Raw genomic sequence first — 71,764 nt, forward strand, 5'->3', positions numbered from 1 at the left:
TAATTCTTCTATTATTCCTATGTTTAGTTTACTCACTAAGTAAATTAACTAAAGTTATTTTTAAATTTAAATTTAATTTAATCTTAAGATAATGTTTCACTTATTTATATATTGGATTTTAAATATATTTTTAATAGATATTAACTATTCAATATATTTTTCCACATTAAAAATTGAATATCACGAGTATAAATAAAATACTAAAAGGTAAATAAAAAATTCAACTCAAATTTTTAAAGTTTTATCAGATGAGATTTACGTTATTTTAATATAAATTCTTTGACGGTACGTAACTTAGACGCGTTGAAGGCACTAAGATAAACACGACCAACGTTGAAATCTGATGCTTTTTCCTGCACTCTTGCCACCTTTTTTTTGCACTATTAAGCTTCGCCCCACTTCACATAAAGAGATAACAACACTTTCATTTTTGAAATATTTTCCTTTCTCTGAACATAAATGGCAGCCAGCTAGTAGCACCACACAACCATGAACAAACCCACTTTGCTTCGTTTTCAGCTTATTTGACTCAAATCCAGCAAAGTGTCATGGAGTAATGATGAGTTGACAATGCATGGAATGGAACCTTTACTTATAAGCATCATTAACATTATTGTTCCATGTTAGAGACCCACTAAATTATGTCATATAAATAATTGATTATAATGTTCACTAATTGTAAATATTTATTTCATAAAATAAATGTATTGTGCTTTTTATGTGTTCTTGTAAATATTTATTTTCAAAAAATATGTTTTCTTTATTTTGATAAGAAAAAATATTTCTAACTTTTTAAACAAGTAATTGTTTTTTTTTCTCATTCCAAGCTTGTCGAATCACGTCTCGTTAAAATATCATCATAAGTATTATCTCTTTTGAGATTTGGTTGGTCATGATTTTATTCTTAAAAACCATCTCGAAAAATATAAAGAGTAATGAGTTTTTAAGTTTACTTATGTACTTTTATTTTATATGAACATAATTAAATTTTTTAATTATTGGTAATCATATTTGTTAAAATGATGCTTATATATCTATACATAAACAATGAAGTTAAGTAAAATTAATTAAAATATGTGTTTACACTTAAATATAATATTTTTTTATCTATAAACTTAGTTTAGAAATAATATTTAACAAACAAAATTGTTGACAATTGCTATAAAATAACAAAAATGGCAAATTAAAATAGAATAAGAGATAAAGTCCAAAATAAAATACGAAAAAATTGAAAAAAAAAAGTCAACTAGACAAATTAAATCACATGTACTCATTTTGTATCTCCTTCTCAATTTTTCTAATAATTTTTTTCCGGTCACTTATTATAATATATAAATATTAAATAGAATCAACAATATTAATTCACGTGACAAAATATTGTTAAAGAAAAAAAAGATAACCTTACTTTTAAGCGCTAGATAACTTATATAAGTATTGATCTCAAATATATCTTTATAGTTGCTGTGAGTTTCAAAAGGTTTCAAAGATATTTTTTGTTGTGTCCCAGAGTTCTAGGTTATAGACTTATAAGATTTCAATTACCAAAGTTGAAATTTCTTAAACTTACATAGGATCAAAATGTATCAAAGATAATTTTTTCTGTACTATTTTATACCTCTCTAAATATTATCGAATATTTTGTTTCCTTTTTTCCTTCTAATTGTCGTTTTTGTTTTGCAAATTGTGATAAAAAAAAACTATATAAATGTAATTTCTCACTTTAGAAAACATAGCTCAAAAGTAAAAGATGAAACACTACATATCTACACTTTCCCCTTTTCAGTTGCTATTACTCATTTTCCATCATTATGTCTAATGTAATAATATAACACACCTCCTTCGTATAATTACATTAATCACGTTGAATATGTGTGTGCGAGCATTTGAGTATTTTAAGAATATAAATAATTACATTATTCTTAGAAACACATTAAAAATATCCTTAAAGAATTACCTCTTTCTACTATTTTTCCATAATTTAAAGCTTAATAAAATCAAATAATTTAATAAATACTTCACATAAATGATATGGTAAAAAAATAAAAAATAAAAATACCCTTCAATAGTTTCACTCCTAGACAGCCTTGGGTGTTTTATGCCCTTCCAAAATTTTGAATCCTAATTTACCTAACCCTATAGTTTTATTTGTGAACACTAATTACCTCAAGATTAAACCCAACACATATTAATCTATAATGTATGTATATTAGCAACTTAGTGAACTTCAAAAACGCATAGACTTCAATAAAGAAAAAAAAGTGTTATAATTTTTAGTGTTATATATCAACTTAACACTACTTTTTTAGACTTTAACCTACAATTATACTAATTTAATAAAAAAAATTCCCTGATTTAACTGAGGTGTCGTGGTCTTCAAAAGAAATTTAGGGTATTATGTTTCTCCATTATGAATAAGTGATCATTGATTTTTCATGTTATCACAATATTAATGATAATTATGAAGTTTGAGAAGACCTTTTAATGATCGTGTAATGTTTGTATGTGTTATAATTGACATATTAGTTTAAATATGAGATTAACCAACAATTATACTAATTAAATCAAAATATTGTACTAATTTAACCCACATGTGAAAAGTCTATAGACCTATACTTCTTAAGGTGTTTATAATTTTTCATAACTTTTTTCATAGAATCTTCAGAAAAGTAATAAAAATTAGTGCAAGAGAAGTGATTAGGCCATGAACAGGAGCTTAAATATGTGGAACTGTAACAAGGGTGCCAGCTTTTCCCAACTATAGAAAGCTTCTCTTGCTGGGCCACATTACAAACTAAGTTCAACTCACACCAAGTATTGTGTGTGTATCTATCTATATATATACCTTGTTGTTTCATCAAGATGCTGTACAAAACCCTTTTTGAAGTCTTTGAAGACTGTGATCATGGCTAATTTGCTGACACTGCTTTTTTATGTGGAGATGATAGTGGCGAGTGGTTTCAGTTTGGGAGCAAGTGGCTTGAACATGAACTACTACTTGTTGAGTTGCCCTTTGGCTGACCTTATTGTTAAGAACACAGTCAACAGAGCTCTGCAGAATGATCCCACTCTAGCAGCAGGGCTTGTTAGAATGCACTTCCATGACTGTTTCATAGAGGTTCATTTTCTCTCTTTTCTCTTGTATACAAAAACCACTCCTTCATCTATCAGAAATTTTAATGTAGTCTCAAACTATATATATATATAGTGAATAATTTCTCCATATTGACATCTATATATTGATGCAACAAAGTGGTAAAAGAAATTGTCAGAGATCAAATACAAGAATTAGCATTTGTTTCTTCACTTGCAGTTCAAACTTTTGAAATGTTGATCCATGACAGAATATTAGAGTCTGTGAGATGCTGATGTCTAAGTTGGTACTTATCTACCACTGTTCTAATGAAAGAAAGATGTTATTCTTCATAGCATACAGCAGTTGATGGGTTAGTTCAAGTCCAAGGCTCTTCTGTGAGAGCTTATGCTGACTAAAGATGCAATTTTTAAAAACATTTGTGTTTTTTATACAAGTTTTTAAATGTTAATATGCTGTTGCTTCATGCCAAAGAAGGAACAGAGGAGATAGATATGATTAAAGTAGTAATACAAAAAGCTAAGATACTTATGAAAACAGATGTACGTTAAAATTAAAAACTATACATTAGCTTAGCTTTTAACTATTATTCATGAATATGAGTTATACTTCAAAAGGGTTTATTTTTGTCTACTAGGGATGTGATGGTTCAGTTCTGATCGACTCCACTAAGGACAACACAGCAGAAAAAGATTCACCAGCAAATTTGAGCTTGAGGGGCTATGAAGTAATAGACGATATCAAGGAAGCGCTAGAAAATCAATGCCCAGGAGTCGTTTCATGTGCTGACATTCTTGCTATGGCTGCTAGAGATGCAGTTTTCTTTGTGAGATCAAACTACCACATTTTTCATTTTGTGTTCGTGATTTTCCATTTCCTTTCTGGGTCTAACAGTAATGAATTTGAAAATTTCATATGACATAAGTCTTAAAAAATGAAGTTAGACTTAAGTTTATCTTTTAAGATGATATCAGAGTAATCAGAAACCTATTTTTCATAGATTTATTGCTTGTTGATTCTACCGTGCCACAGTTGAAGCATCATTAATATGTGAAGTAAGATAAATTTTAGAGCATATATTCTGATTAAATTCTTAATTGTGTAGGCAGGGGGTCCTGTGTATGACATACCAAAAGGTAGGAAGGATGGAACAAGGTCCAAAATTGAGGATACCATCAATCTTCCTGCACCCATTTTCAATGCTTCTCAGCTCATCAAGGTGTTTGGGCAACGCGGGTTTTCAGCAAAAGACATGGTGGCTCTCTCAGGTAAAATATGATACGCCTGTGTTTTAGCTACTTTACTGTGTGTTGAATAATTTCAAGAGAATATAGACTTAACCGTGCACGCCATGTGTTTGAACAATAGATTCTGACTCATTTCCAAATCAGTAAGCACTAATTAAAGTTTGAGAACGTGGTTAATGGTTCATGATTTGTGCAGGAGCTCACACATTAGGAGTGGCAAGGTGTTCTTCGTTTAAGCAGAGACTTACCCCACTGGATCCATCTTTGGACTCACAATTTGCGAAGACGCTCTCCAAGACATGCAGTGCTGGTGACAGTGCAGAGCAACCCTTTGACTCCACCAGGAACGATTTCGACAACCTATACTTCAACGCTCTGGTCTCAAACAACGGTGTTCTCACATCAGACCAAACGTTGTACACTACCCCACAAACCAGGAACATTGTGAACTCTTATGCAATGAACCAAGCCTTGTTCTTCTTGGATTTTCAACAGGCGATGGTGAAGATGAGCAAGCTCGATGTCAAAGAAGGGTCCAAAGCGGAAGTTCGAAAAAATTGCCATAAAATAAACTGAACTTTTGTTGTGGGGGCTTTGGTTGCATGTGTTTTGAAGTTCCATGTCGCTAAAAATAAGGTCACCTTATAAGCTGGTTATAAATGGGTTGAATTAGACTTAAATCCACTTCTTACCGATAACATAGAATGGGAAATGTGTCATGTTCAGTTGATTTGAGAAACTAAGAGAATTTGTCATTCATTGGTGAAACATGAAGTTGATGGTTCTTTAATCACGAAGTCATGGAGAATATGACACTATCGTTATTCAACATAGTTCTAATTAAAATATAAAAGTCACTTGTCATTGTATTATCATTATATATTAATAAAAAGGTTCACAAAATTTTACATTGTTTAAAGACATAAGCAAAATAAAACAACAGGTTATGAGTCATGTCGCTAAGATAATAACAATATAACAATAATGTCACCTACTTAATGAAAAAAAAAATTACTGAATAAAAAAAGTATAAAATTTCAGAACTTAATAGATTAAAAAATTAATATACACAACATTACTATAGACTTAAAATTTAATTAAATTTTGTTTTTAATATTGAGTTCTTTAGAAGAGTGTCTTTCTTTGAATGTGTTTTTATTGGATTTTATTGAGATGGTTTTGAGGTGGATACGAGATTCTCGTAGTTAAGTATCAATTAAATATTGAGTTAATAACTTTTTTTTTATGGAGTGTTGTATTTATAAGTTTTTTAGTCTATAAATTAATTTTATTATATGTTTGAGATATTATAATCAATTATTATGTCATAATAATACCTTAAAAATATCAGATAATAAATTATTATATAATAATATATTGAATATATAATAAAATAACGATATTAAAAATAAATATATTAGAGATATTTCATAATATTTTGAAAATATATGATAAGTTATTATATCATGACATATTGTTTATAAATATCTTTAAGATATTTTATAATACATTAGATATATAATATAATAAAGATAACAAATTATTACATAATAAGATATTATTTGTGAATATACTAGAAATATTTCATATGTATTATATTGGGGGTATGCAAATAAAGTAATTTTGATTCCTATATTTTATATTTGTTTTTAATTTTTTTAATAAAAGAAAAGCTAAAACATCATTATACATTTTTTTAAGATTATATTAAATAACTATTAATTTTTTTTTTGGTAACTATTGTTTACTATTACCCTTTTCAATCTCATAAAACCACTACTTGTCATCCTTATTTTCTCCCAATATCATTGAGTAATATTCAAGGGAAAAATAAATGATAAATAATTGAAGTGAAAACTAACGAAAATTAATTAGTATTTTATCGCAATGAAAAATAATAAGAAATAACTCAATTTAAATATCTAAAAATAGTGAGACCAAAATTCTGAATTTATAAGATATAAACAATCAAAACTATAATTATTTTTGAAGTAATTATTTATTTCTTCAACAATCCACTTACTTCGGATATTTGAAATTGTATCGTACCTAGTGGAGACCGAACGGTTAACATTAAGCATCGTTCGGTCCATCCAATCAGGACCGTTCGATTCATCCGCTACAGTCAACAAAGTCAAAGATTGGGTCGTAATTGGACCAGCGTATAAGTTATTGGGCAAATAGTCGAGCAGATGATAAAATAATCAAAGGAGAATAAAATAATGAAGAATATCTCATTGAAGATCTGATTAAAGATATTGATAAGCGGTTCTGTTTATATTTTATTAGGCTTGTGATAACTTATAAATACAAGGCCAAGACTAAAAGTAAGGTACGTTCCACTTACGTTCAACTCACACTTCATAACACCCAAACATTCAATAGTGATAATCCTTCACTAAATACTCAACTAAGGATCAAGGTTTTTCAAATTCACGCCTAACTTGAGTGTCGGAGTATCTTTTGCAGGTACCTCCGCCCCTCTGTCAAGAAGGCAACCGTATGGCTCCCACTGAAGACCGAGCAGTCGTAGAAGAGCGAGCAGTTAAGACTGAAGAAAGGCAAGCTGCTCAGGCGATCCCAACTTTCGGAAGGAAGGAAGACATGTCAGAAGGTACGTCTCTCGGTCCCACAAAATCCCTACCGAAACATTTTGATTGGGCCCATAGCGCTAATCAGCTGCTTCAAATGGTATATGGACCAACACTTTAGTTGTTATTGGACCAAAGGTCCAACATAAATTAAAATAATCAGAGATATCTGATTAAAGATATTCATAAAGTTGTTTATGAGCAACCGCCCGAATTTTAAGGTACCTCTCTCACTGAAGACCGAGCAATTGTAAAAGAGCGAGCGACTAAAACTAAAGAAAGGCAAGCAACTCAGGCAATCCTAGTTTTCGGATGGAAAATACGTCAGAAAGGTAAGTCTCTCGATCCTACAAAATCCCTACCGAAACAGAAACGTAAAATAAGATTACATATAAATGAAGTTTAATATAAATCGCATAAAATTATACAGTTGTTTGAAATTATAAGCAATATATTTTTAGTTTTGAAATAAAGTAGTAACAAAAAAATGTTCAAAAGTGGAGATGTATATTTGACATATGAGTGTTCCAAAAATATATTTGTAAATTTAATTTATTTGGAAAACTAAACACAAATTCACATATAATTTTAGAAACTAAAAATATAAATAAAAATATTATTTGATTTAAACTATAAGTTATTTTTCTATTACAGTTACAATATGTGTTTTTTCAATATTTTTTGATTGTATTCAAAATAGTTTTTAAATGATTTTGTAAATGTATTTATTTTTTCTAAAATGAAAATACATGTGATGAAAGAAAAACATAAACAGATAGAAAAATAGGGCCCAATTTTTGGCCCAAGTCCTAAGGTATCTTCATAATCACATAGAAAACAGAACAGAGAGAAAGCTGCTACATGAGCTTGGTTTCAGTGAAGTGGAGTCGTTGTTGTGATATCTCCATCGAAATTCCACACAATTTCTGAAAATCTAAGCAACTTCACCACTTAGTTACCGTTTGTTCCCATAACCACAGATCCACCGTTTTGTTTTTTCATTCTATTTTTCCGTTTTCCCGAAAAAGTGTGGGAAAACAATGGAAACGATGAACAAAGCCTTCGAGAAAGTGAAGATAATGGTGGGAATGGACGTCGAAGACGAAGAGCAGCAAGCTGCAGCATTGGAAAACAGCAGCTCATTCGCCTTTGTGGACGATTTCAACCGCAACTGCACCTTGTCCACCACACAGGTTTCTACTTCGCTCCATTTCTGTTCCAATTGGCAAATTGAATGTGGTAATCGTTTCGTTTCTGAGAAAATAGAATAATACGCAGTGATGAGATAGAAAGGAAGAGAAAATTTGAGTGTGTGGTTGATTCGGTAGGCGAAACGGAGGTGCTAGGTTTTGAACGTGGATCTGATCCTTAATTGTGGTTTTTACATTGCTATATTTTATAATTTGATTTTCCTTTATTATAATTTTCCAAGTTCTGGTGTTTTAATCTGATTAACTGTTGACAGATCAGAAACTTGTGTAGTTGGTGTGTTAGACTGGATGATAGGTTGGTAAAATGTTTTTTTATCTCAGTGTTAGATGAGGAAAGCTACTCCATATTAACATAATTCTGACAATAGCTATGCCTGCACATCAGACCCAAATTTACTGTCCCATGTGGATTTCTCTTAATGGAGATCTTATAATAATAGTAATGTAAAAAGTGATAAATCGTGTACCCACGCGTATCATGAATCCATATTTTTACTGCATACCTGATAACTATGAACTACCCTAAGTGGAACAAGTCAAGTCACCTAGAGATTTATTTGTCCCCCTCTCGATTTACAATGTTTTTAAGGAAAGTTAGCAAAATATTGCCGCGTCGGAATATTTTTAAATTTTAACCTCGAATTGGCGAGGTGCACGGGTATTGGAATAAATGTATAGAGAGTTGCATGGGCTGTGGTCATCACTTTTTTTGTTTTTGCATACTGGTAGTTATCATTGTTATCAATAATGGATTATAGAAAATGGAAGAGAGCCAGTCCGGGCTTTCAATAGCATGCCATAGCGGCAAGGCTTGCCCTGCACTCTACAGGGCCGGCCATAGCAGAGCGGTTTGGTGTAGAAGCCATAGCAGACTAAAGAGCATTCATAGTGACAGTGTACATACTCCAAAAGAGCTATCTGAGCAGAGACCTTAGGGCCTTTCTAGGGGGTCATTTTTTGGATTTCAGTTTCCGAAAGTGAAATCTATAATCCACTATATCATATAGTAGATAGTGTTGCAAACAAATTGTGGAAGTCACATGGCTGTTGTATATAAGATATATTATATATCAACTAAATATGTATAAAAATTAGTTGTATGCAAATAAAAGGTGTATAAAAATTGGCTTAATATGAAATTGTTAACTCAAAACTTCAGTTGTCTGGAGACTTTCGGGAACTGCAAGAGGATGTAGGATAAATTTTGCTACTGTGGGTGCCATAGCAAGCATAACAGCGGGTGGAATTGCAATTTCATATCCGAGGACTTCTGCAATGCTGTAACACTCTAGTGGCTATTTAACAACACAATTTTTACAATGTTACTCAATCCACAGATGACATGGGATTGGGAAATCAAATCAAGAGAAAACATGCAGATAATATTTTCTAATAGAAATTAACATTGTAGATTTTTTTATTGTTGGTTGGAAATAACTTATACTGGCATTAAGGTGGTAAGTGAGAGTTGAGTATGATTCACTGATGGATTGCAGGAATAACTGAATGTCTTTGCAAAATATTCATAGAAGGGTGATGTAAAATAAATATTTGTTGGAAGATGAATTTGGATGCCTGAAATACACTTTATTTGGATCGGAATTTTTATGGATTGTCTTATTTGAACTGAATTACAGCGATATTGTACAACTTTTAGGTTCATTTGTGCTCTAAGATGTGACTTGGTATTAAAATATGCAGTCTATAGAGGTACCATGTTATTAGGTTCCTCAGTTTAAATTCTCAATACACTAATTGTGAAATTCCTATTATATAATGTTGCCTTTTGTTTCAAACAATGGTGAGGACCCAGAACTACATGATGATGTTAGATTGGTTTTTGTAATTCACAAACTCAAATCAAACATTGGACATTGGGGAGCATGATGATATTCTCTCTCTCTCTCTCTCTATATATATATATATATATATATATAATATCTTTTTGTAATTGTTCCATTCGTGTTACCGGTAATTGTTGGGGGTTGGCTGGTTGGTTAGTAATTGGGGAATATAGAAAAGGTCTGGAGTATCAGTTTTACTTCATGTTTTTGTAAGGTCTGATTAACTCCAGTGATTAGGGCTATTCTGCTATTTTCCGCATCTCTATAGTTTCTACCCTCTACATCTCCCTTTTCTCCTATATGTTTGATTCTTTTACTAAACCGTGTGCATCAATCGCCTCATATTTCCTTATTTACCCAAACTTCTATCATGTTGAAATGTTCATTTGATTCATCTAACAGGTTTCTATTTGTAAATTGTCTTTCACAGTTTAACTAATAAGCTCTCTGTCTGTGACCAGAGACTATATGGTTTTGCCATATGCTTTGCTGCTGGATTAACTTGTACACTATTGGTAAGTTTGACATTATGATTTTTCTTGTTAAATAAGTGAAGCATATATGCTAGTGCTTCAGTTCAAAGTGGAAATATTAATATTAAGCTTGAATCTTTCATAGAATATGGCCAAACCCAATTCTGAAAGGCAGCCCAAAAAAAGGCCCGTACACTACCAGTGTGGGCTCATGTATGCACCTTATACCCCTGTGAATGTTGATAATGTTTCTATGTCCAGTATAACTGTAACATTGGACCAATAGAGTCAAAACCCAAGGCAGCAACAATGCCATTGAAATGTGTTCACCATTATATTATAGTTATAGAGAATAAGCAAGAAACTCCTATTCTTTTGGCTTCTTTTACTTAAATCAACAACTGATAATGAGGGTAATGGCTTCTCTTGCCTTTTTTATGAAAATTTGATGGGAATATAGTTCTTTTCACTTCCTTTCTGAAAACTTGACTTACAACTGTTACTCTTTCTACTTTAATGTATAATAACTCATTTATTTTGACAGACAAGAATAAGCACTAATAAATGACATTTCTCTCTCCCATGTTACAGTCTATGCTTGTTTTCTTCAAGCCAATCAAGTTTGCAATAGCATTTACTCTTGGTAATTTGCTTTCACTTGGAAGGTATGTTCTGTTTTAGAGCTGTATAATTACATTATGATGCAGACTTGCTTATACTCTGGAATTTAATGTATTAGAAATGAGGATACACTTAAACTGTTTCTAGTTCACAGGTTTCAAATATTATGCTTTTATAAGTAATGGAAAATGTTTTTTCTTTCTTTCCTTTGCAAAAGGGGGTGTGGGAGCAGACGATAAGGTTTCTTTACTCTTTATATCACTGTACACAGCACTAATCCTATGAACCTCAAATTAGTACTTTTTCTACCTGATAGGCTATTTTGTTATTGGGCTCTCTTTGTGGACTTGAGTCCAAAAGAATAATCATTAAAATCCATTAAGTAATACAGGAAACTGGAACTTAACCCACAGATCGCTGAGTGAAGTGAGAAATGGGGCATTACAGTGACTAGGTCAGTTCTTCAAGGTTGCCTAGCTTCCTCCTGAGTCTCACTGTTCTTGCTGATTCTTGCTTGCCTTCTGCTCATTCTATGTCTTGGTTTAGTAACCTTTGCAAACTTCAGACCTTCCTTACTCTTCCTCTACACTTTATCCCATCTGTATGTCTAGTCTATTCAAAGAAATCCCCCCTGCATATTCTATTTTATCTCACCTTTGTTACTCATGATTGTCCTTAATCACTTCCTTTCTTTCCTCTTCACCTAGGCTCTTGTTATTATTGAGTATCTATCACAATTCTTAAAATAGAGACTTTCATGGTTTAATTTCTGTTCTTATGGATGAAGAGCACCAAGTATTAGGAAGTCATTCTAATAAAATAGATGTTAGATGTTTTGAATTCTTACTTTGTATTAAACAAATTTCGACAACTAATATAGAACTACTTTCTTAAGGCTAGGATATCAATATGAAAATAAGCAAGACCGATTTGCATAATCTCATTCTGGACTTCAATTTCTTTTTTCTTTCTTTTAGATGGGTGACGTAACACTTACTATTATGTGCATTTGATGTCTTCATTATATATACAAAAGTTATGATTTAGACATTATTTTTTGCTGTAAGTAGCTAGATTGATCTGTGGGCCAGATTACTAGTATTAAGTGATCATTTTTCCATAGATGCAATCATCGATATTTAAATTTTATTTATCTCTATTTAAACTAAAAATGGCTAAATAGTTTGAAGTTCAAAAGTTATGAATGAATTCATATGTTTTATTGTTTCATCGTACTCTTACAAGTGTTTATTCATATATTTTTAAGACATCTATATTATATTTCCACTAAAAGAAATATTGATTTCTTAAATTGCTATTGTAGTAAGTGAGAGTATTCTTTTTGTGATAAATATTTTTTGAATATGTACTGATATTTATTCTTATCAGTTATCTCGATATGTTTGCTTTATCAATGCGTTCGATACTCAGTTGATGGAAAGTTGATTGGTACTGAAATTTGAGAATTGTACTCATGCAAGAGAAACTTGTCGATACGATCGAGAAACTTGTTGTGCCTAAATCAAAAGGCAAAGATGATGTTGAGTCTTCTAGCACTTAAAAGAAGTACTTAGAGGATTACACATGAATGCAAAATGCATCATCTTAGCATCAATGAGTTTAGAACTCTAGAGACAACATGAGGACATGGATCCATTTGCTATCATTGATCATCTTAAGAAGATGTTTGGTTCACAAAGTAGGCAATCAAATACCAGCTATCTAAGACCCTGTTTAGGTCAACACAATAGGTCCAAATTGTGTGGAAATGCTAAAGGTGGAACTGCATGTTCTGAACATGATTAGTCATATAGAACAACTTGAGAAGTTGGATCGCAAACTTGGGAAGGAATTATCCCAAGATTTGATTATGTAATCACCCCCTAACACATTCTCATAGTTCATTGTTAATTTTAACATGAACAAGATGGATGGCAAGTTGCATGACATGTTGAAATTGTTGGTTGACTATCAGAATTAGGTTGATTCTAGTAAGAACCAAGGATCTGTCTTGGTGATTGGAAAATCTAACAAGAAAATGGGCATAGGCAAGTACAAGCCTAAAAAGAAACCTTCTGTAGCTAAGGTTTGTGTGACCAAGCCTAAGCTCAAGAAAGGCGGTGTTGGGAAAAGTTATGCTTTAACTGCATTTGATACTCGCCAATGGAAAGTTGGTTGTGACAACTTTATGGATTGATATCAAAATCTGAAAATTAATCTACGCAGCAAAAAGATAGGGACACTCCTTCTTCATAAACTCTTCTAACTCTCAAGTCATTTCTTGTGTAGCTTCATTCCAAAGCACCTTCATTGTGCGAATATCCTTTCCTAGCAATGTCTTGGTTTGCACGTCCAACAATCTTACTGGTCCAGTATCCAATATTAAGTCCTCCTTGACTTGAATGTCATCAACCTCCGATACATGAAAAGGATCTGAGACATACTTCCTCAACTGAGATACATGGAAGACATTATGCAAGTTTCCCAACTAAGGTGGTAGTGCTATCTCATAGGCTACTGGACCAATCCTCCTGAATACTTGATATGGTCCTAGAAACTTTAGTGACAACTTTCTTGACTTGATAGCCCTCTCAACTCTTGTTGTTGGTGTTACTCGCAAAAACACATGATCTCCAACTTCAAACTATAGAGGTCTCTTCCTCTTATCCGCATAAGACTTTTGCCTGCTTCGAGTTGCCTTCATCTTCTTTTCAATCAACTTCACCTTGTCGGTAGTCTGTTGCAACAGCTCAGGGCCTACTGTCACTGATTCTCCATCCTGAAACCAACACAATGGCATTTGACATCTCCTTTTACACAAAGCTTTAACAAAAAACGAAAATTGTTGTTTTGAAGCTCTGTATAGAAAGAGATGTCGAATGCCATTGTGTTGGTTTCAGGATGGAGAATTAGTAGTAGTAGGCCCTGAGCTGTTGTAGCAAACTATCGACAAGGTGAAGTTGATTGAAGAGAAGATGAGGGCAACTTGGAACATGCAAAATTCTTACACGGATTTGAGGAGGAGACCTCTATAATTTGAATTTGGAGATCATGTGTTTTTGCAAGTAACACCAACGACAAGAGTTGGGAGGGCTATCAAGTCAAGAAAGTTGTCACTAAAGTTTCTAGGACCATATCAAGTGCTCAGGAGGATTGGTCCAATAGCCTATGAGATAGCATTACCACCTTAGTTTGGGAACTTGCATAATGTCTTCCATGTATCTCAGTTGAGGAAGTATGTTAGAGATCCTTTTCATGTATTGGAGGTTGATGACATTCAAGTTAAGAAGGACTTAACCTTGGATGCTGGACTAGTACAGTTGTTGGACATGCAAACCTAGATGTTGCGAGAAAAGGATATTCGCACTGTGAAGGTGCTTTGGAATGAAACTACACAAGAGATGAGTTAGAAGAGTTTATGAAGAAAGAGTATCCCTACCTTTTCGCTGAGTAGATCAATTTTGATATCAGTCCATGATGTTGTCACCAACTTTCCATTGGCGAGTATCAAATGTAGTTGAAGCATACATATCTAGATATTTAATAAGAATAAACAGGTCAGTACATATTCAAAAAATATTTATCACAAATAAGAATATACTCCCACTTACTACTATAGCAATTTAAGAAATCAATATTTCTTTTAGTGGTAATATAATATAAAGGTCTTAAAAATATATGAATAAACATTTGTAAGGGTATGATGAAACAATAAAATATATGATTCTATTCATAATTTTGCAACTTCAAACTATTTACTCATTTTTAATTTAAAATTCTAAACTTGTAAGAGTATGATGAAAAATAAAATGTAAATATAAAAAATATCTAAAGCAAAAGAGGTATATATTCTTACAATAGAGATAACATTTAAATATCGATGAATGTATGTATGGGAAAATGATCCCCTCAATACTAGTAATATGGACCACAGATTGGCCTAGCCACTTACAGAAAAAAACTAATGTTAAAATCATAACTTCTATATATACATGTAAGAAATCATATGTTCATAATATTGAGTGTTACATCACCCCGTTAAAAGAAAGAAAGAGGAAACTAAGTCCAAAACTAGATTTTTCAAATATATTATATGAATATAATATATGAAACACCTTTTCAATGATGTTCTGTTTACTTTAAATGCTAAGTGGAAATCTTTTTTATGACAGCACAGCATTCCTGATAGGTCCTAAGAGGCAAGTGACAATGATGCTTGATCCTGTTCGTATATATGCAACTTCCATATACATTGCAAGTATGATAATCGCCTTGTTTTGTGCTCTGTATGTAAGTCAACATGTAATTGTCTTTTCTTCCTTTTATTTAATCACACAAAAAAAATCCTATCTTTTACTAGCTTATTGTCTCGCTATTTTGCATTAAACAGGTCCATAACAAGTTACTGACATTTCTTGCACTTATTTTGGAGTTTGGGGCACTTGTTTGGTACGTCTCAAATTTTCCCTTGTCTTCCATATAACCTGAAGTGTGCTGTATGCGCAGATTAAGTTACTATACCATAAATCTGATGTGGCATAAAGTAGTATGCCTATTGTAGGGAAAACTATGAAGATAAATTCAATTGTATAATGTATATGCTCCAAAGAGACAGGCTGTATGTCCACCGATAAGCCCCAAAGCAATAAAGTTTGAATTGTTATGGAATCAGTTAGCGGAGCCACGAACTGATAATGAATACTGAAAAGAGATATAAATTAATGCTTAAAAGAGCCCCAAACCTATTTAGTGAATGTGTATGTTTTAGTTTGAAATGGTTCGAGTGTTTTGTAGCGTGATAGGGACTGTGTTGATAGGGGTAAAAATAAGATTAAAGGGGAAATTTGGCCACAGTGCCTTTCTAGTTAGGCAGAAGAATGGGAATTGGAAATAAACTAAGCACAGTTCCCATTCGAAACTTCAATTGTGATTAATTCAGTGATGAGTAGTTCTGAGGCAGACATTATGATGTGTAGATGGTGCAGCTTCGTTTTTGCACTAGAACCTGACAAACTGGCTTCAAGCTGGGTCAACTCTGTGAATAGCAACAGTTTTCATAAATCAACTAGCCTTTAGTTGGCTGATGTGGCAATATCTGATGCGACCACATCTTTACTAAAGCTACACATATTAGCCATCAAAAGTGAGAAACCAAGGAATGAAGCTAACACCCAAATAATAAAAGGAATGAGCTTCTACCACCACTACACCAATGTGCTTTATCATTTTCTGTTTGGTATAAATTACCGTATACTTGAGAGTTATTTTTTAAAATAAGCGAGAATTAAGCATTTAATTTATATCTCTTTTCAGTATTTATTGTCATATAATAGTTTGACTACTCAGATAGATAATTGTGTTGGTAGTAGATTAGAATTAAATCCGTACTTTGAAGTTTGAACTATATAAATCTTGTTATTAATAAAAGCTTATATCTACATTGTAAAACTAAAAGCACTTTCTTTCATTTGAAGTATTAATGATATCAATGTCAATATTTGCATAATTTGATATCTCTTCAAGAATGCAATAATACTATTTATCCTGTTGTGACTGACATGTATCCAGTCCTGTATATCTGACATTCTTCTATGTTCTGATATATGATTGGCAGGTATAGTTTGAGCTACATCCCTTTTGCGAGGTCCATGGTTTCAAAGATCATGGCTTCATGCTTTGACACTGAATTTTAGGCTATAAACTCAAAAGATTGTGGCATTGTCGGTCAAACTCACTTCATTGACACCCTCAATATCCCTTGAAGTCCTAAAGAAAAGGGTTTCTGCCGCTGAAATACAGTTATGAATTATGATTTTCTTTATTGTCTGCTCTTTCCTTTGGTGGAGTCTTGTACAGGTTCTACCAGATTGTTAGACTTAAAATGTTGTGCATTTGTATTATGTTGTCAATGAGCTAATGTAAAGATTTTCGTTTCTCTCAGCTCTGTCCTCTCACTCTTTGACAAATAACAGAAAGATCATAATGGGATAATACGTGGTGCAGGCATAAAACATACTGCAGTGTATATTCTTTATTGAATGGGCAACCGTGTATATATACAATAGAGGAAGAGAGAGAAAAGTAAAATAACAGAAAAGCACTAGAAGCTTCCATACAGAAAACTTGAGCCCAAAACTAATCCAAAGACTAATTATGGTTAAGACCCCCCCTCAAGCTGGGAATAAAGATTGAACATTCCCAGCTTGGTACGAAGAGTGGAAAACAAAGAAGGAGACAAGGACTTGGTGAAGATATCTGCAAGCTGGTGAGAAGAAGATACAAGTAGTAACTTCACCAATCCAGATTGAACCTTTTCACGGACTAAGTGGTAGTCAATATCTATGTGTTTGGTGTGCTCATGGAACACTGGATTGGCTGCAATCTGGAGGGCAGATTGATTATCAGAGTAGAGAAGAGCAGGTTGCTTGAAAGAGATGCTTAAATTAGTTAGCAGATAAGTCAACCATTGAAGTTCACATGTGGTGGTAGCAAGGGCACGATATTCAGCCTTGGAGGAGCTGCGAGAAACTGTAGGTTGCTTTTTAGAATGCCATGAAACAAGAGAGTCTCCAAGATACACAGAAAAACCTGTAACGGAACGGCGAGTGTCGAGACATCCCGCCCAGTCAGAGTCACTAAATGCCAGTTGGAGAGAACTTTTAGCTGCAAAAAATAGACCGAAACCAGGGGCTTGCTTTAGATATCGTAAAATACGAAAGGCTGCTTGAGAATGTGCGGATGTAGGAGTTGACATGAATTGGCTGAGATGATGTACGACATAGGAGATGTCAGGTTGAGTGGTAGTTAAATAAATTAATCTCCCAAGAAGACGACGATATGAGGAAGAATCAGGAAGCGGTTGGAAAGTCTAGCAGTGTAATCCATTGGCGTGGCAACAGGGCGAGAAGCTAGCATACCACAGCCTGTCAAAATATCAAGGGTGTACTTTCGTTGAGAGAGATGAATTCCAGTGCTGTTTCGGGCAACTTCTAGACCCAAAAAGTAACGAAGATTGCCAAGGTTCTTTATTTTAAAAGCATGATCAAGGAGGGCTGTAACAGATTCAATCTCTACAATATTGTTGCCGGCAAGGACAATATCATCAACATACACAAGAATAGCTGTAGTGGAAGATTCAAAAATCTTCAAAAATAGAGAATGATCAGAAGCAGATTGTTTATATCCATGTTGAAAAGAAAAGAAGAAAGTTTCACAAACCATTGTCGGCTGGCTTACTTCAAGCCATAAATTGATCGTTGAAGTTTACACACTTGGTTGAGGAAAGAAGGATTGATTTCCGGAGGTAGAGTCATGTAAACTTCTTCATCTAATTCACCATGAAGAAAAGCGTTATTTACATCCAGTTGTTGTAAGTGTCAATTTAAAATTGCAGCTAAAGCCAAAAGTAGTCGAACTGTAGTGAGTTTTGCCACAGGGGACAAAGTGGCAATATAATCCAAGCCTTCCATTTGAGTGTATCCCTTAGCTACAAGACGAGCTTTGTAACGTTCAATGCTGCCATCTGTATGATACTTGATTTTATAAATCCATCGGCAACCGATGACATATTTATTGGGTGGTAGAGTCGTGCAGTCCAAGTATTATTCAAGTTTAAAGCCTCCAATTCATCTTGCATGACCTTTTTCGAGCAATCATATTTGATAGCATCAACATAGGAATGTGGTTTGGTGGTTGTGGAAATAGAAGAAATAAATGACTGAAAATTGTTAGAAAGGTGAGAATAAGAAAGATGATCTTGAATGGGATAATGCATACCTGGATGAAGATTGGTAGAAGTTGATGTGAAAGAATGATGTTAATCTTGCAGATAAGAGGGAGGATGATGAGCAAGATCATGTGTAGTAGATGGATAAGGACTAAAATCATGAGAGAGTGAAGTATTGTCAAATGGAGTTGGTGAGACACTAGGAATATTATAATCAGTGGATGAGAGGTGAAGGAATGGAAAGTGATCCTCATAAAAGTATACATTGCGTGAGATAACAATGCTACGATTATGAAGATTATAGGCAAGGTATCCTTTTGTAGTATGTGGGATTCCAAGGAAAACACAAGGATGAGCTCGTGGTTCTAATTTCTTACGATGGACAGTAAATGTAGAAATGTAGCACAAACATCCAAACACTTTGAGTGTAGAGATATCACATGTATGACCATAAAGTTTTTGAAAAGGAGTGTTATTATTGGGAAATGGTGTTTGGATGATATTGATCAAATAAGTGGCATGCAAAAGTGCATAATTCCAAAAACATGCAGGTAAATTTGAATGAAAAAGTATAGCACAAGTAACATTAAGTAAATGTTGATGTTTGCGCTCCATAATTCCATTTTGCTGTGGAGTTTCTATACATGAGGTTTGATGTATTATTCCTTTAGATGTGAAAAATTCATGCATAGAGAACTCAACACCATTATCTGTGCGAATGATTTGAACATGAGTTAAATTGGTTTTCAACAAAAGCAATGAAATTAACAATGAGTTGGCGAGTCTCTGCTTTATAGGTCATGAGAAAAATCCATGTGAAATGTGTATTATCATCCACAATTGTGAGAAAAAATTTGTGACCATGCATGGAGGGGGTGGAGTAAGGTCCCCATATATCCATATGCAAAAGAGAAAAAGGTTTTTGAGCATGTGAATGACTTGTTTGGAAATGGAAGTTTGCGTTGCTTTGCATAATGACAAGAATTACAAATGAAATTTTCATTTATGGTCAAAAAAGGATATATCTTCTTCGTAGTATGTAAACGAGTGTTTGATAAATGTCCAAGGCGAAAATGCCAAAGATCAATAGGCAAAACATTACAATCAGGATGTACTACAGAAGAATGGATATGGGGAAAATTAAAATTCTGAGGAACAAGTTGATATAGGTCATTCTTCACATCAACTGAACCAATCTTCATCTTGGTTTTTGCATCCTGTATGAGACAAGAGTTAGCTGTGAAAAGAATCTGATACGGTGTATTCAAGACCAATTTTGATAGAGAAATCAAATTGAATGTGAATGAAGGAACATATAAAACATCAATAAGATAAAATGTGGAAGTAAGGTGAACAATGCCAGCATGAGTGGCAGTAAACGATGACCACTAGGAAGGTTAACAGTAATAGAAGCAATGACATGATATGAAGTGAAAAATTGTAAAGAATTAGAAACATGGTCTGTGGCTCCTAAATCAAGGATACACGGAGTTGCGTAGAGTGTGTGTTGTGCAAATTATGGATGGGATACTACCTGAAGGATGTGATGTGTGTGTAGAAGAGGAAATTGAACTAATGTGATTAACATGTGCAGAATTTGATGCTGAAGCAGTATGAGATGGTTGCTGAATCAAGGCCAATAAAGCTTGATATTGCTGAGGAGTAAACCGAATTTCTGAATCCTCTGAACCAGTATGTTGTTCCTTTTCAGCAACTGGTGCTTTAGTGAGTGAGACACTATTAGCATAAGAGAATTTGGTATTAAAGAAATAGTGACCGGGAGGATATCCATGCTTCTTATAGCAAACTTCAATAGTATGACCGGTCTTTCCATAATATGAGCAAATTTTTCCACGAGTGGGGGCACTTTTATTGTTCTTAAAATCAGAATGATTTGGGAAGTCGTGTTTGCGATAACAAGTACTCTTAGTGTGACCAGATCGTCCACAAAAGGTACAAGTAGAAGCAGTGGTGGCAGGGGCATTAACAACATTTACAGAATTCTGCTTTGTCTCTGCATGAAAAATGTCAGGAATAGAATATTGTCTTTTCTACTGGGCTACATATGAGAAGATTTTGTTAATTGGAGGTAAAGGATCCATCAACAAAACATGAGAGCGAACATTAGCATACTGATCATTTAAACCACGAAGAAAATGCATAGCTTGATCTTCCAATTTTCATTGAGCAAGAGTTGAAGGCAGTTTACAAGTACATTGTGCACCATAAATGCAAATCGGATTTGGCCGAAAATTTTCCAGTTCATCCCAAATAACCCTAAGCTGAGTAAAATAACCGGTGACAGTGAAATCACCTTGTTTTAGAGAAAAGGCTTCAAGCTGAAGAGCTGAAATGCAAAGAAGATCACCCTGCAAGTACCGAGACTTGAGATCACGCCAAATTTCTTCGGCACAGTCCATCCAAAGGATGCTTTGCCTGATAGATGAAGAAACAGAATGTACGAGCGAGGAGACCACCATGTTATTGCAGCGCTTCCAAGCTCCAGAAAGACGATCAGATGCTAATGGCTGTGGGGTACTTCCATCAATGAGCTCCACTTTGTTCTTGGCACTAAGAGCATTGATCATAGATATGCTCCAAGAATGGTAATTTTTTGAATCAAGTAACGGGGAGACTAAGGGAATTGCAGGATTTTCATTTGGATGAAGATATAAAAAATGATGAACGTTAAAAGAGGGATCTATTTCATCACCCATGGCAGCAAAAGCAAATAAGGGTGATGGAGAAGAAGAAGACCGTTAGGCTCTAGATACCATGACAAATAACAAAAAAATCATAATGAAATAATACGTGATACAGACAGAAAACATACTACACTGTATAACCGTGTATATATACAATAGAGGAAGAGAGAGACAAGTAAAATGAGAGAAAAGTAAAATAACAGAAAAGCACTATAAGCATCCACAGAGAAAACGTGAGCCCAAAACTAATCCAAAAACTAATCCAAAGACTAATTATGGTTAAGACTCTTCACTCTTCTTCTAAAACTAAATTCTTTGTCTAAGTAATTTTTGAAAATAAGTAAAATTTAAATGGATTTCTGAAAATTTTTAGAGTTTTGTTTAACTTCGTATAATAAAATAAAAAAAGAAACTGATTTGAATCAAGACTAAAAAAAATTGAAGACTTAAGTGAAATTCTAAATATTTTAGAAATTTATTTAGGTTTCTTTAGTTTCATATATTACTATGATATCAAGATATAATTACTCGTTTATTCATGAATAAAAACTTATGGTTGCATCTTTACCTTATTCACCGTGAAAATTAACCACCAGTAAAGAGAATGACACGCTGCACCAACTTTGAAATGGTTTCTCATGTTTTTATTTCTGTAAGACAAGTGACTTTTTATTTTGCTTTTGGGTTTAGTTTGTTTTCAATTCTTCTAAAATTGAAATTATTAATTTTTATCTCTTGTATTATTTAACATTAGTTAACTGTTCACGTGTTAAACAAATAATGTTAAGTGATGCATATTAATGTTGTCATACAATATCAACATATGACACTTAAAAAATACTCCCAAAATTTGTAAAACAGATATTATTTATCCATCTTAAAATAAATATTATTAGAAATTAAAAAAATAAAAATCAAAGAAAAGCATTTTCCGAGGAGAAAAAACCAAATTTACACTTTTTATAAGGAATAAAATAGTTATCTAAAATTTTAAAGGAATTAAAAAAAAGGACTTATGAGAACCCAAGTTAAAACTTATTAATTTTACAGAAGTTACAAACATAATATTTAAAATTAATACTGTTATTAAAAATATTACACTTCAAAACTAAAGAGTATGTAGGAGAACAAAAAAGGAAAACAAGTAGGAAGAGGTGAAAGGAGATCATACAATAAACAAACAGCAAGTTCACATGATCAGATGTGGTTATTGAACATAACAATGTATTTGTGGTAATTCGAACGAATTTGGTAACATATATATGAAGACAACACAGTGAAGAATGTGGAGAAGCAATGAGCATGTGGTATTAAGCGTTAGCAGCTGTAAAACTGAAAGAAGCACAAGAAATAGAACCAGCATCCCAACTATCGTGAATAACTTTGGCCTTTGCATTTTCACCAGCAGCTCCCATGGCTACATGCAGTGGCAAGAAGTGATCTGACCTGGGATGAACCATTTTTGCATATGGGGCTTTCTCTTCGTATTCGTTCACTTCCTCGTACCTACACCAGTAATAGGTTCATTTTTGCTCAATGATAAAACTTAGAATAAAATAGGATAAAACAGAACCAAAACATATCATGTTTTTAATAAAGCATCCTTTGACATATCAAATACTACCCAAGAGTAATGGAATATGCATTTCCAATCCACAATATATATTTAATATCTTAGAAACTACTAAGAGTTTAAGAGTTAGGACCTTACAAGAATGCTGATGTGAATATCAAAGTAAATAAAGTATAGATCCTTCTTCTCACACCTCCATGAGATGGGAGAAAGATACAAATTACTCATGTTATGAATTGTGTCCTATGAAATATATTTTTGGATTGTATAATCCATAAGCATTTGTATTTGGAAATGTATATCAGATTATACAATTTAGAAATGTATTATAGATTGTTTAATTCATAATTTGTAGTTATATTTATGAATTATATAATCTGAAATACACTTTTTAAATTGTGTAGTTTAAAATATATTTTTAAATTTAAAATATTTTGTATTGTATAATCCATAATTCATAATTCATAATTTGTAATTATATTTATAAATTGTGTAACTTGGAATGCATTTCTAGATTAAGAAAATGTACTATGAAGTATAATTCATAATATATTATTGGATCTGAAAATATATTATAAATTACACAATCCAAAAATATATTTTATATCGCACAACTAAAAGTTCCAAAAACCACTTATAAATTTCACAATCCAAAAATTAAAAGTTATAATTGCAAATTACTTGATATGGAATTCTTCTACTCCCATGCCTTTATCAATTGTACAATTGAGAAATTTACTCATTATAACTAAGGACTATAGATCCAAAAATCCTACAATTGATTTTCAGATTGTATGATCTTAACTTCACTAAACATGAAATTATTATTTCATATTGTTCATTTAGAAAGAATTGTAGAGTGTATAATTGAGAAATACCTCAAAAATAAGTGTTACATTTACAATTGCTCAATTCCTTTGGGAAAAAAAACTTATAACTAAAAGAGTCAATTAACTTCAACATGTTCAAAACCTTTGCCTTCAACAATACTTTATATGAATGCAATGTCTAAAGCAAAACCTCACAAGTAAGAACACCAATGCATATTGAATGAATAATAAAACATAAAGGGGGCATAATAGGTATTTTGAAAGAATAAGGGTGAAGGAGGAGATTATGGAAAATGATTACCTTCCCTCAAGAAGAGATGTTTTGAGCCATGTCATAAAAGCCTGAGCCCATGGAGCAGGTGGGCTATTACGAGGGCCCATAGCTTTGAGGTTATGGGTGGCACTTCCAGAGCCAATGATAAGAACACCTTGATCTTTGAGAGGGGCCAAAGCCTTTCCCATGTTATAGTGGTAAGTGGGTCCTTTGTTGGATGAAAGTGAGAGTTGACACACTGGTATGTCTGCTTCAGGATACATCAACGACAGTGGCACCCATGCACCATGGTCAAGCCCACGGTTCATGTCTTCATTCACATGCTCAAACCCTGATCCTATCAGAAGCTCCTTCACCCTCCTCGCCAACTCTGGTGCCCCTGGTGCTGGATACTTCAACTATACCAATACATACAAAGTTGATAGATATAACATTAAACATGATATTAAACATTAATAAATAATTGTATGGATAGATATAACAATTCGGTTAGGTTTTGAATGAATTTTAAGCATAACCTAAACATTACAAAACATGTTGTAATAAGAGGTTTTGCATTTTTTTTATATACGTTAAGTGTTTTAAAATTAAACAACTTGTTAAAAGTTTGAGTAATGAAGAGATCACATTCAGAGAAAATTAAGCAAAAAGAAAGATTGAGAGAATAATTTAACCTGATAATGATAACAGTAAACAAACCTTGTACATGGATTCGGGGAAGCCATAGAAGTCGTAGATGGTGTCGTTTCGGTCAACGACGTTGACGGTGGGAACACGAGTGTCCCAGTGGGCGGAGACGACGAGAATGGCGGAGGGTGGCGTCGGAAACCGCTCTTTCCAGGAACTGAAGAACTTCCTCGCCGGAATCGAATCATCTACGGCCAGAGCTGGTGATCCATGCGAAACGTAGAATGTTTCGTTCAATCTCAACCCCATATTATCACTCTTCTTCTTCTTCTCTTCAATCAAACTTTTTTCTTCTTTCCTTGCACTGGTATTTGAACTGTAACAAAATCTTGAGATTTTTGTTCAGAAATAGAAGTAATCTATTTAAAGAGAGGCAAAGAGGGAAGGAAGAAAGAAAGAAGAAGGAATATTATGATAATTATTTGATTATTCCACATTATATATATTTTTTATTGTTATATTCGTTTTTTACTATCTAATGTGTTGTTTGTTTATATACTTTTCGAGTCTATGTTTTTGAATTTGACCAACATTTGTTATAATTGTTTATTATTATCTAACGTGTAGTAGTGTTTGTTTATCATATTCTCCGATTCTATGTTTATGGCATTTGATTTGACAAGCCAACATCTTGAGATGAAATCAACTCAAATGCGTCATTGTCGTGCAATGATTTTAATAAACGAAAATATTGATGGTTTTTGTGTTAACAAGTGAAATCCTTTCTCGGATTGGCCGAACTCAGGATGTCTGAAATATAAAACAAAAATTTAACAAAGTTAACTAGCAAGTAAAAACAACTTAAACAGAAGAAATTTGCTCACCATAAAGGTCCTTCCACATAGTGAGAGACTTATAAATATGAAGAATTTTCTGGGTCGGCAGTTTTCGGGACAGTTCACCGAGAATTTCTAAAGTCTAGAACTCATCTGGCGTCATCATCTTTCGAGTCCAAGAAGTGATTCAAGTGGGTTTCGTGATCCGGTATAGGAGAAATTTGGGCCAATCATTATCGCAAAAATGCCTTCGACCATGATGAACTTCAGATGTTTTGTTTTGTGCTCTTCTATTTTATCTTTTAGAGCGATGCATTTATAAGAGTGTTTACTTTTATCAACATTCAACATTCAAGGAAAGTTGAGTTTATCGAGGAGGAAGTTATTAAATAGATACAATATCAATGAGATATAATCTAACTATATAAAATATTGACATCACTCTTTATCCAAAACCTTAAGACAATATGTTAATGGATCTTCAACCTTATTTGTTGTTCTACTTTCTCATTTCTACTCAATGTGGGACATTAACACTTAAAATTCTAACAAGAGCTTTCCGTGGCGATGATAAAAGATCGGCGTTCAATGCTTCTTCAAGGATTCGGAATCGAGTGATGTTTAGGGGATGTGGTTGTTGAAATAGGATCCTTAAACCAAGTCCTTGAATGTCCTTGGGTTCATATGCTTGTGATTTTTTTTCTCCAAACCTCTTCTCTCAGTTGTCTCTTCTGTACAAACTTTCTTGTGGAAGTCTGTCAACTCTTTTAGTTGCATGTACTTAGCAACTATTGTTCGTAGGTCGTTTCTTCGCTAGTTTCTCACATAAATTGTCTGAAAATGGCTCTAGTTTTAAGGCAGTGACCATGAGATGCATGTTTGAAAATTGTTTTGTATTTTAATTGGTGTATGCTTGTTTTACCTATAATTGTTATTTTTAGTGTGAGTAATAAGCAAATAGAAAGTATTTTGATTGAGGAGAACAAGGTAGGATCCAAGGAAGGTGAAAAAAAAGGGAAAACTTAGAAAGTTGAGAAACAAACCTGAGGCTGAGCAAGAATGAGCTCATTGGGAGAGATTGTCGGATCTGGTTCGCAAGATTGGATATTTATTCATGTTTCTACGAGAAAAAAATGAGTCTTAACTCATTTTGGACCAAGTATTCCTTATTTTACACAATTATAATCACCAAAGATGTTTGTGAGAGGCTCTTAGAGGCTATTTAGGGTGCTAGAGAACTCTCTCTCCTTTTTGGGTCTCCTCCTTCATCTATCGTGGGTTTCTCCCTTTTGGGATTGAAGAGGAAGATGTGCTGAAATTTGGAGATAGAGATGCTTGGGAGAGGACATGCTTCTGATCTATGGTTTCCATTTCTTTCATATCTTTTCATATTGTAAACCTTAGGTTCTCTACCATGGAGAGCTAATCCTGTTTGTTGAGATTAGATGCAATAAACTAAATTCTTATGTATTTGTGTTGTTGATATGTGTGTGTGCGTGTACGTTCGTGTGGGTGGGCGTGTGCGTGTGGGTGGGCGTGTGCGTGTGCGTGTGTGTGCTTGCATGCGTTTGCGTGTGTGCGTGCGTGTGTGTGTGGGTGGGTGCGTGTGTGTGTGCATGTGTGTTCCCTTTGCTCTTTGTATTGGTATCGCTCAATGCAATAAAGTGGCTTTCAATGCCACTTAGGCTTCTTAGACTCTTCTTTTCTTTGTTTTACATACTTTTTTGGATGATCAAATTATTTAATTTCAAATAGATAGAGGTGATTAGAGATGTAAAATAATAAATGTAATTCAAAATGTAAATATATACAAAAATAAAATAAAAGTGAGAATTTAACAAGTTACAAACTAAAAAATAATTAATTTTGTTGATAAATTGTAGTTAAGTAAAAGTTAACACTATTCTATTTACAACACTTTTAATTATATTATTGGTTGTTCTAGATGAATTTGCACTTTAATTGTTCCTTCGAGTATTTCTTATTTTGATTAAAAAATATATATGTTGGGTCATTCGTTTACAATTATGTTTGTCATGACGTGATATAAAGTTGAAAAAATCAAAATTAATTATGTCTGAACAATGTATTTGACATCTAGTTGAATATAGTTTCTATGTAGTCATAAAATAACAATAACATTTAGAAAAAAAGAGTTAAAGATACCATAAAGGTTCTTACCGTAGTCGTCACATGGTAGTAATTTTGGATGACAATTCGTTAAGAGTTGATAAAAAAATTAACAAAAAGGAAAGCTAAAATCGTATATGATTTTTTGTCGTTGATCTGACGCATATAATGACATTTACAACAATTTGAAACTTTCGTAAAATGCCCCTTTTTTTTAATGATTTCTACATTAACAGTTATTCTATAATTTTGAAAAATCATTTTAATCCTTATTAACAATGTCATCATACTTAGCACAAAAGTAACGACCTCACCTAAGTCAATATATGATGAGTATGTAGCACTATTAATATGAGATTTACAAATAAACAGATATAAATATTGAATTTTAGTTTAATTTTTTTATCTTTCCTCCTTCATTTGCAAAAGTATTATTGGGAGGGAGTGTTTGTATATTTCAAAGAAATAAAAGCAAATTGCAAAATAATTGGGAAGTGACTATGTTGTTACTATGATGATTTTATTTGTATATACATTATCAAGTGTTACTATATTTTGAGATTGAATACATTTTTTTGTTCTTAATTATAAATGAGTACATGTTATTTTTTTTATCTAATATTGATAATTTAAGTCGTTCCTATTGATTGCATCTATATGATGAAACTACAATTCTTGATCTAAAATCTTATAGAAAGATATGAAAGGTGATTTATAGAATTAGGTTTTGATTAAAATAACTTTAATATATCAAATTGTGAGGGATAATTTTTAATTGAATTGAGATATTTAATTCTTAAAGTCAGTATTATGAAATAGTCTATAGAGTAAGCCCTTAAATTCTTTGAAAAATTTGAAAAGTGATTCTTAGGATTAATTTGTTAAAATTACTTAATATATTAAGATTCATCATAACATTCCTTTTTTATCTATAATTACACACAAAGATAAATTTCTTTACACAATTCATATTCCCATTTTACTCTTTATAATATAATTATTGTTGTCTTACTTTTCTAAGGATTACCCTTATTTTGAAATTTTTAGAATAAAATTGTTTCAAGTTTCATTTTTATTTTTTTCTTCATCATATTTGTTGTTTAAAACATTAAGATACTTTTTATTATTCTTAATATTTTTTTGTTTTATTTCATCTGGATATTCTCCAGTATTGGAATCTTATTCTTAACATTAAATTAGTCATTAAATTATTTTTATATTTAATATTAAACAAATAATTTAAAAATTATATTTTAGTTTAACAATTTTTTCATTTATTAATTGTCTTTGAATTTTGAAGAAGAATTTATCATCTTTATCTATACCTATGTATAATTCTTAATATTTATATTATATTTAAAATTTACTTATACTTCTTTAAATTTTTGTATGAATTGAATGTTATATACAATTATAAGTATTATCAACACATAATATAATATATTATAGATATTTAAAAATATAAATACACAATGTCATTCATAATATAATATAATCATAGATATTAAAAATTCCGAAATATAAAACATATATATTTTGTAATACATACTAAAAGATCCCACATTTAATATGAAAAACATATAACAAATATTAATATATATATATATATATATATATATATATATATATATATATAAAATGTTAAGCATCCTCGTTAGCTCACATTAAAAAAAATGATATTTACAAACAAGGAGAGATGAAATGGTAAGTTGATGTATCAAAATGTAGATTATACAATATTTTTATATATGTAAACATATATAAATATTTATATCAACCATGCAGTTATTCATGACTTGACCATTTGAATACATGTATTGATATCAAACTTTTGTGAGTTATACACTTGTGATAGCATCTACTACTCTATAGAGTCATTGTCAATGGATTTCACCCTACCATGCACAAGGTTAGTCCATTAATGCCTTTGACCAAGGTAAAGCCCCTATACTAGGATCTCTTGTTTCTCCCACCATATACTTCATCATTCTCTGCTTGAGTTTGGATAATTATTAAAGCGTCAGGATAACTCCCAATATGAAATGTATACATCAATACACACATTATTGAAACGCCACCATAGAATCTTCCTAAGAGGTCCATGGAATTACGCTACCATACTCATCATCATCACATTTTCATACATGAATAAACACCATGCATATTTAGACACACAACAAGTACATTGTAATCTCATTTCAAACAACCATGACAATCCAATTCAAATAAATCAAAGGATCAGAAAATCACAGAAATACACATTGGCGTTTTGATTGATGCTTAGTGAAAGACTTTTCGCAAAAAAAAACACTTAATAACAGTTCTGATTCTCAACATCAAATCTTTCGCAAAAGGTTTTCCCTCAATGTCATTTTTCTCGCAAAATGTCTCGTCCAACGACATAACTTTGCCACTTAACAACCAAGAATTAAAATGGTTCCAGACCTGCAATGAAAAGTGACACTCAACGGTGTCTTGTATTGCTTAATGAAAGGTCATTCACAAAAATGGTCGTTTAGTAGTGAAAGTAGACGCTAAGTGGTCTGAGCAAAATTGCTTTCAGGCTTGCACAACTCAGCTTGTGCTTAGCGCTACACCAACATCGCACAACACTATATCAGAAAATAACACACTAAAAACTATGATTTGGAGGAATCGAAAACCTATTCAGATGATCAAATTGATATTCTTGACTTAATGCTTGGTTGAAAAATAAATTTCTATATTGGAATACATACCAACTTGCTCAAATGCTCAGATCCCCAATCCCTTAACTCAACACCAATTCAAACAATCACAAGTGTTACACAACCACATGACAAACAAATTACTCAACAATTCAACCAACAATATCTGCAGTTCATCAATCTCAGCCAAACCAAACATGCAAACATAAATTCTCAAACATTTAAAACTTAAACACAAGGTAATTAACTTTCTTCACTTGATAGATGACCAAACAAGTTTAAGGATCCTAAAACAGTTCCACAAGCACAAGGAACTTTATTTGCTCCTACAAATAACAAAAACATGATCAATACATACTGTTTGGACCATTAGTCAACAAAAACTCTTAAAGATGACTCAGACATCACATGCAATGCCAAATAGTTCGCATGCAAAGAAAGACAACAAAGAAAAGAAAGAAGCAAAAAACCAATTTACTTTATTTAAGAAAATGATTAGATGGAAGTACAAAGTTCACAACAAGGATCACCTTACTGGTTTTTGGTCTTTAAATCGAGAAGCACAGACGGAAAAGTTCCTAGAAAAAAGTTAAATAACTCTAAAAAAGTAATTTATATATTTGTTTCAAAATAATAAAACTCGTTCATAACAAAATTATTTATATTAAAATATTTTAATATTAAAATACTCGAATTTCGCTATTTTTAAACTAGTGTCACTTCTAAGTGACATGTTTACATATTTTTGTTAATAACAAATAAAAATATTTAATTGCTTATACGATCTTAATTGCTTATAACATTATACACTCAATATTTGAATATTTTTGAATCTTACTAATTGTTTAGATGAATTACTTAATAAATATTCTCAAACTTTTATTAAAAACGGATTGGTAAAAATTAATATTTGAATCACGTTGTAAAAATACACAATGGAAGATGAGTTAAATAAATTATGAATAATTAAGATTAAAATATTTTTAAACTCATGGGTGTATGTAATTTAGTTAGTTTTAATGGTTACACACTTTCTAGACATTGTCTATAATCAAAGAGAAACAAACATATTACTTTACGAATTTACAATCGATAGAAATTGAATAATAATTCTTTGTAAATACAATACTCTTATTTATATTTTTTGAAACTATTAAGGACTTTTGTATTTTTGTCAAGTCAAAGATTTATAACGGTATATAATATATATATATATATATATATATATATATATATATATATATAATTTGATGTATATTTTTCATTTTATTTTACTCTTAATTATATTTTAAAATTATAAAAGTTATAATATCCACATTTTATCTTTTGATTACACATTTTATACTTTTATTTTATATTTAATTAATTTTTTATGTAACTAATATTATTAATGTTATTTTTACAACAATCATTCATTATTATTTTTACGTAATCCCTATTATTAATAATATTTTATCTTAAAATATTTAAAGTACGGATAAATTTTTCACCGATTAAAAAAAATTAAAATCTCGATAAAGTCATCTTAAAATGAATATATATATATATATATATATATATATATATATATATATATATATATATTTTTTTTTTTTATTTTTTTTTTTTAATTTTTCCGTATTTTCTGTTTGGTGTTGGCGTTGCATCCTCCCTACAGAAACAATCATTTAGTGAGTCACAAACACAGTCTCTCACATAAACACACAACACAACACAAACCTTCAAAAGCCACACACAACACGCACTTCCGATAGAAGAGGCTCTGCGACAATTCAGGTTACCTCAAAACACTCTTTCTCGATAACTTCTAGGGTTTTCTTTTGCTTACTATTTCGCTGCTTCAATTTCTTAATCCATTTCACTTCCATTTGCATTTGCATTTGCATTTCGCTCTTCAATTCCCTTCGAATGCGCTTCCTTCCTTCTTCGTGCTGTCGATTTCCCTATTTTCTATTTCTTTCACATTCGAATGTCGTGTAAATTGTTATTGATGTTTCGTTAATTTGCTTATTCTGTTTTACACAGCTGTTTCCTTTGGTATTTCTCCGTCCGCGGAGTTTGAGTTGGATAGTGAGAATTTGAAATTTGTATTTGATTGAGTAACCTGATAATGCCGATTTTTCTAACTTCACGAACTGTTATTGTGTAACCTCTTAATCTACAGTTGCTATGACTCTAAATTGGGTTTAATTTTTCCTCTTCAGTAGGAAAAAAATGTTGTTCCCTTTCTTTAAGTTGTTTAGGAGGTTTTCTATTGAAATTTACAGTGTTTCTAATTGTATGATCGGCTTTTTGGCTGGAAACTAGGTCGCTTGGTTGAGTTCTATGATAATGTTCTTTTTCAAGATGATGACGTGTGTGCGTGAGAGAGATATTTTGTTGTTGTTGGGGATGATTATGTGTGTGTGAGTGAGTGAGAGATTTAAGTTTTGGCTCTAGCTAATTGGCATTCAATATTGATTCTACGGTTGTAATTATATTTGTACTGCATGTAAATGCTGTGTTTGATTAAGAATACAAAACTCTGATTAAGTTATTTTTGTCTGGGTATCAGTTAATTTGATATGATGTTGCTTCATCGGTTTTCGTGGCATGAAATTCTCTATAATTGTTTCTATTTGTTGTGTTTCTGATAAGTAGAACTTGAAGGCATATGAAATTTGTTTTTGGCATGATAAGTTATATCGTGACATTATAAAAGATTAATTCTGTTTAGGTTTTATGTTTGTGGTGGTATGTGTTAATTTGATGTTGATTGTGTTGAGGATGTTGCTTTATCAGTTATATTATCGTTGGATTCTGTCATTGTTTCTCTTTGTCTTGTTTCTCATATGTTGAACTTGAATGCATTTGAAAATTGCCTTTGGTGTGATAAATTAATGTGGTGTTATGTTTGTCGTGCTATGTGATAATTTAATGTTGATTTTGTTAGGAATGTTGATTTGTCGGTTACTTTCTCGTTGACTTTGGTCATTGTTTCTCTTATCTTGAACTTCAATGCATTTCAAACTTGTTTTTGGTGTGATTAATTACTGTGGTGTTATATTGTTTCCATTGTTGGCTTGCAGCTACTGACTACTGTGTAATGTGTGGACAGCAGAGATAGGAATTGTTTTGGCTGTCAGATTACTTTCTTTTGAGGTTTCTAGCCGTGTTGGGTTTTCATTATGAGTGGGGTACCTAAGAGGTCTCATGAAGATTCTGTTCATCAGTCTTCAAAGCATCCACATCAAGATTCAGGTACATATTCCAAGTTGATGCCATCAGTTTCAAATGACCACCATATTCCGTATGATATGGGTCAGGATTCCCGGGTTGCAAAGACACTCCGTACTGAACCTCGTGATGCAGATAGAAGATCTCCTCTTCATACAGTGTATCGGATGGCATCATCTTCAAATGATTCTCATACAGATTATCCCATTGGAACTGAGAACAGGACAGAATCTAGGGATTTTAAGGAGAGTAGGGATCTCCGGTTTGAGAATCGTGATATGAACTCAGAGAAGAAGGAATTGCATGGTGAAGCCAGAAGGGATTCTCAGATTGCTAAGAGTGAGAAAGATGCACGAGTTGAAGCCAGAGGAGATGACAACAAGGATGTTAGATTTGAACGAGATAGTCATAATGATTCAAAAGGTGACATTAAGACAGATAAGGATGGCTATGGTATGGTAAGCAGCAGCAGCCACTTGAATTGGAAAGAATCAAAGGATTATAGGGGGAAGAGATTTTCTGATACTCCTGGTGGGAGTTTGGATTCCTGGCATGCATCCCGTGGCAATACACCAGAAGTTGGAAAGGGCAGTTCAATGGCAGAAGAAAGGGACAGTTTGGAAACTCATGAAGCTGTTGGAGAAAACAAAATTGATTCTAAAAGTGAAGATAGGTTTAAAGAAAGAAAAAGAAAGGATGGCAAACATCGGGATTGGGGGGATAGGGAAAAGGAGAGAAGTGATCGCAGAAGCAGTACACCAGTTAACAATAATAGTGGTGATAACAAAGAATCTGCCAAGGATGATAAAGATGTAGAAAAATTGGAGAGGGAGAGGAAAGATCTTCCAAAGGAGAAAGAAAGTTCAAAAGAGAGGGAAAAGGATCATAACAAGAGGGAATCCTGGAATGGCATTGACAAAGAGGCTTTGAATGAAGAGATGGAACTTGGTGATGGATCGGCAAAAAATACTGTGCAAGAAAATGTGTTGCCAGAACAGAAAAAACAGAAAGATGTTGATAGCTGGAAAAATGTTGACGGAGAAGCTAGAGAGAGGAGGAAAGAAAGGGATGCTGATTTACAGGGAGATCGGCCTGAGAAGCGCATTAAAGTTGACAAACAATCAGAAGATGGAACTGTTCACGGGGAAGGGTCCGGAGAAAAGGAGAGGGAAGTCCATAATTATAATGTTCAACATCGTAAAAGGATCCATCGATCAAGGGGAAGCCCTCAGGTGGCCAATCGGGAGGCTCGTTTTAGATCCCATGCTCATGCCCCTGACAATGAAGAGTAAGTTCTTTTCCTCCACTTTTCTTGGTTAATTGTGTGACAACTTGCAACTTGCTCAATAAGTACTTTTCATCTAAAGTATATTTTTAATTTATTCCATGTGATTTTGTAGTTATAATAGATAAGCTTCAGAGTGCTATTAGAAATTACGAATGACTGGATAATATTTTTAATCCTCTATATCCTTTTTTGAATTGCATTTGGGAGGACACTAACAATCTAATGTCTACATATTCACATTTTTTACCAGTAGCACATGATAGTCAACTATTGTTCGTGTATTTTACTAGCCTGAAATATGTAGGAACTACAATTGAATTTGTGGGTAAACAGCTTAACATTAATAGTATGTGTCAGAAAAGAAAGCAGTGGTGTAACTTAAGCACCTTCGAAATAGCTTAACATTAGATTAGCCAAGAAAATAGTGGTGTATTTGTCAGCTTGACATTAACTGTATTCTTTGTTCTTTCCTTAGTAGTGTTTTATATTTTCACTGTTGCTATGCTCTGTAATCAGGAGCTTGCTCAATGATGTTTTTTCCGCTATATCTTTGTGAAATACCAGATTCTATCGTTCTCTCACAATGCTATCAGTTTTATATATATATATATATATATATATATATATATATATATATATATATATATATATATATATATATATATATATATATATATTTGGGCCTTGGAGGAATACACTTGTGCATTTGTATGTGTATCATCAAATCATTGAATATGCTTGGACCTTTGAAGGAACAAGTTCCACAAATATGTTTATCATCAAATCATTTGAATATACTTGTGAGAGAGAACTCTAGTTGAAGACGATTAGGCAGCAAATATGTTTATTTGCTAAATCGAAATTCAGGATGTCGATGTAATAGTTGTTTGAATATTATGTGTGAATCTGGTTAAGAATTTTGATTGAAGATTAAGAATATGTGTGAATCTGGTTACTAACGTACTATTGCACATCGAAGAGAACTTGATTTTTGTTTCTTTTCTTGTTCAAATTGAAGTTTTTATTGCTGTTTGATTTATACCTCATTGCTGCCATTTTTTCCCATTTATGTTTTTCTTTTGACAAGTTTTCTGTTTCATTTATATTCCAGGTCTCAAGGTACCCTGCTATTTTTGTTTTACCTGGCTCAACGAATTTGGCTTGTCATAGAATTGTGCCTACATGCCATGAATTAGTTTGGGTTTTGACAGAAATTTCTCTACATGGCCCATTGGCTTATGTGATGCGTTCTCTCATTTAAGATTGGCTCATCTTCTATTACACTTCTTTTTACTATTGTGTTGTGTCATTGTGTGATAGTACCATTGTAATGTACAATGCGCCTGTCATTCATTAGTAGTTGTTGATAGAACGAAAAGGATCAGAGGCGGATATCTTTCTCTTCTTCATGTTCATTATATTATGAGTTCTGATATTTCAGGTAAAGCAGAAGTATCTTCTGTTGTTTATAAAGTTGGTGAAAGCATGCAAGAACTGATAAAGCTATGGAAGGAATATGAATTATCTCAATCTCAAGTGGAAAAAAATAGTGAAAGTTCTAACAGTGGCCCTACTTTTGAAATTCGTATACCAGCTGAAAATGTTACCGCTACAAACCGTCAAGTGAGATGAAACTCTGTTAATATAATAGTTGAGTGTATTTTTTGGGAGGGGAGGAGGAAGTATTAGCTTTTTTGTGTGTGTTTTACATTGATAATTGTTTTTGTTGCTTCTTTCTTATTGCTGGTGAAGTCTGTGTTGAGGTTTTGCTCTCGTTTGTTTGTATATTCTTGGTTTCTGTTGTATTCTTTTACCTAGTGAGTTATGTATGTTTTATTTGTTACTTGTTAAAGAAATGTTTGAGGACTTTAATGGAAGCAACTTTTATAGTCCCTTTTATGATTGCTTTGCCTATTGCAGAAATTTGTTGAAGTACTTAAGCTAATAAATGATTTGATGAGATGAAAGTCTTTTATTTATCTACATACTTTTTATCAACCATATTGTATGTTTAAATTTGAAATTAAGGTATGAAATTTATTTATGCTTTAGTTATTGATGTTATACCTATTTTTAAGAGTATACATTATAATGTTCAGGTTCGAGGTGGCCAGCTATGGGGGACTGATGTTTACACTTATGACTCGGATCTTGTTGCTGGTATGTGTTATTGCGAAAGGCTTGCAATGAGCTTTTTGATTGCAAGTGAAGGGATTTGACATGTTTGAAATCGGTACTGATTTTAAATTTTTGTTGCATAGTTCTAATGCATACAGGTTATTGTCGCCCAACTGCTTCTCCACCTCCAGTGGCTGTACAAGAGTTGCGCACAACCATTCGAGTGCTACCTCCACAAGATTGTATGTCCTTATAGATCAGAAAGATGCACTCTTCATTATCTAACAGTACCTGGGTGTTTATGTGTTAAATAACATTGAATTCCATCTAAGTGATCTTGAAGTAATAACGGGGAATAAGTTTACAATAAGATGTCCTACGTTATGTATATCTATACCTATATACAAAGGAGATTCTCTTTTTCTGTGTCCACTTTTTTTTTTTCACTTTTATCCTTCAAGTTATCGTGTTATTTAACTTTAACTTATTTTTTAAATTTAACAGTTTTTTTAAAATTTAACTATTTTTCTAAATTAAATAAATAAAAATCATCTACAAAATAAATAAAAAATATTTATAATTAAATTATAAAAATTATTTATATTTATTTTTATAATTATAATTTCATTATTTTTTATTATCACAAAAAAGTAAAAACACATGCACGTTTTGCATGTGTTTTCACTCGTGATAAATAATCAAAATATCCCAGTTGAACTTGAGTTTGCCATTGAGTAGTTTTGAAAGGTTTAGTAGTTTTCTTTTCAGAATATATAAACATTAAATTCAGGTTTTTGTGCTGATCTTAAGATCGATTGAGCATTATGCAACTATTTAAAGTACTTGATTTGGTTTAAAGTTGTGAATCTGTAAGTGTAAATTGAGTTTCCATTGTGGTTCTAAATCTTAAAAGGTGGCATGTGTACCAGCGAAAGAATTAAAGAGAAAGAATTAGAATAGAAACTATTTTACTATTGATGTTTAAGACTTGAAACTCTGAATTTACCTTGGTACAAATACCAATCAGTGGCTTATCTGCTTACTGCTTCAAGCACTACTTCCGACTGTTTAATTGTGTGTGCATCACACATACACATACAATTTTCATTACTGTGGGTAACTGGGGTAGTTTTGTTGGTTTATCAACTTTGCAGTTACTTATATTCATTTTTTCCATTCAAGCAGTTCAAATAATTTAGATGTTTTGTGTATAACATCAGGCTATATTTCTACCCTGAGAAACAATGTTCGATCCCGTGCTTGGGGTGCTGCAATTGGTTGTAGTTATAAAATTGAGCGGTGCTGCATTGTGAAGGTAATAAGGAAAGTCGTACAAACTGTAAAATTCTTCTTTCCTCATCCTTTCAAACATTTTCCCCGGAAGTCTTATATTCTCTTCATTGAAACAGCATCTACTATATATGTTTTTCATATAATTTAGTTCACTATTTTCCATTTCAAACATAATGGCCTTTTCTTTGAAATATAATACGTTCTTCTAATGAGGATATTATGTATGGGATGTAAAGGGGTGCTTGTGCTTTGAGTCTGCACTTTGAATCTCATTGTTACCTGCTTTATACAAGCATGTTCGTTCTCAATTGGACTGTGTAAGTGCATAAATATTTAAATTCTTTGCTTTTATTCTTTTCTCTTCAGAAAGGAGGTGGAACTATTGATCTTGAACCCTGCCTTACGCATACCTCAACCATTGAACCTACCCTTGCACCAGTAGCTGTTGAACGGACAATGACTACTAGGGCTGCAGCTTCGGTTTGTCCAGTATCTCTATTAATTTACAAACCTTTTCATATTGACTGTTGATATAATAGTTATTTCATATTCTATTCTCATCTTATTTGGCATGGCCTTTGTTCTTCAGAATGCTTTGCGGCAACAAAGATTTGTACGTGAAGTTACAATACAGTACAACCTTTGCAATGAACCTTGGTATGCTAGTATTAGTTGGCGATTTACAGTCCAATATAATAGATTTATGTTTTATGTTGGACAACATCTATCGAATCCTAGTATGTGGTATTTTTGTAATGTATGAAAATATCTCATCTTCAAACATTACGTTGGAGCCTGGTTTGGTAAAACTTTCCCTGTTTGGGTTTTTGTTTCCACACATTACTAAAATGCTACTTTATTTCTTTTGGTTGTCTCATGTACAAAGAAAGATTTGAAAATGGGATACATAAAGACACCAAGGTAGTTTTTTTGTGGTAATTTGAGAAAATGGGAAATGAGAATATATTTTTTCAAAACAAACAGGTCCAAATGTTTCTTATTCTTTCTCATTTAGATACGAATGCAGTTCTATTTCGCATTTTATCTTGTCTTTAGTATGTATTAATCATAATATTTATCAGGATCAAATATAGTATAAGCATTGTTGCTGACAAGGGTCTAAAAAAGCCACTCTATACCTCTGCTCGTTTAAAGAAGGGAGAAGTTCTGTATCTGGAAACACACTCCTGCAGGTATTTTTTACATCGAAGTTATTGACCAAAATGTGTGATCTTTGTGTTATGGGCTTCACGTTTGATGTCCCTTTAGGAACCATATGCCATGAGTACTGCAATGTTCTTATCAATGCGAAACAATATTGGACTGTGTCTGAGTCACTCTCTTTTTCATTATTGCTTAATATATCTATTTGAGCAATTTTTCACTGTTATTAGTGTTATTTTATTCTATTCCTTTTCCAATAAAATATTCCTTTTAATTTATCAAACTCTAAGGATTCACTATGATCACGGAAGTCGGTTTCCATGTTTGTCTTCAAATCTAAGGGCTCTTGAAGTCATGAAACTGTAATTAAATGAGTCTTAATCTTTGTAGATACGAGCTCTGTTTTATTGGAGAAAAGACGGTGAAAGCTATACCAGCAACTCAGATGCATGATCCAGATACAGAGAAGTCTCAGAATCACCATCACCATCCAACAAATGGTGACAAAGCTGATTCTGATCATGTCATGGTTGATGTGTTTCGATGGTCTCGATGTAAGAATCCTCTGCCCCAGAAAGTGATGCGGTTGATTGGCATCCCTCTGCCTCTTGAACATGTGGAGGTTTGTTCGAATCAATCTTTCATCTCCCTTCCATGAGCATGTGAATATTGTCGACAATTTTTTTTCTCCCCAGTTACTAGTACCTATAGTATTAGTATTAAATGTCTTCATTTGCCTGGTAGTCTAGGGGTGAGGTTGGTAAGTTGGGGTGTGCTATAAAGTAGAGGGAAAATCATATAGTAGGTCTTGGGAGCAATCAAACAAAAACCAACAGAACCAATAACTTTTGCCATTGGCCTTTGGCTGTAAGCCTTTGTACATTATACCAACTACTACATTCTCTATTCTTCATACAACCCAAGGCCTTATTTGTAAACATATGAGAAATCGCTCTATTTGTTACACATATAATAATGTTATTGTAATTAATTGCAGAATGCAAATGTACTATGTTTCATGGATTTGGTTTGGTCCTCCTTTTTTTGCTCTTTTCTATTTTTCTTGTGATGACAAATAATAGATATATTTTAAAGTGTCAACCTAATTGAGATGTCAAAAGAAATACTAACACTTAGCATGAGCTTTTATTTTATAAAATAATAATGAAAAAGAAAAAACTATACTAAAAATCCTAATTCTGCATTTTCTGATGCAGGTGCTTGAGGAAAGCCTGGACTGGGAAGATGTACAGTGGTCCCAAACTGGTGTTTGGATTGGAAAAAAGGAATATACCCTTGCTCGGGTGCATTTCTTGTCAATGAATTAGTTCATTGTCATGTTCTGTTTCAAACGGGGGATAGGCTGCAGCGATGATCTAATGCATGTAACTTTTAACCTTAAAAAGTAAATTTTAGTGCCTTTCTCATGTAACTTAAAATAGTTTTGTATTTTTCAATAAAAATGTTTAATGTTTAATTTTTCTTAATTAGGGTCGACTCTAGGAGCCTTTGTTTCCCATTGTTGTGAATGTTATCTTGAAATATCCATCCGTGGCATAATTTGTATCCATATTCTCCATAACTATTTTAAAAAAATAAAAATTAAATGATTTATTTTTAGTTAAAATTAGTATATATATGAATTAGTTTGTAAAGGCTATTTTATAACCCGTTTGTTGACGATTTTATGGAAAAATGACAACCTGGGAAAATATAGAACAGTTTTTTTTTCTCTATTTTATTGTTGCTTCCACCATATAATTTCAATAGTGACATAGGATTATATGAAATAAAGAAAATTTTCATTTCACTTAATAATAGTACATACTGCAAATGTAATACAGAAATTTATATTAACAAAAATACTTAATGCTTCATTTAAAAAATACTTAATCCTTTATTATTATAGTTCAATTTTAACAAAATTCAATATAAATAATTATCATTTAACGGTTAAATTAATAAAATTGACTTTCTTTTATATAATTGTTTATAGTATTCGGTAAAAGTTATATTGATATAATATATCTCTTTATATATACTTAAAATAGAATTCACATCTTCAATCATGATACTTTCATTTAATTTTTTTTCTTTCAAACTAAATATTAATTCAAATAAGCAAGAACTATTTTCGCAGGTAAAGATATCATAAAATTAGCTTATATTAGTTTGTTGGTTTGATAACGTAAAAGCAACATGAAAATTAAATTTAATGTAAATGGGGAAAAAAAATAATACCGAATATGTTTATATTTCACCAAAACAAAATTTCCCAATGGTAGTTGCACCTGTTATTGCAAACTAGGAATGCATTACGCTGTTATAACATATACCTCCATAGAAATATTCTCATCTAAACAAAGCAACCTTCATAATTCCACTTCAATAAAACTATCATTCGACAAAGATATACACAGCCTATACAAAATTTCAAGTTACTCACCAAATACCGAGCATTGACCATAACATCAAATTAAATCACATTAAGGTGGTCTCAGTTCCATGCAGATGGAAGAAGATCAAAGTCATGTTGCTGCCTTTGCAACAAAACCAGAGTCACCAAGCTATGACACCTCTTCCAAACAACATGATTCACCACTCATCCCATTTAGTCAAGAAGTCATCCCACATAGATGCAGCAATTGAATCACGCAATGAGAGTGCAACTTGTCCTTCTATTGAAGAAAGCATCGGCACATCAGGAAGTTCATCAAGATCTGACATTTCCTCCACCGGAGACCCCCCAACACCATTGAATATCCAGTCATTTCTTTCTTCGTGACGGATGAAATTGTGAAGAACACATGCGGCGATGACGATGTCACGCTGAATCTGAAAGGAATACTGAGGAGCAAGTTTAAGGATTGGGAATCTAGTTTTCAACACATCAAATGACTTCAGGATAGCACTCCTCATAAAACAATGCCTGTGATTGAACAACTCTTTTGCATTTCTTGGCAATTGATTAGCACCTCTAAACTCATAATGCTGGTATCGAACCCCTAGGAAAGGAGCAATAAACCCTTCCGTATTTAAATATCCCTTGTCAACAAGGTAATACTTTCCTATGAAATAAATCCAAAGAAAAAAAGTACATTAAGTTACTATTAGTACAATGATTAATATGGAAAGATAATAAACCTAAATCTTGAGATATACTAATAAACAAACCTTGGGGTATTTGAGGGAAATTCTGATCTGGGTCATCAAGGACTGCCCTTAACACTCGTGAATCAGTGACAGAGCCTTCCCAACCAGGATAAATGAATATAAACTGCAGGTCAAATGTGCAAGCTGCCAACACATTTTGAGACAGGATACCTTTCTTATTACGGAATCTAGATTGATCTTTGGCTGGAACATGTGCAGGAATGTTCAAACCATCAATTACTCCTATACAATCCTGAAATTAGAGGTGGAAGGGAGAGGTTAGATAAACTTGCACAAGCGGTATACACTAGTGAGTTGAATTACAGGTATTTACGGAGAAGAAACTCAAAAATCATTGTAACCTTGAAATATGGATAAAATCTAGCATTATTTTGAATTTCTGGAGGCGTTGTGAGCTGAGGAGGTTGCAAAACTTCACGCGACAATGACTTAATAGCCTTCAAGACATTATTAAAATGCCGGCTAATGGTTTCACCAGAGTGTTGAAAGCGCTCTTGAATCACCCTATTACGTTCATTTTGACCAACGATGTTTAAAAATATTGCTAACTGTTCCTCTATCATCACCCCAGAAGTATCACGCAACAGGGCTCTTTGACGGAGAATATCACACAACTTATGGAATACATGCTTGTCCATTCGCAACATTTCCTGACAGAAGTCATCATGCCCATTGAGCACTTCGATCATAAACTCGCATCTCCTAGGAGATAAACCACGTGAAGGTTGTTTGGTCAGACAGCTATAGTAATAGAATCCAGCCGCAGCAGCAACTAGTTCCATCTCATCCAATTCTAGGTCAATGTCATCCATGCTGATTGGTGTATCTGTAAAGATAAACTTCAAGAGTACGAATAGTAAAGATAATATCTCTCTGATATATCTAGTTCAAAATTCCAAACTCAAACTCGGTAATATAGGCATTAATCACAAAATCAAAGAAGTAAAAGCACTAACAAACATCACCCCTTGCAGCCTATTTAACTATACAAAAGTATTGGGCAGTTTTTAACAATAAAATATGGGAAATTTTCTCAAACAAATCAACTAGAGGAAACACCACATTTGCCCTGCAACCATGGCAATCGTTTTTCGTCCTTAAGAGAGATGAAAACTTCCCGGGCATTAGGGTGGTCCTCAAACAAATCCAAAGCAAGAAAGTAAATCCCCTCATCAACACCTTGCATCTCATCCAACACTTTGATGCACTTGTTTATAGAGAACCTTTCCTCATTCTTCGCGATTGCACTTGCCCTCATCTTTGAAGCAGCCACTATCTCCAACATAGCATCCACTATGGCAGCTCCAGTAGCTTTCCGGCCCCTCTTCCGGCCACCGCAAGAATTCAATGCCATGCCAGCCTGACGCTTGTGTCCATCCAATAAGTTTACATCATCTCCAGAGCCAGAAGAACCATCATCATCCACATAAGTCATTGCCACTGCAAACATCATCAATCAATGTGCATGCAAATCATGTCTCAAATTCTCGATGCCAATTGCAAACCACCGCATAATCTAACAATTAACATAATACAGCATTGCAACCAAAAAACAAAGTATGTATAAATTTAAAACTCCAACCAAAAGGGAAAAAATTCCCAAAGCACGGACAATTGAGTCCCAGAGTCATAAAAATATCAAATTGTCAGCAATAAACAAAAATTCAAAAACCCCAATGGAAGTAAGAATTCTACAATAAAGAAAAATCCTCGCACCTTGTCCCGTATTCTTTCAATTTCTTAAGTGGCGGGCAGGAAAGCGCGGAGAAATCCTGTCTATGTGAGTGAAGAGGTGAACGGAAATACGAAATCGTGAAACCCTAACTTTATTGTGTATGTTAGAAATTCTGAAAGAAGAGAACAGTGGCAAAACTTCACGACCTTCTCAGTTTCAAACGCGGCGTTTTACTTGTTAGTGGTCACAAGTTACTCCTTACTCTAGTGCACTATAACTATTACAATTTTGTTTTTTCAAAAATCAAATTATACATATTTATCATTGTATTAGTAATTAAATAACTTTCTCAATATGTGATAAAAAATAATAATATAAATTTAGTAAAGGTTACTATCATTCTCATTTCACTAGCGAAAACATGGGAAGCGCAACTTTGTTTATATATTTTTATTTATACTAAAATAATATAGTTTTAAAAATATGTATAATTTTTATAATTCATTGCTTCTATAGTTTTATTATTTTTACGATTAATTAATTAAAAATATATGAAAATAACACTGTTCAAAAAATATATATATAATTTCGTAAAAATAACATTAAAAAATTATGTGATGGTTATTTTTAAAAATAAGTTATTTAAGTATTTTAAAATAAAAAGTAGTTATCTAATTACTCATATGGAAGAGTATTATTCAAGAAAAATAAAATAAAATAAAAAACTCGCATATCAATAGCGTTAAGAGTTTGTTTGTTACAATAGAATGACCAATTTCAAAATAACAAACACAACAAACGATGTTTTTCCCCAAACCCTCAAACGTAACTCTGAAATCCCTCTCCACTCTACGTCGTCGTTTCGCAACAGCCCTAATTACTAAACCCTTCCCCGACGATCCCACCGGTGCCTACTACGATGAAGTCGCCGCCGACGCCGTCAGCTCCGGCGACTACAGTGCTCTACGGGACGTCCTCAACAAGCGCGTTCAAGACGGCTTCAACAACAACAAAAGCAGTTTCAGTTTCCTCACTCACTCTAATTGCTCTCCCTCCCTCATCGATAAGCTCGTTGAAACCATCTCCCATCTCAATGAAGGTTACACGCGCCGCAACGCGCTCGACTTGCTTGTCGCGCGCCTCTGCAAGATCCGACGCAGGGAGGAGGCGCTTCGCGTGATCGAGTCATTGGCGCGTGGTGGCGTCTGTGTCCCAACCGCGTGGACTTTCTATCCCATCCTCAGGTCCCTCACAAGGGAGAGGTCCCTCGACCACGCGAGGGGCGTGGTGGATTTAATGGCTGAGCTCGGTATTGGGCTGGACCAGATAGGCTACAACGTTTTTCTCAAGGCCTACTGTTACGCCGGAGACTTTGATGAGGCGGCCGGAGTTTTGAGGAAAATGGAGGAAGAGGGTATTGCGCCGGATGCACGTACGTTTGACACGTTGGTGTTGGCCGCGTGTAGGGCGGGAAAGGTGGATGGTGCAATGGTGATACTGAGGAGGATGGTGGATGATGGAGTGCCCATGCTGTACTCAACGCACATGTATGTTATTAGGACCCTTTTGAGAATGAAGTGCTATGAACATGTTATGAGGTATGTAAGGAGTTTTGTTGGGAGGGATAAGTTGTTGGATGCTGAGCTTCTTGGTGTTTTGGCTAGCAAGTTGGTGAATTTGAAGAAGGAGGAAGAAGCAATGTCAATTTTGGTGGAAATGAAGCAAAGGGGTGTGCCAATGGGTTATAAACTGAGAGAATTTTATAAAATGAATGCTAGAAAGAAAAATGGTGCAAGGGTTGGTGGTGTAGTTGAAGAAGGTGGAAATGGAGTGTAGTGTGGATGTGATGTGTGGAAAATGAAGATTCAGATTACATTAGTCACCTAGGGTGAATACAAGAAATATTTGTTGCCGGATGCCTGAATTACATTTTATTTTGATGGGAGTTTTCATGGATTGTGTTATTGAACTAAATTACAGTTATATCTTATAACTTCTAGGTTCATTTGTGTAGTAAGATATGTCGAGAAAGTAGAAATGAGAAAGTAGAATACTGTATAGAAAAGACTATTAACTGGCGATAGTCTTAAAGTTTTAAAAGAATGATGTCAATTCTTTATATGATTAGAATTATATCTCATTGATATTTGTATCTCTCTAATGAATATCTAGATACAACAAGATTTTTTTGAGACTCTAGATTTAACAAGATTTTTTTGAGATTTCTTAGTTTATGTTCTCAATGCACTAACCGTGCAATTCCAATTATAAAATGATGCTTTCTATTTCAAACAATGGTTTTGAAGGACCCTCCATGACGGTGTTGGATTGATTTTGGTAATTTACGAAATTGACTCATGCACTTTGAGGAGCTTAATGATGTTGTGTTTCTCTCTCTCTTTACACACACGTATATATCTATTTTCGTAATTGTTCGATTCATATTACCTGTTATTGTAGTGGTTTGGTTGGTTAGGAATTGGGGAATATAGAAAATTCCAGAAGTTAATATTAGGAACGTTAGTTGATATCCTCGATGCTGTCCACATATGTCACCTAATCTTATTGTTTGATATTATCACCAACCTCACTAGCTTTGACTTCAAGATTCATCAATATTGGCTTCAAATCAGATAAATCAGTCTTCTCTTGGATCATTACAGTAAATTGTTGCTTGCCTACCAATTAAATGTACTCAGTCTAGAACAACTCAACACATTGAAGGAACTATAAACCACATTCATATTAGACGATCATTCGGGAAAGACTAGAAAGTTCAAAAATGCAAAGATGCTATCAGACCTTGATTTTAATTAATGAAGAGTGAGTAAAACCATAGGCATATTTTAATAGGTCACTGTAAAACATAGTTTTAATATCCTTCTCATTTTATGAGCCACAACGCAGCGATCATAAGAAAAGGAGCTTGACAATCACAGAATTATTTGTTATACATCACAGAATCCCAAGTCTAAACTTGCAAACAACATATCTACATAAACATTGAATAAATGTATACAGAGGATGCACAAATGAACAGCAGCAATTCTGCATTAAGAAGCTCAACTGCCAGTTGCTGATGTAAACTGGTAAGAAGCATAAGAGAGAGTGCCAAGTTCAATACTACCGTGGATGAGTTTGGCCTTTGAATTCTCACCGGCGGCACCAATTGCAACATGCAGGGGATAAAAATGATCCGGCCAGGGATGAGCCTTTTTAGCATGTGGTGCTTTCTGTTCATAATGATTCACATCTTCATATCTACAAAATCAATACAAAACTTTAAGAAACAATCCATAGGAGCCAAATTCTGCAACACTCAATGGCTGTAGTTTTCCAATGTCATACAGTATCTTGGTAAAATGATCCTTGCAGATAACATCCTTTATAAGATCAACCATGCATTCATCAGTTCATAACGATTTACATCTTATATCCACAAAAGAGCTTGAACTGTAACAACCAATCCATAAAGAGCCAAACTCTACAACATTCAGGGGCTAGTTTTCCAATGCCATACACTAGCTTGGTAATTAGATGCATGTAGTTAAGATCCATAACAAAGTAAAACACTTATCTAGTTTGAACATCAAAACAGAGAAAGCTTGCATACCTTCCTTCAAGAAGAGCCTCTTTCAACCAATTATCAAATTCTAGAGCCCAGGGCTGCACAGGGGAGTTAGGCATAATGGCTCTCAAGTTATGAACAGCACTTCCAGAACCCATGATGAGCACACCTTCATCTTTAAGAGGGGCCAATGCCTTTCCAAGGTTATAATGATAAGTTCCATCTTGGTTTGATTGAACAGACAGCTGACAAACTGGAATGTCGGCTTCTGGGTACATCAAAAACAGGGGAACCCAAGCTCCATGGTCAAGTCCTCGCTTTGTATCTTCATCAACACGATTGAAACCAGATTTTCTCAGCAGTTCCTTCACCCTCCTTGCCAATTTTGGCGCTCCAGGAGCAGGATATTTAAGCTAGCAGAGGAAGCATCAATCATGTAATTTAACAGATTTCCACATAAATCTACCAAACAACATCACCATGGAAAGTCCTATCTCAAATGAAAACAAACAAAACATTCTTTGGAATAAATTATCAAACAGCAACAAGTCAAAAACTCAATTCCTCCTTTGTAACGAAACTAAAAGCACTTGCTTTCTCAAAACAAAGAATGCAAAAAGAAGAATGAAAAAGAGGGGTGTCATAAATTTAGAGGTACTAGGTGGAAACCTGGTACATTTCTTTGGGGAATCCATAGAAGTCGTAGATGGTGTCGTTGACGGAGTCAACTACGTTGACCGTGGGAACTGTGGTGTCCCAGTGGCCGGAGATGACGAGAATTGAAGAGGGTGTGTGAGGAAAGACGTCGTTCTTCCATGACTGAAGAAACTTCCTAGCCTGAATGGATTCATCGATGGACAAAGTGGGTGATCCATGAGATATGTAAAATGTCTCCTTCAACGCCATATCTACCACCAACTTTCTTTTCTTTCTTTATATTCTCTCTTTTGCTTAATCTTCGTTTTGCCACACACTCAAAACAACACAGCACTGCATCAAAAACACACAAATTTGGGAGAGAGAATGAAGGAGGAGACACAAATAAGTCGACTTCATTTCTTTCACTTTATATGAAGAATCCACCAACTCCAAGTGGTCACGCATGGACCAACTAGTCTTATCACATTCCATTCACTCACCTAATCATTCTAGTGGAAATATTAATTGACTTTATAAAAGGAAAAATATACTTTCACACATATAATTTTTTTATATTAATTTGATATTATTTTTTCTTTTTTTTTTAACTATAAAAATTTACTTATTTAAAACTATTTTATCTTATTAGATGTGTCAAATTCATTCTATTTTTACTTTTATAAAAAATTCAATGCTTCTAAAACATAAATTAATTTGTAATTATGAGAAGAAATTAAATAAATAAATCTTCAAAATCTTTGATTCACTTCTTCTACGTTCTAACAACATTAATAATATTATAGTTTTCCTTCTCATACATGAGAAACTAGTCTTCTCAAATTAAAATAGTATAGTTTTAGAAAATAATAAAAAAATTTCTAAGAGTTGTTTTGAAAAAGTTTTGGGAAGATGATGAGAATCAATTGGATGGTAAAATGGGTATGTGTCTCTTTATCATTTGTCAAATTTTGGTTGGTAGAATTGAAATTTTCAACTCATTTAGCTTTTACTTCATCCCATCTAGCTGTCAAATGGGCAGACTGGTACGTTAAGTTTTCTTTTAAATAAAAAATTATTTAAAAAATTATTTTTTATGTATTATATTTTTTGAATGATGTAAATATATAATAATATTATACCTTAAATCATTAATACAGAAATTTTAATTATTAATTATAATAAAATAATTTAAAATACAAGAATAATAATTATTTTAATTTATTTAATTAAAGATATTAATTAATTAATTAAAATTTTAAAAAATATTTATAATATACTTTTAATATATATATATAAAATAAAAAAAAAGGGCTAAATATGTTTTTGATTCCTTAACTTTCAGCGAAAATTGGAATTAGTTCCTTTTCAAAATTTTGGACTAATTTAGTCCCCAAACTTTAGAAATGTATGAATTTAGTCATTTTAACCAAATTTTGTTAACTTTATTTGATGTTTCAAACACATTTCTCAGTTAACATTGAAGCAAAAATGTGTCAAATAGTATAAACAATTCAAATGCTATCATGAAACGCACCTGAAACATCAAATAAACTTAACAAAATTTAGTTAAAAGAACTAAATTCACATATTTTTTTTAAAGTTTAGAGACTAAATTAGGTCAAAGTTTTGAAAAGGGACTAATTCCAATTTTCACTAAAAAGTTAAGGACAAAAAACATATCTAATCCTAAAATAAAATTAACGAATTAGGCCGTTAACCTTTTTGTCTACCCCAAAAGAATTAGAACTTTTAATTGACATACCAACCTGTCCGGGATAAGCTAAAACGAGCCCGTTGGCTTAATATCAAATTAATAACTACCTTTTTTATTATGCAAATATACCACATTGCTCTTTTATATGTTGTTATGCTCGTGAGTTTTGTAATATTTTAAGTATTATCAATAATTAAGTTTAGAGATAAACTATGTTTACCAGATATTAAGTTATGATTGATCTTATATTAATTATAAATTTATCTCGAAACGTATGAGATAAGGAAGTATCTAATTATATTTAATCGTGAATTTAAAATTTTATTATATTAACTGAATGGTTTTAGGACTTTTTACAGTATCTTTGTCGGTTACATCTCGCATGGCTTGAAAACAGAGTATTAAGGACTTAAAAAAGAATTTTATAACTAAAATTGAAAACAATAGTAGAAAGTTTGGAAAAAAAGAGTAAAAAGAAGTGTTTTGTTTGTGATATAAGTTTCCACACCCGAAACATTTTTATTTTTGTTTTGTGTTATTATAACACTTATGTGAACATTTTCAGTAGAAATCGTGTTATATAAATCTTAGTTTACTTTATTTGAGTTTTACTACTATACATATCAATTTTAAGGTATTTTCAAACTTTTGTTTCAAAACGAAGATATTATAACATTTTAATAATATTTTATTTACACTTTTTTTTTCAAAATCTAAAAAATGATATTTTGTTCTTAAAACATTTTATTTCATTTTAACTTGTTTCAATAAAAGATGTTTGCGTGAAATCCCATATTACATAAATACTTAATAGAAAATAAGAGTATGTACTAAAAAAATATATTTAAATGTTACACTATTATAAGAATAGTAAAGAAAAGAAAAAATTACAAGTGACTAAAACTGATATATTTGCGTGATGCAAAAAGTATTTAAGTTTACATTTATCTATGTCAAATATAATCTCAATATTTGTTCTCATGATTTACTGAGTTCAATTCTGTATTAGATAAACTCTAGAATACAAAAAATGACATCATCTTGAAATATCCATATAAGATTATCATGGTAAGCTAAGATAATGAATGTTAATCATGGATTAAGATACTTAAGAACTAATTAATTTAGACTCATGGAGATAAATAAAGTATACTTTACAGAGTATTATTTGTTAGTTATTAAATTTATTACGTATGTATTATGTGTTGTTGACTTGCAAAATATCTTTCTTTCATCGTAGAAGGTAACATCTGGGAAGAGAATACATAAAGAATTTTTGCCTAAAGAGAACATGTCATCCGAATAAATACAAATTCTATGTACCAAGAATTTGTCATGGGATCCTTTCAACCACAATAATAAACTTACCTTATCTTACTGGATAACATGGACCAAACAACATATTTTGACTCAGTTAAAAGCCAATTTATGAGGGATATTATTCACCACAAGATCCCTTTTAATAATTGTAATACCCTAGTTGTTAGGATACAAACAAATCCTACATCGAATAAAAATAAGAGATAGTATGAGTTTATATACATATAAGATATCTCCCTTGGAAAGAGACCTTTTGGAGTAGTACCAAAAGCAAATCTGTGAGAGTTTGACCCAAAGCGGACAATATTTTACCAGTGTGGAGTCTTATGTGTATGTCGAACCTCCCTACAATTGGTATTAGAGCTGATGGTTCAGGTCTGGTGAGTGGGCTCAAATGAGTACGTTCCTCCATGGTAAGGTAAAGCCCTGACAGGTGGTCAATGGCAGATAATCATGGGAGGTGGAGAGCAAGACATGCTCAATGGCATGACCATGGGTCTGCAGTGTACTTGGATAAGAAAATATTTCCCTTTAGGGGAGGTGGAGAATCATAATCCTTTTTTTGAGGGAATGATTGTTAAGATACAAACAAAGTCCCACATAGAATAAAAACAATAGATGGATATGAGTTTATATACACATAAGATACCTTCCTTGGAAAGAGACCTTTTGGAGTGGTACCAAAAGCAAATCCGTGAGCTTTTGACCCAAAGCGAACAATATCTTACCAGTGTGGAGTCCTATGTGTATGTCGAACCTCCCTATAGTAGTTGCTTTGTCTCAACAAAGGTATTTATTCCAACCTTAATATTTTGTCCTCCATAATTCCATTGTCATATTTTTGTAGTCAGTAATGATAAGGTGACACACTTTTACTTTTATTTGACACATATTATAAGGATAAAATAGTTATAAAGAAATGAATTTTCATATTTTTTTAAAAAAGAAAAAGGTAAAAAATAAGAAAAAGTAGTATAAATGAACGTAAAAAATTATGTTAAAATATATTTTTCTCTCTTGTGGTAGATTACGTTGCAAATTTGTGAACAAACTCTTACTAAGTTTTGCTATAATACTTTTGTCTTAATAATATTGATATTCATTTATCTTAAAATAGAAAATTCATCTAAATTTACTCTTTCAAAAATTAAAAGCTATTATGTTACCTAAACTGAAAGTTTTATTAATGGTGTTATGATTTGTACATATCCATAATAGTTATGATGAAACGTTAAATGATTTAGTGATGTAACTTTCTTTGGAGTACCAAATGATGTGATTCAAATGCTCACAAGAAGATATCATGTCATGGATATATTTTTCAAGGATTTTCCTTTGTTGTCTAATAAGTTGGATTAATTTTGCATACTGAATCATCTGTTATGTTCCAAGTAATGCCTATGATTACAATATTTAGTAAAGTTTAGAATTCTTATTATTATTATTGTATGGTATGAATGTCAAATAGATGTGTTGATAACACACCTCCTAGCTAGGTTGGACTAAAACTAAAAGAGATGTCATAGAGATGGTTGAAAGGATGATATGGTGTGAAATTTGCTAGAGGAAAGAAGGCTCACTACCTTGGTGTTTGGAAGGTGATGGGGTGGTGTTTGATAGTGCTCTTAGAGAGGTTAGGCTAACTCTAAAAGAAAGTGGCTAGAGGAGACCACATGAGATGCTTTAGCCTTTAGTGACCTAAGATGAGTATTATGACACAAAAATGACAGCATAACTTTACTCAAATTCAAAGGTAATTACAAGAGTGGGTGATACATCTATTTATAGGCTAAGGGTGTCTCCAAATTCTAGAAGCTAGACCTAAAACCATTAGGAGGAGGACATGTAGCCACTACCTAGGGGAAATCCTCTCTAAGTAAGCATGACACATGACCACTCTCATAAAGATTTGGACAGTCCACTCCTTGCTCTTGGACATCCCACTTGGTCAACATTGGGCCTTGGCCTTTGTTGACTTAAGTGGTCTAAAATTCCTACACTACTTGGCCTAAGCTTCATGATGGCCCAAGAGACAAAGTCTAAGCCCATCTTCCACATATGACTTCAACTCTTCTTGAAAGTATTTAGTCGTGACTAAGGAGTATGTCATCACCTGCTGAAGCGACCAATCGATCAATTATGCAACAGACAAATCAAAATGCTTGGTCGATGGAAGAACCCCTGCATGTCAACATGATTAATTAGCCTAAACATAATTTAGCACAGATTAACTAAATAATGACATTAAGACATGATTAGGCTACAATAAGATAAATGTAAGTGAAAATCCATTACAAATAATATAAATATACAATTTAAGTAAGATAGTTGAGTTACAATTATTACAATATTTAATATAATTTGTATTTGAATTAACACGGACTTAAATATTAAAATACTTTATGCAAAGTATATTGATTTAGACAATATGAGACTGAGACATATAGAAAGTGAACGTGTCCAAAGTCTAAGAGAAACTATTACTAATTTTAATTTTTCTTCTTGCAAATATTTTATAGAGTTTTACAAATTTGGAAAAAAATCATTTTTTTATGACCTTTCTATAAAAAAATTTCATGGATATGACGAACTTTAGAAGTTATTATAATAAATATACTTAAAAGAATAAAGACGTTAATCCATAAATAAAAATATATCAACAGGGAAACTTAATCGATAATTTATTAATATTTTCTTGCCTATTATTATAATATTAAAGAACTTATTTTTCGTTAATAGTTAACATTTCTTACTTTTCCTCTGCAAACGGAATAGACTCCCATTGAAGAAAGAATTCAGTCCAAATTTCCCGTCTCGTTTTCAGCTTTCCAGATGAGAGTTCAAAGTAAAAAAGCAACAAATCAAGTTACTTTTTTCAATTAATATATACCAAATCCTCATAAATATATCCTTTTATTCACAGAAAAGAGAAAAAGAAACGTTGATATTCATGTGAAATATATATGATCAACATATGAAAAGAAACAGAGAGACATGTGCCTAAAATTATTAAACTCCAAGTAGAGATATAGTATATATTATCAATTTTAACATTACGTATAATTTATTGTATGGGATGTAAAAAAGGTTACAATGTCTCTGAAAAGTGATGAAAGTTTCAACCTTTGATTGCATTGAGTTGCTAAACTTGTTATATGAGTGTTAATATTAGAAAATAGTTAGTGCTTTACACTGCATGATTCTGATTCCCACATTTCACAGCATTGTACTGTTACTGTAATTATTTATATTCAAGTTAGAAAATTTATAAATAGAAAAAGAGAAAAATTTGACCAAAATTGATCAGTTAAGTTAGATCCTTCCAAAAAAATTCGGTGAAAAGAAAATCAAACTCCTGTGTGTTGAGACTATATTATTAGAACATGCTTTTAATGAAACTGTTGAGAATCCTCCTAAAACTGTTGAGAATTCTATATTTGAAAAACTTGAAAGACTAAATTGATTGTTTTAAGAATTTGGATTATAATGTCTTATATGATGAGTTAGATTCATATTTCATTAATACAGTCTCTCTCAATAATCTCTAAGAAAGCCTATCAGTAATATCTACAATATTATGTATAAATCAAGCTTATTTATGAATGAAGGTTGGGAGCTAAGTTTACATTTGCTAATGATAAAACCAAGCCTTATTATTTGGCTCAACCATTCAAACAAGACCAACATGTACACATAGCACAAACAACCATGATGTCCAAAACTAACACAGATAACAAGAAACCAAACAAATGAAAATGACTGAAAGTGCAGACCAGAAACTAACCACAGCCATAAAATGGTGTGTGTGGGAGAGGTCAATTTATTTTCAAAATCTCATATCAATTCTATACATCCGTGATTGCCAGAAAATGGCACCATACCTAAGCTAATTTCCTAATCAAACCTGCTACTTTTATCTGATCTAAAAATTGATCTAAGACTGGGAAAGAATTCCCAGCAAAACCATTCTAAAATCAATCAAACTTCTGTACAAATCTCTCACTTTTCCCTCAATAAAACCAATCTCATCTTCCAATTCCTTGCAGCTTCTCTTCACTCTCTCAACACAACATTCAACCATCTCTTTTCCCTTCTTACCCTTGATCAGTTCTTTCAATTCCTTAGCTGCACCCACTGTCTGCTGCAACTCAACCATCACCAAAGACCCACTTCTCCTTTTCTTCTCTGCCAACTGCATAATCCTCAACCATGAACAACTCATCGGGTGACCCTTCATCATGGGAAATTCACTTTTCCCACAATCAATTGACAAGGCCTGTTCAAGAAAACAACAACTCATCAAAGCCATGGCCTTGGAGCCACACAATATCTCACCCAACTCAGTTTCATGGCCTTGCTTTGTTCTTGGCTTCCCCATTTTGAGTCTCCTTTTTTCTGTGCCCTGACTTGACTCCGATTGGACCAATCGATCCAAAGCACGTGATGTTGCGTTGATTTCAACAAAGCGTGCAACGTTTCTCAGAGTCTCCACGTAGTTCTTCTTCATGCCCTCCACTCTTTCCACAAAGTAGTTGCATGCATCGAGAATATCAGTGTTGGTTTCTAGGTAATCTTCTATTGCTCCACGGTCCACATCGGAAAAGTAGGAAAGGTGAGCGAGTGCGTTTAACGCTATCTTCTGGGTGGTGATTGCTGCATCAAATAATTGAGGTATGGAATATTCACCACTCTTGCTTACTGACTGGAGGGTAGTGAGCTCCGCCGTGAGGTCGCGGCTGAATTGGGTTGTTGCCGGCAACGGTGCCACCGCAGCTGAGGCAGCTCGAGGCTGAATCCGCCGCAAAGACAGGCTCCTGAGGATGGCTGATGGTGCTCTCATGGTGTCACAAAGTAAGGTTCAGTAGTAACAAAATCTGAGATGCATTAATTTCATGACCAAGTTTTGAGGTGTAACTTTGGACCATATATATAACCCATGAACGCATACACGTGTCACAATGGCATTGAGAAATTGCTTGTCACAAAATTGAATCTTTTAGTATAAAAAATATGATTCTTTTAATTTATATTTATTAAGAGGTGGAATTTAATTTTAAGTATAATTCAATTCTATGAATAAATATATATATATATATATATAAACAGTAAAGTTATATAATTGCTTTAATTTTTAATCTATTGGTATTCCAACAGTATTTTTTTTTTTGTGGGAAATCAAAATTTTACTAAATAAATTTTTTGATGAGAATGAGCTGTAACAGGGTGCGTGGAGAGGCAGGATATTGCCAGGTGTAAATTTAAATATAAAAAAAACCATTGCTTCCAATTATTAGGGCACAGTTTTCCCTTTATTCAAGCACAAACCCTAACTTGGACTTGTTCTTATAAGTTTGTTAATAATTGTTTTGTATAAGAAAATTTAGTTTAGTGATTAACTAATTAAGGTGTAGGATTTAATACAATGAACCAAACATAATCTGCAGTAGAATGGCACAGACACAGCAAAGATCTGAGCTATGATTATTAAATAGCAGCAGTGTTCCATTTTGGAGGTTTTGGTTGGAACAACAATGACAAAATCTTTGAGAAGAGATTTGTGTGATAGTGCATAATATGATATTAAAAGGTTGGTGAATTATTTGAGGTTGTCCTTTAATAAGGCTGCTTGGGAAATGTAAACAATCGGATGCATCTTCAACAACAAGATTCACTGCTACCAACAACGGCAACTTCTCCCTCAGACCTTGTCACCTTGTATAACTCCTAACCCTCCACATGGCATGCACCACCAATCCAACATTTCCCTACGTTGTCCCTCTGTTTGCCACGTTTTAGAACAACTATATTTTATGCTTAATTTCAACACCTTTCTCTCTTTTGAGAATCTTATATTTTGTTATAGGCTGGCTCTCATTATTCTCATATTCAAAATATTCAAAGCTTCACAAGTTCTAACTATGTCTTTTCTTTGGCGATCTCTGGTTAAAATGAAGAACGTATTGGAGAATGAATGTCTTGGGAATTCAAGTAAGTTTAGGATATATATTAGGTAAAAATAAAAAAAAGAAAGTTGAGCCAAATAATAGAAAAATTACTTATAAATCTACTAATTTAGATAGTGTCAGTTTATGTAAACTAAACTTAGTTTTTTTTTTTATATTATATCTTTCATGTAAATTTTCCTTAAAAGAATATTAAGATGTGAATGTAAATAATATAAATAATGTATAAGAGATAATATTTTGGAAATATAATATATTAAAGTTGTATCTCCCGTTTGGAACATCTTATAAAAGTAAATAAATTAAATAATATATAAGGAATAATATTATATATATATATATAATGTATTAAAATTTTGAATTGTTCAGTATAAGATTATTGACTTATGATACATTGATGTAAATTTTATTGTGTTTCTTTTTTTTTTAATTATTAATAAGTGGTATCAAAATCATCTATATTTGTGGGGGTTAATTGATTTCAACAATTATATTAAAATTTATGATAATTTTCTTGAAATATATGAGGTAAACAATGTAAAGGTAAGACGATCTAACCCGATGTCTATAAGGTTTCGAGTTTAGTAATGATAGTTTGTAACTCATTGATAAAGATAAGTGGTGTTTTTCCCTCTTAAATTACCAATAATAATAATAATAATAATAATAATAATATATGACTAACATATTTATATATCAACTTACATAAATATTTTATGAGTTACTCAAAGTCAATAACCCTTGATAGATTACAATAAAACTTTTCTATACCTACAAATCAAAAATCAAATCCCATCATATGCTCAATGAAAGATTAATTATGCATGTGAAGCATAATTAAAGCGATTTTCACTGTAAATACAACAATTAGTTGAAAAGTTATTTGACCTAATCTCAATTGAGGTGGCGAGTGTTCTACCAATTTCCAATTTCTTTTGTTGGAAGTTTCAAATATTTTAATTCCAATATGGATCTCATATATCTCTCCAACAGATTTAGACAAAATAGAAAATAATCCAACAACCTTCTACTTTAATATATGACTTATTTATGTGAACAACTTGATTACCAAGCTTTTTTTTGGATTCCTTAGATTATATAAGACTTTTATAAGTAAAAAGAGAAAAAAGGAAGTGTATAATAAAGTTATACGCGGCAAACATTTACATGGGGAACAATAACCTAGAAAAAGTGAAAGGGAAACAACGAAAAAAAGCTATGAAAGAAGTATCCAATACTTCATGTTCATAATGTTACTGTTCTGTATCATAAATAAAACTTGTCATGGATCTAAACCTTACTGTTAAGAAACTCCGTTTTACCTTACTTTTCACTACAAATTCATTGTTCTGACACAAAAACAAAAGTTGAAACAACCTAATTAGTTGAAAAACCAGAGAGTACGTAAAGGGATGCAGTCTTCATTAAAAATAATATTTCCTTTTATGTTTTCAATTTATACAAATATTTATAAAATACTTTGGGATGTCAATAGATATATATATATATATATATATATATATATATATATATATATATATAATTTGAGAATGTCAAATATTATATAATATATTAAAATTTTAAAAATTATTTTTATTTATACATTAGTTTATAAGTATAAAAATAATTCGAGCACTCAACAAAATTATATATGTCACTAAATTATTACATTTTCTTAATAGATTTTTTGAGATGATAAAAAAATATAAAGTTAATAAGTAGACTTGATTTCAGTTTTAAGATATAAATATCACTTTTAATTCAAAACTTTAATATTGTTTTCAAATAAGAAATTTTAACAGTTTCAAAAAATAAAAATATATATTATTTGAATTATAATTAAATTTTCTTCAGTTTTCAAATATTTTATTTGAATAAAATAATTAAAATATTTTGAATTTCAATTTTTTTTATAAAGTAAATTATTTTCTCTTTTTTAAGATAAAATTATTTTAAAAATATCACCTATTTTGAAAACTTTATTTTGTACTAAATCAAAGTATATTAGATGATTTCGAATATGTTTTTTTCTTAGTAAACTAAATTGATCATTAATATTAGTTACTAAAATTTTGGATAGTGGTATTTTTTTTTTTTTTCAAAAGTAAGATCAATGAGTGTCAAGTAAAATAATTTGCCTTCTTCATGTCAATAATTGTATCAATTTTCCAACTTACTCCATATATAATATCCCCTTGTGCTTAATCTAGGGTTCTTCGTATAATTTAATGATTCCCACATCTCTTGGAAGATCTAGAGAAATGAATTTGGATTCAAATAATAGAGAAATAGTAATTATGAGAATGTGATATGAAGTGGCACACTATTAAGAATAGTTAATTAGGAGGAAAAATATTTGGTGAATAAAGGTTGGCCACTATTATAAATTTTAATATTGTAATCTATAACTTCTATTAACACTATCATTCAAAATTATTCAAATGCGGACATGCCGTACAACAAAAGGTACATAATTTTTGATGCATGTATTAGAATTAAAAATTCGTACAACAAAAGGTACATAATTTTTGATGCATGTATTAGAATTAAAAATTTGGTCGAGGGCAAATTGCGTTGATAATTAAGGACGTTAATATTATATTAAAATGTGATGCAGCTTCTTTTTTTTTTTCTCAAACTAAAGTTATCACTTTTGGGAGCACCAAAAAAGTGATCTCCCTCTGGCAAATAAAAATTCTGTCACTCAAAATGTGTCAGTTTAAATTATTAATATTAAAACAATATAATTGCACATTTCATCACTTAATTTAATTATAATCGTTCTGTAAAGTTTATCCTTTTTTTAAACATTGTATCATTATCTTTCTCAATTTTATATATTTTATTATTTTTTTAAAAGTGCATACCATATCTGGACGTGTTTCTGAAAATATTACAAAAAGAAAATATTATTTGATAATAAAATGGTATTTATTTACAATTAAAAGTTTCGCCATTACTTTCTACACCCCACATTTTTGTTCCTGCACCCCATCAAAGAGTAGTTTTTAAATTATCCTTAGTTAAAATTATAATAAAAATTCTTATAATTTTTAAGTTAAAAATGTTTCAAGATCTAAACATATATTTCAAACCACTCATTTTAAAAAATAAAAAAGTGCATTTTAAACTGGATGTTTTAGAAAATATTTTCAAATTCAAAAATATTTTTTAAAACACTATTCAGAAGTAAATATAAAAAGTAAATATCAATATAAATAAAAGTAAATATAAATAATTTTTACAATAAAAAGTAAATTTTATTTATTTAATAAGTAATTTTTTATTATAAATAATTATTTAAGTTTTAAAACCAGTTAAATTTAAAAATATAACAATAAAAAATGATCAAATTTAAAACTATCATTAAAAAGATAAAATTGTAAGTTAATCCTCATTATATATAATACATATTTGTAAAAGAATGAATGAAATGGCACTTGCAGTTTCCTTTTTGTTTTATTTTTTGTCTCTTTCTCTTATAGTTGGTGTTATGTTAAAATGGAATGATCCTTAATTACACAATATTGACAAATCTGAGTGGGTTATACTTATAGAAAGCATCTACTTCTGCTACAGAATTGAAGAATATCACTGTTGAGGAAGATGCACATGAGTATGTATGCTAGATGAGATACAAGAATGAATTAATATGCGTGAATATATATATATATATATATATATATATATATATATATATATATATATATATATATATATATATTAAGTATTGGTGGAAAGATAAAAAAACCAAAAAAGTAAAAAAAATTACACGTAAAATATTTATAATACTTGTAACACTACAAAAATATCACATTTTACCAGAGGTTTATTTCCGACGGCTTTGGAAAACCTCCGATAATTTTGGCGGTTTTCTTAAAATCGCAGTTAAATTATAAATATTTTCTTTAAAAAATATTATTAAGTTACTTAGCAATTTTTTTATTTTCCTTCGCCGTCGTTTGAGTTCATTTCTTCTTCTCCATTTCAGAAAGGGAAAAACCTAAGTCTTCGCGCCTCCATTCTGGCGTTCTCTTCAAAAATCCTAAGAGCTTCATTACATCATCATTTTACACCAGTCCGAAATCAAGAAAAGCGATGGAGCTGGAAGACGAAGGCCGAGAGGACCGATGTCCACCGCTCGCAGCAAAGCATTGGAGCGTCTCAAGGTCCGCCTTTACGGAGGACGTCGATTCGATGGCACTGGGCACTCGTCAACAAGCGCCACGAACAGGCGCGCTCCTTTATAGTCGACGATGGAGGAATCGAATACAGCCATGAGTAAAATATTATTAGGTTACTTAGCGAGTTTTTTATTTTCCTTCGCCGCCGTTTTGAGTTCATTTCTTCTTCTCCACTTCAGAAAGGGAAAAACCTAAGTCCACTACTCGCGCCTCCGTTCATATCTTCTAGATTCTTTCAATCGTTCTCCATAACTGTTATTGCCGGCTACCACTCTTTCTCTCCTTTTTTTATCTCTTTGTAGTTTGTAATCGCTTGCATGTTTTTTCGCACAAACGAATCAGATTTGTATGAACTTAATCGATATGCACAAAAAGCACAACCCTACGTCATGCACGAAACCACCCACGGCGGTGCAATCCGGTGTCGGCAGAGCTGCTAACGATGTCGCACGAAAGCTATTGATGAAATTTAATTTGTTTCTATTGGTGAAATTTAGGTTGCAAATTTTGAGTATGTTGACGAGGCTGAAGCTGCAACAGAGGAGGCTGCCGACCAAAAAAGAGCATTAGAAAATGTGAACAGTTCGGAGAGAACACATTGCTGAAAGGAGTTGTTAAGAGACAAGTATAAGAGCATAAAGTTGAGGAGTTTAATGCCATGGGAAAAGGGAAGCTAAACCAGAAGCTGGTATCTAATCCTATTATTTATTCCATTGTTTTCTTTAATTTATTTATGCTTCTTTTATTCTATTTTCTAACTAAGCATTAATATTTACTATTGATATCTTGTGATTTATGTAGCTAACTTATAATGGAATAAACTGTATAGGTTCCTGAAACTTGGTAGTTTTTATTTTTATTCTGCAAGGGAAAATGTTTTTAGTGGTTGGTTAATTGTCTTTAAGTTTTCCTTTGTGTATCTTTTTTTAAGCTTGCTTTAAGGTAGTATTTATTAGTCCTGATTTCCAGATAGTTTCTGTTGAGGGGGATGACCTTGCTGGTTTGGAAGATGTTAGCTTTGATGATAATTATGAAGTAGAGCTTACTGATGGTGATTCAAATGGTGATTCAAATTCTTAGAGTACCTTTATCAGATTAATTCAGAAGCAATTAACTGACATGGAAATGGTTTTCTTTGTCTTTTCTTTTCTTTGTTTTCTTTATATGTGATTTATAACCTTTATAGCAACAAATCCTTCCATCGGATCAAGAATTCCTTTATATACAGACCCATGACTTCCTATTCCTATCAAGTTCCAAGATTAGATTCCATCATATCTAAATAATGTATGCTTAATCTAGGCGACGGTGTCATGTGAAGTTTATGTGAATATAAACCAGCAGAGAATTGTACATCAAGACTGCTTTTTTGAGGTGGGATTTTCATTTCTCATATTTGTCTTCGATTTACAGTTTTATCTCCATATTATAATAATTAAATATACCTTCTTATATGTACATATTTGAGTAACAGATTTCTTTTATCTCTGAGGGACCTTCCACATCTCTAGTTTCTTGATTTAATTTGGTTTCGGTGTTTACTTGGTGATAAATATTCATGTTTAATTTGGATCTTTTTTTACTCTGTAGTCAAATATCTTTAAAATTATGATTAAAAAAATCCAACTTCTAAAAATAATTGTAACAACTTTTTAGTAGGATTTTAAAATACTTTAAAGTAATTAAATATGGGGTTCATTCATTAGTACTAAAAAACACTACAAATTTGCAGTATGTGATATTCCTGGACCATTTTTATAAGATGTTGGTAAAAAGTGTCATTGGTTGGGAATAGAACTAACTTCTGGTTTGAAAACTGGAACACGTGAAGATCTTGGTCCCGTCATTTTCTGAATGATGATAATCAAAGCTTACTTGAAACACATACAATATATGGCCGGACCATGATACTATGCTTCCAAACTAACTTTTTTTGTCCAAATTTCTACACAGTTTTGCGATCATTTGTTAGATCTAGGATAATAACTGAAAACCAGTATCCATGTTAGTTTAATAACAGAAAACCAGATTGCAGATCTAGGATAACAAGATTATGTTAGATGAGTAGACTATTGATGGCATAAAGCTTCTCTAATAGAAATTATGATTTTGGATTTGTCACAGATATTATAATAATTACAGTACAGCTAAGACTTTTGGACAATGAATCAAAGTGCAGCTCCTGAAGTCCAATCCTCTCCCTCTCCATCTGCCCCAAATGCATTCGTTTTTAGTCAGCATGCACTCCTGCACCTATTCAGTCTCCAAATACATTTGTTTTTCAATCAGCAGTTCAAGTTAATGTAAGTGTTCTATTTCCCGTCCTTTATTGGTACAGTGTTCTGTTCAGTCTTACTGTTTAAAATTGTTCTTCATTATTATTTGAAGTATTTTGTTGTATAAGAAGGGCTCTCCTTAGAAGTTGTTTCTTTATATATGTCTTTCTGTATGCGTAGAGAATTGTTGCTCTTTCAGGTCAAGAGTCCTGGTGGGTCTGAGTATTTCTGGATATGTGAAGTTATTTAAATTTTCCCATATATTCCTGTGTATGGTTGCAATATCATATATTCTTGTATCCTATTACAAATGATATTTTGGATGGAAACTTTCAGACGTGCGTGCTAGGAAATCTTCAAATGGTATTCTAAAATTTCAGTTTTAGAATTCTTGTGATATTAATCATTGCATTTCTAACTATTATATTATATTGTAGGTATCTAATCAAGTAAGTGTGCCACATGAAAGATGTAACAAAGAAGAAGAACCTTAGACATCTCTGTCTTTAATTTTTTGTATTGAACATCTTTGTTAGACATCTTTGTCTTTAATTTTTTGTATTGAACATCTTTGTTTTTATTATTTTTTATAGTATTGAACATCGTTGTTTTTAATTTTTATAGTATTAAATATTTTTGCCTTTAATAATGTATGTTGAACAATATAATTTACTTTATATAATAATATTCAATTTTAAATTATATTAAAACCAAATTTATAAATTTAATTTGAATCAGATTTATCATAATTCAATTTGAAACAAAAATGATCTGAAAGCATTCCCGGCGGTTTTTGGAAACTCTGGTTAATACCGGCGGTTTTTCGGAAACCCCAGTTAGTACCGGCGGTTTTTTGGAAATCCCGGTTAGTACTGGCAGTTTTTCGGAAACCCCGGTTAGTACCGGCGGTTTTTTGGAAACCCCGGCTAGTACCGGCGGTTTTCCAAAAACCCCGGTTAAAACTACCGGTAATTTTGTGACGGTGGTTTTCCCAATGGTTTGCTGCAACCGCGGGAAACATGCTTTTTGGGGGTTAAAACCCCTAGTAATGCTGAAAAAAACCCCTAGAAAAATTACATATTTTTGTAGTGTAATTTTTCTTATTTCATGTACAAGTTTTATTAAATAAAATAAATTAAGATATTTTCTTTATTTTATGTATTTTCAAATTTTATCGAATGGAATTTTCTTCTTCTTAATTTAGTATTTTTTATATTCTTAAATAGTTTTTACATTTTTTATTTTTTTTATTTTAGTTAATCACCCCAAAAATTAGGGTGTTTAATCCATTAGAACAATTGAATAGGTATGAGTATAACTCATTTCAAAAATACAAATTACTTTTTGTAATAAATAAGACAATTTTATAAAATGTAATCCATGTTAATAAAATCAATTACTTTCTCATACTTTTTTACTATGTATATCCTATTCATATTTTGGTAATGCTTATTATCTTAAACAATATAAAATGAATTCAATATTTACATGTAATAACTATGAAACATGATTTGATAATTAAAGGTGACCAAATTTATATATAGTAAGTAAAAATACCTTTTTATTAAAATATCTATGTCTTGATGTAAAAGAATACCACGTATTAATTACTTTTACATCCATGAATTTTATGAAAACTATTTATGTAAAATAAAATCATATTTAATTATTTAGTACGTGAAAATTCTATAAACTCTACCAAAAAAAAAATCAACATAGGAACAACATGAAATAGGTTTAGGCTTTCATGTTCTTTGTGTTAAAAACCTCAAATTAATTACTGGCTAATTTTCTACTACTAAACTGTTTCTCTTTTCACCAAAAGATAACCTATCTCACTTTTTCTTTTGTGGAAACAAAGAAGAGTAAGTAAAAAAATGAAGAAATGTACCATCCCCATTTGAAGAAAATGATGTATATTTGCACCAAGTTCAACTACTTTATATTTATTCCATTAAATAGTGCTGTACAATACAGTTACATTACATATGCCCATCTTAAAGCCCATCATTGATGAGTACAACACACATTCATAACATTAGTTGGTTGAAGAAGAATAAATGCAGGAATTCCACTTTCTATAAACAGTTATAAATATATAACATAGCTTTATACAAAAATATGTTTTAAAATTTTTTTAAGTGAGATAATATTGAATAAAAATATTAAAATACAAAAACAGAAATGAAGTTGTAATAAATGGCACATGGATAGCATTGATATGTAATATCAAGGTAAGTCAAATATCTTCACATTTGACTGTAAAGGTAAAGAGTACCGTTGAGTAATATTCAACAAGGAGAAATAATGAGAGTATGGGAAAGGAAGGAGATTTCTCGTTCATAGGTTGGGAGGCCTCACTCATATGTTGAGTTGCATGAGTAGAAACATAAACAGACCTGAAGTATAGTGACCATGTCCGTAAACACAACTAGCAAAAGGACGATGAGGGTAGCCATGAAGATTGTAACAACAAGAGATATCATGGTAGGACATCCATTGTGGGTGTAAGTGACATGTGGCTTAGAGAGGTTAATGGATGTAGTAGTGGTGGTAAAATCATTCCTTGAGATCATACTAGAGGCCTTTCATGGTTTCAAAACACCTGATAATGTGGTTACAACTGAGGATCAATATTTAATTGTGGAATCACATAGGAACAAAACTTATGTCTCGTCAGAAGCACGATTAGTGAGAGTGGGAATGATAATTGTACATATTATTGTTTAACTATCTTTGGATTAATCATTTGATTACACTTAGATCGATCATCATTGACCGATCATCTTTGATTGATTACGTTTAGACCGATCACCTTTGAGTTAATCATCTTTGGATAGATTATCTTTTAGCCGATCACTTAGATCGAATAGCAAGATCAATCGATTATAAAATGAAAGTCAAATTTTAACAGTCAATGATAACCAAAAACCAACTTATTGATGTTGATTAAGGTATGATTAGATCATGATTAGACTACCAAAAGTGTATCATCCAAGCAGTTTTAAATATACATAAGATCTTAGAAACCGAATAGAAAAGAGATAGAAAAGAGGTAGAACAAACTATCTCAAAATTGACACCACTCATTTAATCCATACGCAAACAATAATGTTTTCAAAAATGAAACAAAACTTCTTATTGATTTTCAATATTTTACATAATAACTTTTTCAAGATTTCATAATTTAATTATGCATGTCATAAGACAATGATAAGAATGACACCAAGATGATAAGAAGATGAAGAAAAATTATGATTTTTAGACCAATAATTTCGAGAAATAATGATAAAAAAATTAGTGAATTGAAATCAACAGAGAAATTGCTTTTAAATAAATAATTTGTCTTATTATTTACTGGTCATTATATAAACCTTTGAAGGAAAAAAATCTACAACACTAAAGTAAAAGAGCTAAAATGCAAGAAACAATTTACCCATAAGAATACTAAAATACAAGACACAATATCCCTAACATATCATGTGTAACTAATATGTTCAATAATAAATTGTTTCTATAATTTATGATTAATTAATTTTATCCTAATACCATCTATGTTGAACCATGTAAGTGATTAAGTGACTTCTTCCTTAAAGAAAAGTATATTATGTGAGTTGGTGTGGAATAATTATGAGAATCATGTGAATGGTTAAGTTTAAAGAACATATATCATGTGAGTTGGTGTGAAATAATTAATGGTTTGTAGTGTGAAATAAATGATAATATAACATTGTGCAAAATATATAATTTAAGGAGATATATTAACTTATAGTCTAAACAATAAAGAAACATTAAAATATTAAGGGATAAGGAACTAAAGGAAAATCTTGTATCAAACTCTTTAGTCTAAACGTAATGAACCATTTTACTACATCAAAGTGTAGTTTATATCAATGTGTTAGTACGGGTCAAATGAATCTTAGTGAGCAAGAGAGATCTTTAACAAAGAGTCTAGATTTCGTAGATGTTAGAAATATGTGTAACTTTTAATTTTTTCTGAAAATTAGGAAAGTAAGTTTTTTTGTATACCATTGTTGAAATAAAAGATTTTTGAAAAATAAATATTTATATATATGATAATAAAAAATTCTCCAAAATTGTGGGGAGTCTAAAAATATATACAAATTATATCAATCCTACACTACAATAACATCTTTAAATATCAATCTATTTTAGAGAAAAAAAATAACTAATTATAATAAATAATTTAAATATTAATTTATAAATTAAAAATTATTGATTTCTAAAATAGTTACTATTATAAATAAAAAATTACACTTTGATATATACAAATATTACTTATCAATTTATACACTAATTCCTTTAATAGTAAAAAATAAATATTTTTATCTCTAAAATAGGTTATTATTTAAGGACTTTTTTTTAGTGTTAAGAGAGAATAATAAATATTAATATATAACCATTAATTTTTCGTACATAATATTTTATATGTAATTATATTTTTTTATGTTAACTTATTATTTTATAGTTTTGTTATACTGACCATGCATAGCAAAAGAACATAAAATCATAATATCAACCAGTAATTCAGAACCATAATTAGATTAGAGGTTTCAACATATTTTTATTTATTTTATTTTAATATATATATATATATATATATATATATATATATATATATATATATATATATATAAAAGTTAAGTTTATTTCTACGATAATGTAATGTTGAACTACTTTTTCCTCTCGTCGCTTTCATAATAACTAAGGTAAAGGTGAACGAAATAATCCAAAGAAGGAAAAATCAACATTTTTGTCGTTTAGAAGAAAATGGCAAGCAACCATATGGTAGGTCTAAAATATACAGATCACGTAAGGAATGGTTTCAATTTTGCATATATTCCGCAAATAACACATTCCCAAAAAGAAATGCACATTATGGATATTACTAATGTGTAAATAAAGTATTTACCAAATCCAAATCTCATCAATAGATTAATATATAAAAGAATATTATTTAGGAGATAAAATAATTCAATAAAGTAACTATCTAAAATAAGGAGTAAAGATATTATAAATTATTTATTATAACAAAAAGTTATTAAATTATTTAAGAATAAAAATAAAAATTGTGGACCCACATATGTCGTTATTTCTTTGGTAAGATTACCAACTACCATTGCAGCTGTTCTTTTAAGAGTATTAAACTAAGACTTGCATTGTCACAAACAACCCAAACAAACACAATGACTTCTCAAACCCCAAAACCAAAGCTTGTTCTGCCACTCAAAACCCGAGCTGCGTTATCCGTTCTCTCCGCCTTAACAGATTTTACCCGTCGCTCCAACGGCACCGTTAATCGCGGTTTCCTCAAAATCCTCGATTTTAAGAGCCCATCCAAAGCCAAATCCGTTAACGGCGTTTCTACTAAAGACGTCACTGTTGACAAATACAGAAAACTCTGGATTCGTGTCTACACTCCCACACCCTCCTCCGCTGACGGAGTTCTTCCCGTCGTCATTTTCTTCCACGGCGGCGGCTTCACTTTCCTCTCGGCGGACTCCTTTGCTTATGACGCTGTGTGCCGGCAATTCTGTCACCGAACCCCTGCCGTTGTTGTTTCCGTGAACTATCGCCTCACGCCGGAGCACCGGTTCCCTTGTCAATACGACGACGGCGAGGACGTACTCAAGTTTCTTGCCGAAAATCCCTCGGTGTTGCCGGAAAATGCTGACCTGAAAAAGTGCTTCCTCGCCGGTGATAGCGCCGGCGCGAATTTGGCTCATCACGTGGCAGTTCGGGTCGCCAAGTCGGGGCTCCGTGGAGTTCGGCTCGTCGGGTTGATTTCCATTCAACCGTGGTTTGGAGGGGAGGAGCGTACTGATTCGGAGCTGAAATATAAGGATGCACCGCTGGTTTCGATATCAAGAACCGATTGGCTGTGGAAGGCGTTTTTGCCGGAGGGATCAGATCGCGACCACTGGGCGGTAAATGTGAGCGGAGCGAATTCGGAGGATTTGTCGGGTCTGGATTACCCGAGTGCCCTTGTGATTGTGGGTGGGTTTGACCCGTTACAAGATTGGCAAAGAAGGTACTGTGAGTGGTTGAAAAAATCAGGGAAAAAGGTACAACTGATTGAGTATCCAACCATGTTTCATGCATTTTATATTTTCCCTGAATTGCCAGAGTCATCTCGATTGGTCTCACAGGTCAAAGATTTCATCACCACAGAATCTCTTATTTGAAATTATCATTATTGAATGTAAAAATCAAATATATTAATCACCGTTGGAGTCTACTGTTAAAGGTTTTGCAAGTTTTTTCTTTGGGCCTTAAAAATATTTAGTATTTGTATTTCTAAAATTTTATTAGTTCTGGGTTTAATGTTGTGACGATGATTAAGGTGTGTTGTTTAGTAGTATATGCTAGTTTGAATCTTTACAAATGAAAAATCAGTCCTATTTTTATAAGGTTTATATCCATGTTGTTATTCACTAGTGTGCCGAAAAACTTTTTTAACCAGATTAAATAAGGTTTTTTAAATTTATTTTAAAATTTGTGTAGTATGTGCCATAATTGAACCTCTTCATCCGGTTTAAAAAGTCTATTTTTTATATCGAATCTAGAAAATAATTTAAAAAATTCATTTAGAAAGCAAAAATTTATATCACATGATATATAACATCCAGACTTTTAAATTGATTTGAACTTTAACCCATTTAAAAAATGAAATATATATGATATATAATATAATATGTTGTAATAATTACAAAAAATAATATAATCTTAATTTAATAAAATCATTTAATATCATCTATTATAAACACATAAAAGAAACGAAATTTACTGTTTATGAATTTCTTTTATGACCTCTTAGTTTAATAAAAACGTTTGATTGAAAATCTACGTAATAACACTTTGAGTAAATTTATAGAAATAAATATTTAAAATATTAGTTATAAATTATACACTTTATTAAATCTCACGAGTCTAACATAATATTTATACTTAAAGTTCTCTAGTCGATGCAAACATGCAAGTTAAACTCATAGAATATTATCAGCTTTTTAATTGTAGGTTTAATAGTTTCTTTTGTTTCTAGTTGTACTCGATTGTGTCAATTTGATCTTTGGTTTTAAAAAAGTGTCTACTTGATCTTGACTTAGTAAATTTTGTGTCAACGTTGTTCATTCCGTTAAAAAGAAACAAACGGAGTTAATAGTATGATGATATGGCAGTTTCTTTTCAAATTTTTTTTTAATCTTTGGGCCACTTATTTCCTCCTGCCACGTCAGCATTCAACAAAAACCCTAATTCCTCCACCGTCAGCCAAACCCTATCTGCCACCACCACCTTGCCGTGTCGCAACAATGAAGTCCAAACCATATCCAATTGTGCCGCCACCACCCACACCATCAATGCCACAAAGAACCTGCAACCACCACATCGTCTTTCACCATCAATGCCACAACCACCCACACTGTGAAACCATCCACCACCATGAACCATTCCGCGTCGTCACCACCATGTCGCGTCTTCACCACCATGCCACGTCTTCACCACCTTGCCAGAAATCACACAATCAGGTTCGAACCTACCCTCCATCATCAATCTAGTGCAACCCAAATCACCAACAACAACATCATTTTCTTCCTCGTGATTAAGACCGAGAAAAATTCCCAATTTTTGAACTCCCAATTCGCGCAGATCGGACAACCCTCACACCATCCCAATTCGCACCGCCA

At 32.1% G+C, this 71,764-nt stretch overlaps 8 protein-coding genes and 1 pseudogene across 9 annotated transcripts; 5 read left to right on the forward strand and 4 right to left on the reverse strand.

Annotated features, from left to right (window-relative positions):
* Window positions 1-2,820: 2,820 nt before the first annotated feature.
* On the forward strand, window positions 2,821-5,135 carry LOC108344790 (peroxidase 47). Its single transcript, XM_017583287.2, has 4 exons — window positions 2,821-3,115; window positions 3,729-3,917; window positions 4,197-4,359; window positions 4,535-5,135. The coding sequence occupies exons 1-4, from the start codon at window positions 2,903-2,905 to the stop codon at window positions 4,912-4,914; spliced, it is 945 nt and encodes a 314-aa protein (XP_017438776.1). The 5' UTR covers window positions 2,821-2,902; the 3' UTR covers window positions 4,915-5,135.
* Window positions 5,136-7,760: 2,625 nt separating this feature from the next.
* Window positions 7,761-17,018, forward strand: LOC108343804 (uncharacterized). Its single transcript, XM_017582193.2, has 6 exons — window positions 7,761-8,122; window positions 10,446-10,499; window positions 11,049-11,122; window positions 15,251-15,368; window positions 15,469-15,527; window positions 16,693-17,018. The coding sequence occupies exons 1-6, from the start codon at window positions 7,970-7,972 to the stop codon at window positions 16,769-16,771; spliced, it is 537 nt and encodes a 178-aa protein (XP_017437682.1). The 5' UTR covers window positions 7,761-7,969; the 3' UTR covers window positions 16,772-17,018.
* Window positions 17,019-22,677: 5,659 nt separating this feature from the next.
* On the reverse strand, window positions 22,678-26,718 carry LOC108344074 (4,5-DOPA dioxygenase extradiol). The gene is made up of 4 exons (XM_017582541.2): window positions 26,693-26,718; window positions 24,886-25,201; window positions 24,214-24,584; window positions 22,678-23,015 (listed from the first exon to the last, which is right to left on the reverse strand). The coding sequence occupies exons 1-4, from the start codon at window positions 26,716-26,718 to the stop codon at window positions 22,820-22,822; spliced, it is 909 nt and encodes a 302-aa protein (XP_017438030.1). The 3' UTR covers window positions 22,678-22,819.
* Window positions 26,719-32,132: 5,414 nt separating this feature from the next.
* LOC108345846 (uncharacterized) lies at window positions 32,133-41,032 on the forward strand. The gene is made up of 12 exons (XM_052866806.1): window positions 32,133-32,242; window positions 33,567-34,970; window positions 36,082-36,089; window positions 36,412-36,593; window positions 37,070-37,130; window positions 37,232-37,330; window positions 38,309-38,403; window positions 38,748-38,861; window positions 38,971-39,038; window positions 39,464-39,574; window positions 39,936-40,167; window positions 40,763-41,032. The coding sequence occupies exons 2-12, from the start codon at window positions 33,634-33,636 to the stop codon at window positions 40,871-40,873; spliced, it is 2,418 nt and encodes an 805-aa protein (XP_052722766.1). The 5' UTR covers window positions 32,133-32,242; window positions 33,567-33,633; the 3' UTR covers window positions 40,874-41,032.
* A 749-nt stretch (window positions 41,033-41,781) lies between these two features.
* Window positions 41,782-44,647, reverse strand: LOC108346124 (uncharacterized). 2 transcript variants are annotated; one of them, XM_017585116.2, is made up of 5 exons: window positions 44,436-44,647; window positions 43,899-44,159; window positions 43,061-43,545; window positions 42,720-42,951; window positions 41,782-42,613 (listed from the first exon to the last, which is right to left on the reverse strand). In XM_017585116.2, exons 2-5 carry the CDS (start codon window positions 44,152-44,154, stop codon window positions 42,141-42,143), a joined length of 1,446 nt encoding a protein of 481 aa, XP_017440605.1. In that variant the 5' UTR covers window positions 44,155-44,159; window positions 44,436-44,647; the 3' UTR covers window positions 41,782-42,140. The 2 variants fall into 2 exon arrangements, with proteins under 2 accessions (XP_017440605.1, XP_052722767.1); XM_052866807.1 differs by lacking the exon at window positions 44,436-44,647 and having other exon boundaries at window positions 43,061-43,558; window positions 43,899-44,051.
* A 548-nt stretch (window positions 44,648-45,195) lies between these two features.
* On the forward strand, window positions 45,196-46,230 carry LOC108344815 (pentatricopeptide repeat-containing protein At2g40240, mitochondrial). The gene has a single exon (XM_052867911.1). The coding sequence runs from the start codon at window positions 45,196-45,198 to the stop codon at window positions 46,228-46,230; it is 1,035 nt and encodes a 344-aa protein (XP_052723871.1).
* Window positions 46,231-47,218: 988 nt separating this feature from the next.
* On the reverse strand, window positions 47,219-49,030 carry LOC108344663 (extradiol ring-cleavage dioxygenase). The gene is made up of 3 exons (XM_017583106.2): window positions 48,632-49,030; window positions 48,008-48,375; window positions 47,219-47,655 (listed from the first exon to the last, which is right to left on the reverse strand). Exons 1-3 carry the CDS (start codon window positions 48,866-48,868, stop codon window positions 47,457-47,459), a joined length of 804 nt encoding a protein of 267 aa, XP_017438595.1. The 5' UTR covers window positions 48,869-49,030; the 3' UTR covers window positions 47,219-47,456.
* A 20,202-nt stretch (window positions 49,031-69,232) lies between these two features.
* Window positions 69,233-70,489, forward strand: LOC108345077 (probable carboxylesterase 18). The gene has a single exon (XM_017583642.1). The coding sequence runs from the start codon at window positions 69,266-69,268 to the stop codon at window positions 70,262-70,264; it is 999 nt and encodes a 332-aa protein (XP_017439131.1). The 5' UTR covers window positions 69,233-69,265; the 3' UTR covers window positions 70,265-70,489.
* Window positions 70,490-71,355: 866 nt separating this feature from the next.
* Window positions 71,356-71,764, reverse strand: part of LOC128193802 (adenosylhomocysteinase-like) — a 3,335-nt pseudogene continuing 2,926 nt past the window's right edge.

This window comes from Vigna angularis, chromosome 8, assembly GCF_016808095.1.
Source record: "Vigna angularis cultivar LongXiaoDou No.4 chromosome 8, ASM1680809v1, whole genome shotgun sequence".
Lineage (NCBI taxonomy): Eukaryota > Viridiplantae > Streptophyta > Magnoliopsida > Fabales > Fabaceae > Vigna > Vigna angularis.

Coding starts and splice junctions, on each gene's coding strand:
- LOC108344790 (XM_017583287.2), top strand. CDS start 2,903: ATGGCTAATTTGCTGACACTGCTTTTTTATGTGGAGATGATAGTGGCG. Junction 3,116..3,728: donor TCCATGACTGTTTCATAGAG/GTTCATTTTCTC, acceptor TTTGTCTACTAG/GGATGTGATGGTTCAGTTCT. Junction 3,918..4,196: donor CTAGAGATGCAGTTTTCTTT/GTGAGATCAAAC, acceptor TTAATTGTGTAG/GCAGGGGGTCCTGTGTATGA.
- LOC108343804 (XM_017582193.2), top strand. CDS start 7,970: ATGGAAACGATGAACAAAGCCTTCGAGAAAGTGAAGATAATGGTGGGA. Junction 11,123..15,250: donor AATTTGCTTTCACTTGGAAG/GTATGTTCTGTT, acceptor TTTTTATGACAG/CACAGCATTCCTGATAGGTC. Junction 15,369..15,468: donor CCTTGTTTTGTGCTCTGTAT/GTAAGTCAACAT, acceptor TGCATTAAACAG/GTCCATAACAAGTTACTGAC.
- LOC108344074 (XM_017582541.2), bottom strand. CDS start 26,718: ATGAGCTCATTCTTGCTCAGCCTCAG. Junction 25,202..26,692: donor TCATTCTTGCTCAGCCTCAG/GTTTGTTTCTCA, acceptor AAAAATCTCAAG/ATTTTGTTACAGTTCAAATA. Junction 24,585..24,885: donor TCCCCGAATCCATGTACAAG/GTTTGTTTACTG, acceptor GTATTGGTATAG/TTGAAGTATCCAGCACCAGG.
- LOC108345846 (XM_052866806.1), top strand. CDS start 33,634: ATGAGTGGGGTACCTAAGAGGTCTCATGAAGATTCTGTTCATCAGTCT. Junction 39,575..39,935: donor CTGGAAACACACTCCTGCAG/GTATTTTTTACA, acceptor TAATCTTTGTAG/ATACGAGCTCTGTTTTATTG. Junction 40,168..40,762: donor TGCCTCTTGAACATGTGGAG/GTTTGTTCGAAT, acceptor TTTCTGATGCAG/GTGCTTGAGGAAAGCCTGGA.
- LOC108346124 (XM_017585116.2), bottom strand. CDS start 44,154: ATGACTTATGTGGATGATGATGGTTCTTCTGGCTCTGGAGATGATGTA. Junction 43,546..43,898: donor AGTGTTGGATGAGATGCAAG/GTGTTGATGAGG, acceptor TTATCTTTACAG/ATACACCAATCAGCATGGAT. Junction 42,952..43,060: donor GATTTTATCCATATTTCAAG/GTTACAATGATT, acceptor CTCTAATTTCAG/GATTGTATAGGAGTAATTGA.
- LOC108344815 (XM_052867911.1), top strand. CDS start 45,196: ATGTTTTTCCCCAAACCCTCAAACGTAACTCTGAAATCCCTCTCCACT.
- LOC108344663 (XM_017583106.2), bottom strand. CDS start 48,868: ATGGCGTTGAAGGAGACATTTTACATATCTCATGGATCACCCACTTTG. Junction 48,376..48,631: donor TCCCCAAAGAAATGTACCAG/GTTTCCACCTAG, acceptor TTCCTCTGCTAG/CTTAAATATCCTGCTCCTGG. Junction 47,656..48,007: donor GAGGCTCTTCTTGAAGGAAG/GTATGCAAGCTT, acceptor TTGATTTTGTAG/ATATGAAGATGTGAATCATT.
- LOC108345077 (XM_017583642.1), top strand. CDS start 69,266: ATGACTTCTCAAACCCCAAAACCAAAGCTTGTTCTGCCACTCAAAACC.